Source organism: Quercus suber, unplaced genomic scaffold, assembly GCF_002906115.3.
Source record: "Quercus suber isolate HL8 unplaced genomic scaffold, Cork oak 2.0 scaffold_93, whole genome shotgun sequence".
Taxonomy (NCBI): Eukaryota; Viridiplantae; Streptophyta; class Magnoliopsida; order Fagales; family Fagaceae; genus Quercus; species Quercus suber.
In genome coordinates this window covers 672,755-744,368 of record NW_027069558.1, presented here as the reverse complement: position 1 = coordinate 744,368, position 71,614 = coordinate 672,755, and the positions used below count along the sequence as shown (strand labels likewise).

The 71,614-nt window shown below is 36.0% G+C and overlaps 5 protein-coding genes across 9 annotated transcripts; 3 read left to right on the top strand and 2 right to left on the bottom strand.

Annotated features, from left to right (window-relative positions):
- The first annotated feature begins 29,888 nt into the window (after positions 1–29,888).
- On the top strand, positions 29,889–32,093 carry LOC111986124 (methylesterase 17). Of its 2 annotated transcripts, XM_024017757.2 has the most exons (4): positions 29,889–30,233; positions 30,343–30,483; positions 31,337–31,471; positions 31,556–32,093. In XM_024017757.2, exons 1-4 carry the CDS (start codon positions 29,976–29,978, stop codon positions 31,856–31,858), a joined length of 837 nt encoding a protein of 278 aa, XP_023873525.2. In that variant the 5' UTR covers positions 29,889–29,975; the 3' UTR covers positions 31,859–32,093. The 2 variants fall into 2 exon arrangements, with proteins under 2 accessions (XP_023873525.2, XP_065630567.1); XM_065774495.1 differs by lacking the exon at positions 30,343–30,483.
- A 759-nt stretch (positions 32,094–32,852) lies between these two features.
- Positions 32,853–33,534, bottom strand: LOC111986063 (probable inactive receptor kinase At5g58300). The gene has a single exon (XM_065774476.1). The coding sequence runs from the start codon at positions 33,532–33,534 to the stop codon at positions 32,881–32,883; it is 654 nt and encodes a 217-aa protein (XP_065630548.1). The 3' UTR covers positions 32,853–32,880.
- An 18,504-nt stretch (positions 33,535–52,038) lies between these two features.
- LOC111986107 (methylesterase 17) lies at positions 52,039–56,599 on the top strand. Its single transcript, XM_065774494.1, has 4 exons — positions 52,039–52,364; positions 52,479–52,619; positions 56,017–56,151; positions 56,236–56,599. Exons 1-4 carry the CDS (start codon positions 52,107–52,109, stop codon positions 56,536–56,538), a joined length of 837 nt encoding a protein of 278 aa, XP_065630566.1. The 5' UTR covers positions 52,039–52,106; the 3' UTR covers positions 56,539–56,599.
- A 567-nt stretch (positions 56,600–57,166) lies between these two features.
- LOC111986081 (probable inactive receptor kinase At5g58300) lies at positions 57,167–64,037 on the bottom strand. 4 transcript variants are annotated; one of them, XM_065774491.1, is made up of 5 exons: positions 63,775–64,037; positions 63,022–63,122; positions 60,951–61,732; positions 59,165–59,758; positions 57,167–58,116 (listed from the first exon to the last, which is right to left on the bottom strand). In XM_065774491.1, the coding sequence occupies exons 3-5, from the start codon at positions 61,657–61,659 to the stop codon at positions 57,500–57,502; spliced, it is 1,920 nt and encodes a 639-aa protein (XP_065630563.1). In that variant the 5' UTR covers positions 61,660–61,732; positions 63,022–63,122; positions 63,775–64,037; the 3' UTR covers positions 57,167–57,499. The 4 variants fall into 4 exon arrangements, with proteins under 4 accessions (XP_065630563.1, XP_065630562.1, XP_065630565.1 ...); XM_065774490.1 differs by having other exon boundaries at positions 63,789–64,037; XM_065774493.1 differs by lacking the exon at positions 63,775–64,037 and adding an exon at positions 63,636–63,653.
- A 4,170-nt stretch (positions 64,038–68,207) lies between these two features.
- On the top strand, positions 68,208–68,711 carry LOC136067965 (uncharacterized). The gene has a single exon (XM_065774475.1). It carries the CDS (start codon positions 68,208–68,210, stop codon positions 68,709–68,711), a length of 504 nt encoding a protein of 167 aa, XP_065630547.1.
- The last annotated feature ends 2,903 nt before the right edge of the window (positions 68,712–71,614 follow it).

Here is a 71,614-nt window from a genome sequence, read left to right as displayed (position 1 = left end):
TTTTGCAATTTACAATTACCATCAGAATTAGGTAAGCCTTCCTGGGCCCCTATTACTCCACTCATCCACTGCTCAACTTTCCTTTCTTTTCTTCTTTTTCTTCAACATGAGCAATTTGTGATATCATAGCATAGGGGTTTGAGGTTATGTTCTTATCAAATCAAATCAAATCAAATAAAAAAAAAGGTTATGTTCTGTATTGTGATTTGTGTTATCAACAAATTTTACATTTTAGAGCTATTAATTTATCTAGAAATAACAATAAGCTCAACATGGTCTTATTCCTATACATTGGCTCAGACCAAGGAACATAATCATATAATAGAAGATGAGGGAAGTTGATCGCACATAAATATCGGCATTTGAGATAGGGTGGCAAAATTTAATACAACCCACAAATCTAACACGACTAACCCATTTGTAAATAAGTCATGGGTTTAGGTTAAACAGGTTTGAGTCATATTTGAGTCGACACGACTAACCCATTTAATAAACAGGTCGTGTTCGTGTTCAACATGTAAACTCGTTTGACCCATTTAGGTTATAAAGCTATTAAATGTTGTTATTATTGCTTAATTTTTTTATTGTAATTATATGTTTATTACTATATTTGTGGTTGTAATTGTAATTTAATTTTAGATATATGAAAATTGATGATAGTTATGACCTATTAATCAAATAAATTATTAAATGAGTCATTTGCATTGATCTTTACATAACTTATTAATTAAACAGGTTAAACATGTCGTGTTAGGTCGACCTGTTTAATAAACAGATCGGGTTAGGGTTGAGGATACTAGACACGTTTACTAACACAAGACTGGTTTAGGTCAACCCATATAACCGAGTAATTATGGTTTGACACAATACAAATCCGACCCGTGAACATGAATTACCACCCCTAATTTGAGAGAATGTGCGACTGCGGAATCGGATGGTGAAACATAGGTGATTACCAACTCCAACTCACACCACGCACATCATGATCTTATTCTTGCCACCAAGATTATTACTCCATGACCAAGACATTGGGGGCCCCACAAAAACTAATATGTTGGATAATTTTCATGGTTTGTTCATTTTTAAATGTTTGAGTACTTTTTATAATTTTTTATTTAGTGTTAGCAATTCCTATATTTTAGGTGTATTTATTATTTTTTCTAATCAAATTAGGATCCTATTATTGAAGGGTATCCGTTAGGATTTCTTTTATAATATTTTCACTTGGAAAATAATTTTAATGGAACCTTTTAAATAGGCATGCAATATGTAAAACAACAACTCATACTTCATAATATCATTAATATTTTCCAAATATGTTATCTCTTTTTTCTAGTAATTCTAGGTTTTTATTGTGGATTCAAGGCACCCCTTATGGATATTAGGGTTTCTTTAAGCTAGAACGAGATCTAGCCCTTTCAAGTTTCAATTTTGCAACATGCTCGTTGATTTGGATTTTAATACCATACAAGATTGTGTTAACAATAGAGATAATTGTTGCGAATATATAATTCATAAGCAAATTATTGGTAAGCAGGACTCATTTCATGATATTTATAAGAATTACAGATTTCATGAAATAATTTTTATTAAAAAAAAAAAAAATCTTGATTGTATACTTGATTTAAGAAAAGTTTTAGTGATTTTATATATTATCTCCTTAAATATGGTTAGGCCTTAAGGGCACTGTAGTTTGTGTGGACAAGGGAGGACCTATCCAATTGAACCAAAATGTTTTCATTTCTACCCAATTAATTCTACTTCCCCTATTGTTTCCATGTTCCTTTCCATAGCAATTAGCAATTCTATATGTGCCTTTCTTAGTGAATCACCCCATAGTTATTTCTATCTAGAGTATAATGGAAACTTAAAAGGGCTAGATTTTGTTCTAGCTTGACAAAACCCGTAAATCCATAAGGGATTTATTGAATTCACCAAAAAACCTAGAAAAATAGTAATAGCACCATAAATTTGACTAGAAAAATAATAAGGGCAAGACTTAGGTATAGTACTTAGGTGCAATTCCTTAGGTTTCCTCTTAAAATTTTGCCATGTAAATTTTTCTCATGGGATGGAAGTGTATTTTTTAGTTAAATAGTCATATGGTTGAATCCTAAGAGGAGAACCTAAGGAACAATACCTATGGTACTGTAGCTAAGTTTTGTACAAATAATAAATACACCTAAAATCATATTGCCAACTTGCAGTCCTATTTAAATGTTTCAAGAACTTGTTTTTCGAGTAAAAATATTTTCAAAAAGATCATATTTGATACCCTCAATGGACTCCATAATTTTTTTCTAGGGGTTTCAATAATGATAGAGCAATAATCTAAAATTATTTTTCTTTTTCTATACATAAAAAAATAAAATAAAAAATAAAATGATTTTTTTTACTGCCATGAGAGTAAAAAAAAAAATAAAATGATTTTTTTTTGTACATACAACTTCCATATTATTTACAATAATCTAAAATAGTATTCTAAATACAATTCAGTATATAATACAACTATATTGTACAATAATATAAAAAAGTTATTAGTAGTTTAAAGATCAGTAAGACAACAAATATAATTAAATAATTAATCATAATTTTTTGTCAAATTAATAATAACTTATTATATTTATATGTATTGTCAATTAAATAAAAATATATGATAAAGAAGAATACTAACACACCTAAGAGTAGAACTAGGAGTAGTGTGAAACAAAGAAAAAAATAGTAACTAGTATAAGTTTTTGCTTTTGAAGTGTATAGCTTTTTTTTTAGAATTATGTATGACTTTTTAATCATACATGTGATCGCTCTCTTGAAATTTGAAGAAGCACTAAAAAACTTTTTGGACTTGANTTACAATAATAATTAAATAAAAATATATGATAAAGAAGAATACTAACACACCTAAGAGTAGAACTAGGAGTAGTGTGAAAAAAGAAAAAAATAGTAACTAGTATAAGTTTTTGCTTTTGAAGTGTATAGCTTTTTTTTTAGAATTATGTATGACTTTTTAATCATACATGTGATCGCTCTCTTGAAATTTGAGCAAGCACTAAAAAACTTTTTGGACTTGAAAATCTAGAAAGTATTTAACAAACAATTTGATCAAATAAAGAGAAAAACTAAGAAAATAAAGAAGAGAGAAAGAGAGATAAAGAGAATGGGAAAGAATCACAAATATAAAGTAAAGTAAGTCAGAGTCCTGCAAAAAAATATACATATATATTTTTAACAAATGTGCAAAAATGAAACTTTTTTTTATAATAATATTCAATACACAATACTTTCAAAATTTATAACAAAATCTAGGTGGTAAGTTGTTAATGGTAGTTAATAAGTGATATTAATTATGGGTCCAAATAAAAATCAGTTATAACTTGCCATATAACATTTATTGTGAAAATTTTGTGAAAGTAGCATTAAGATGATCATATTCAAATTTATTTTAGTTGGGTTTAAATAAAATTTAGGGTTAGAGTATTCAAATTTTTATTTTAGAGGGGTCAAAACAAAAGTTAAAAAAAATTATATATATATATATATTTTTATACATATATATATAAAAAAAATTGATAAGCAGGGGGTTCATTTGAACCCCCTGGCTTGATCACAACGTCCCCCTGGATACCCTACCATAATAGGACCTTGATTTTACTTGAAAAGCATTTAATATACCTAAAATCAAGTAAAATAATAACCCTAAAACTAAAATTTTGAAAATTATATAAAAATTTAAAAATTAACAAGCGCTGAAAATTACCCCCATGTTATGTCATATATCGGACTACTCCGCTTGAAAGGAACTCAACCTCAAGTTTTCATCTAAAAGTTGAAATCTTTTGCTCCAAATAAAAAGATACTTTGAATACTTCATTAAGTTAATTCGATTTTGAAACTTGTACCATTGATACACCGTAGGATAATTTTCTTCCCATTGGCCTTCAATTGATTTACAATATCAATCAACAAATTATTGAAAACAAAATCAAAATTTTATATTCTAAGAAAATTAATGGATTCTTTAATCATATTTTGCATATCAATCGGGTCCTAGGAATTGTGGGCTACGGCCTCATCACCATATTTGACTTCAGTTAGATATTTCACGAAATTTCCAATAATTTCCATCTCATGATTTTCACCATTCTCCTTAATCAACTCAGTTTTATGCTCTTTGACCTCTTGATCAATTCCTCGAAAAATATTTCCTTAAATCTTCAATTCATCAACTTATTGCAAGTCTTGATTTTTTTTTAACCACTTCAAGAGTTTTTTTTTTTTTTTTTTTTTTTTTAATTTTTTATAAACTCAATTCTATATTGTTCATCCCCAATTTTATATCTTCTCTTGATGGATGAATGGTTAGTCGATCAATTATCATTCCTTGAGTATGAACTTTGTGGCCTGTAATTTTGTTTTGTATATCACAAAATTACATCATAATCCAATAAAACAAAAATAAATTGTAAGCTTCTTTTTAATTACTGAGCATGAACAAATATGGTCTTTCATGTCAGATTCTATGAAATTGTGTTTGCTCCCACCAATTTAAGGCATACCAACTAGGTTTAAACAAAACAAATTTAACATTTTTCTGCTTATGAAAATCCACGCAATCAAAGAAATCCTCAAATTTTCAATGTGAGGTTATTTTTTTCATTACCTTCAACTTGTGTTCAAGTAGGCACTTTCGAAATCAATTTCTTATTTGCTTCTTAATGGTTTTAAACAAGTAACCACATGAATGTTTTTCTCTTCACGAAAGAGATAATGACCCAACGTAGGCTGGTCTCAGGAGACATGTGGATTCTACATTAAATTTGGTTCGAAGTTTGCAAAAAACCAATTCTCAAAAATTATTTCTTTGCAGAGTAGGCAATAAAAATTCTCATGCGTTAGCGTGACAAGCAAAGACCTTGGACAACATGCTAGTGTGGGTGGAAGATACCTCAATGATTGTGAATTATATTCTTTTGGGTAAAATACAAAAATCACTACTGAGGTTTGAACTAATACTAGATGATAATTGATGGGACAGATGAACTCTCCTTCCTTGGACGACCGCATTAAGTATAATTGTCCAACTTGGCACAACACGGACGAACACAGGTGTGTCATTAATGATAGCATTCAACACCTCGGACAGTTACCAATCAGTTGGCAGACTGTTGAAGCTTCATCAAAACTCATATTCATGAGCATGGAGGCGTTACAAAAAAGGGCACTAAAGCCACAATTAAGGGCCCAACGGCTAGAAACCATGAAGCTATATATATATATATATACACACACACACTAATTAGAGACAAAGAAGGTACATAGATTCACCCAAAATATTCTCACATTGATATCCTGATATCTAGAACTTTCTTATTATTCTCAAAACCTTCTATAGACTGACTTTAGCATCGGAGACGTTGTGGCAGACACCACATCGATGACCACCTTAAGGAAGCCATTGCTCTACAATTGCAGAGTTAGTGACGCAGATTCAGCTCCGTCTGGACGAACCTATGAGGTTGATGATTTGTACATCATCAGTTTGGCGCCGTCTGTAGGAAACGATATTTTCACACTTAGGTTCGAAAGCGTAGTTTCCAATCAATTCCTAAATTCAAATGGAGTCTAACCAGGGTCCTGCAGCATTAGCCCTGCAAATCCAGGCACTCACAGCTAGCGTGGAAGAACTTACCAGACAGAACTAGGAGATGAGGCTGCGACTTCAACAGGAGGAAAACTGGTCCAAGGCCAATTAGGAAGACAAAGGAGATAGTCAAAGAAGGAGTGATTGTTGAAGGCCAGCCACTCTAAATGGACCTAGCTTAGATCTTCTTTGGGAGATGAAGAAGGAGATGGACGAGCTTAGGAACGCTATTAAAGGAAAAATAGATCAAAACCTTGACAGAATGGTCAGGACAACAGATTCACCCTTTACTGCAGCGGTTTTGGAATGCCCTGTATGCTTTCCTCTTGCAAGGATGGCGACAAAATTTAATCAAGGAATGTACACCTGAATGAGGGCCAACAAGAATGAGCCTCTTTCCAATCTTGGGGCCAAAAACGTGTGGGTGATGGATAAGGGGGCCTCTGTCACTCCGACTATGCTAGCTACTCTTGGCACCTGAGGCGATACCTCAAAGGGTTTGAGCTCCTGAGGCGATACCTCATCAAGCACCCTACTGGAGCAGATCTGGAGAACCTTGATCTTGAGGATGTAGATAAAGAAATGGCTGTTGACGAGGCTTCCCAGTTTGCGGCTCCTAAAGGTGATGCCCCAAGAGTGCTCCTGCACCCCTAGCTGATGACGATGTGGCAGTTGATGCCTGAACCTGCTACTTGTCTTCTTTTTTTTTTTTTTTTTTTTTTCTCTTGCCCGGTGTATTTTGGGCCTTTCTAATTCTAATTCTAGAACAATATTTTTAATCTATTTTAAGAACAATGTTTTTGGCCCAGCGTTTATGGGCTTTTAATTTTAATGTTGAAACAATGATGGCTGCCCGTGTTTTTGGGCTTTTAATCATATTCGTGATTACATACTTACTTGTTTGTCTTCTTGTCTTTGTATGATCCCTGCTAGCTTCATCCACTTAGTTGCTTCATCTGCATTGGTACCTTGTACTTAGTTAAATTTTCCATTGTGACTTGCACTTTTGAAGGGGTATTAATCCGTCAATAACTTATACCCATCTAGGCGGAGTCTTTGTTAGCCAAAATATTTTTTGTGACTTACACCCGTTTAAGGGATTTTGTCATTTTTATGGCTTCATTAGTAACTTACATCCATCTAAGCGGAATTTTGTTACTTAGCCAATTTTTGTAACTTACACCCATTTAAAGGATATTGTCATTTTTGGCTTCGTTAGTAACTTACATCCGTCTAGGCAGAATCTTGTTACTTACCCAATTTCTGTGACTTACACCCATTTAAGGGATCTTGTCATTTTTGGCTTTTAAGCTGCTAGGATTGCTTGCATTAAGTCATTGGCTAAATAGTTCTTTTATTGCTTTCAAAAATGAATACAATTTTCTGTTACATCTATTAGTGGTACTTTTTCAAGTGCTCAATGTTCCATGGTCGTGGCAGTCTATGCCCATCTAAGGTCTCCAGGTGAGAGCTATCTTGTCTGAAGTAATGGACGACCCGGTAGGGACTTTCCAAAGTTGGGTCGAGTTTCCCTTGGGCCGGATCTTTGGTTGCCGAGGTGACTTTGTGTAAGACAAGGTCCCCTATTTCAAGTCATCTAAGCTTCACTCTCTTATTGTAGTACTTGGTCATCTTCTGTAAATACTTTTTCATTCTATGAGAAACTCTGTCTCTGACCTTGTCCAAGCAATCTAGTTGACCTTTAGTTGATCGTCATTGCTCTCTTCGTAGAATATCTCTCATTTGATGCTGGTTATTCCCACCTCGATCGGGATTACTGCCTCGATGCCGTAGGTGAGTTTGAAAGGGGTTTCTCCTATCGAGGTTCTTGTTGTAGTCTTGTAAGCCCACAAGTCATTGGGCAACTCCTCCGGCCAGGCTCTCTTAGCGTCGTCCAACCTAGCTTTGATGGTCTTGAATAGTGTTCGATTAGTCACCTCCGCCTATCCATTCACTTGGGGGTGTCATGGGGATGAGAAATGGTTCTTGATCCCTAGACTTGAACAAAAATCCCTAAAGCCTTGACTGTCGAACTGTTGCTCATATTCTGATATGATCGTCCGTGGAATCCCAAATTTACAAACTATATTCTTCTATATGAAGCTCTGGATCTTTGCTTCGGTGATGGTTGATAATGCCTCTGCCTCCACCCATTTTGTGAAGTAGTCAATAACGACGAGTAGAAACTTTACCTGTCTCTTACATCGAGGCAATGGCCCGATGATGTCGATTCCCTATTATGCAAATGGCCATGGGGAGGCTATCATTGTTAGTTTCTCTGCTGAAAGGCGCAGGACATTCCCAAACCTTTGGCATTTGTTGCATTTCTTGATGAGCTCCCTTACATCCACCTGCAAAGTAGGCCAAAAGTAACTTGTTCAAATAACTTTACTTATCAAGGATCTAGGGCCTGCATGGTCTCCGCAAACCCCTTCGTGGATCTCTTCTAGAATATATTTGGCCTTTTCTTCATCGACGCATTTCAAGTAGGGCATGGAGAAGCCTCTCTTGTACAGGATGTCGTTTAGGATTATGAATCTAACTGCTCTCTTCCTGACCCTCATGGCCTCTTCGGCGTCTTGTGGGAGATGTCCGTCTCTGAGGAATGATAAGATCGGGGTCATCCAGTCGCTTGGGCTTTGGATTGTGAAGGTAGAGACTTCTTCAATGTTGGGGTGCTTCTGGACTTCCATCTCTAAGCCCATGCTCGTTGGTCTTTCTTCTGAAGATGCTTGCTTTGAGATCTCGTCTGCTATCATGTTTAGCTCCTAATGCCTTCCCGACCCTTAGCCTTGTCAGTATTCCTTCATACTCGGCTTCATTATTGGTGGCTGGGAACTTTAGTTGAACCCCGTACTTGAGCATTTCCCGTTCTGAGGTGATGATGACGACCCCTACTCCTCCTCTCTTTTAGGCTGACAAACCATCAGTTTGTATCGTCCATTGTTCTGCTTCGTTGGGGAGGTTGTCCTCATTTAGGATGGTGAACTCAGCGATGAAGTCTACCAATGCCTGTGCTTTAATAGCTGTCTTGGGGTGGTACTCAATGTCGAGCTGACTAAATTCGATCGCCCGCTAAACCATTCTCCCTGTTACCTCAAGCTTGTTTATGGACTTCTTAGTGGGTTGATTTGTCATTACCAAGATGGGATTCGCCTGAAAATAAGGTCGCAGTTTATGCAAAACTACTATTAATGTCAATGCAATCTTCTTAATCCTTGGGTACTTATCTTCTGCCTCTTGAAAAGCTTGGTTGACGTAGTAGACTATGAGCTATTTCGTGTCCTCTTCTCGAATCAGGGCTGCACTCACGGCTGTGGCTAATACTNAAAAAAAAAAAAAAAAAAGAAGACAAGTAGCAGGTTCAGGCATCAACTGCCACATCGTCATCAGCTAGGGGTGCAGGAGCACTCTTGGGGGCATCACCTTTAGGAGCCGCAAACTGGGAAGCCTCGTCAACAGCCATTTCTTTATCTACATCCTCAAGATCAAGGTTCTCCAGATCTGCTCCAGTAGGGTGCTTGATGAGGTATCGCCTCAGGAGCTCAAACCCTTTGAGGTATCGCCTCAGGTGCCAAGAGTAGCTAGCATAGTCGGAGTGACAGAGGCCCCCTTATCCATCACCCACACGTTTTTGGCCCCAAGATTGGAAAGAGGCTCATTCTTGTTGGCCCTCATTCAGGTGTACATTCCTTGATTAAATTTTGTCGCCATCCTTGCAAGAGGAAAGCACTTGTTAAAAAAAAAAAAAAATGAAGATGAAAGGAGCAGCATGGACGGACTTAACACTTACACTTTTTTTCCTCAATCTCAATGTTTTATAGGACAAAAGCAGAGGGCTTTAGACCCAGGCAATGGAAAGCTAGAGTCCACGAGTCAACCAGGTCGTCAAAATCTTCCATCATCCTCACGTACTCGATGGCCTTCTTAACCCGTTCTTATACCTGCTCTTAAGCTTGGGCCATCTCTTAACTACACAAAGACAATGGACAAAAGAGTCAGTGACGATAAAATGAACACAAAAAGAATGAAGGTTAAAGGACTAGAAGAAATAATGATGCACCTAAGTTCAGGGTTCTCCATCGATGGAGCAACCTAGGGAGATCACCCCAAACCTTGTCAAAGGGAGTCTCCCAGTCATCCCCAGACACAAAAAAGAACCGAGACTTCCAGTATCTGAATGACGAAGGTAGATCCGGGACGATCTTAGTCCTCTTCTCCCAAGGCACCAATTCATAATACCCATGCTCCTTAGACTCATTTAAACGGTATAGATAAACGAGCTCGTCCGCCTTAATCATATCTCCATCCGTAGCAGCCAGCCATAGTTCTATACAACTAACCACTATCCTCCACAAATTGGGCATACGTTGCCCAGGAGCAATATCAAAACGGCCTAAAAGCTCCATAATAAATAGGTGGAGGGGGAACCTAAGCCCAGTCAGGAAAGCAACTTCACAGAAGCATACCTCCCTAGGCGAGAAGTGGCAAGCTCATTCCTTCTCATCCTAACCCTATCAAGAAATTGGAATTTATCTCTAAATCTAGAGAGTGTCTTGCCGTCCAAACCACACACCTCCTCAAGGGCATGGAAAGCCCTAATCTCTCGTGGGACGGAGATAATGGTATCCCTCACCACAGGTTCGTCACTAGACGACAACCTAGTCTCGAGCTCACTGGACCTCACCTCAGACATCTTTCCTCGCTCCCTCACTAAACCCTCGAACCAATCAATTGATTGACACAGCAAAGGAAATTAGAAAAAAAAGAAAAAGAAAAAAAAGGGGAAATTAGAAAACCAGCACACCCTATCTACGACATAAAAAGCAAAGGGAAGAGAAGAAAAGAAACATACCTCAAAAGCTCAACCGCGGAATGCAAAGGTTCACAGAAAATCGCAAGGCGGATTGGAGAAGAAAAAGTGCAGAGCAATGATTAAAAGATAATTGGAAAAATTGAAGGGGAAAGTGGAAAGGAGAGGAAGTTTAAAAACCAAGGCACAAAAACTGAAATATAGTGGGAAACCCAAGAGTCACACAATTGGTGCATTAACTCCACTTGTCAGAGCACGTCACGTGGCCACCATTTGTGTGTGGCACCGCCACTACGCATTAAATGTGGAGCGAAACCCTAAAAGCCATGTCTAGACAGGAAATCTTTCATCTTCTGATGGTCGTCACTACACATCTTGACGACCACAGAATCTGTGAGGGCAGCTAACGGGACAAACAAACTCTCCTTCATTGGACGACCACATTAAGTATACTCGTCCAACTTTGCACAACACAGATGACCACAAGCATGCCATTAATGAGAGCATTCAACACCTCGGACAATTACCAATCAGTTGGCAGACTGTTGAAACCTCATCAAAACCCATATTCATGAGCATGGAGGCGTTACAAAAAAGGGCACTAAAGTCACAATTAAGGCCCTAACTGCTAGAAATCATGAAGCTATATATATACACACTGATCAGAGGTAGAGAAGTTACATAGATTCACCCAAAATATTCTCCCATTGATATTCTGATATCTAGAACTTTCTTATTATTCTTAAAAGCTTCTATATACTAACTTGGGCATCGGAGATGTTGTGGTAGGCACCACACTGGTGACCACCTTGAGGAAGCCATTGCTCTACAATTGCAGAGTTAGTGACACGAATTTAGCTCCGTCTGGATGAACCTACGAGGCTGATGATTTGCACATTATCAATAATAAAACTTTTTAAAAATATTGAATATTCTCGCTAAGCACAAACAACACTTAACGTCATTTGAAAGTTCCATGCTCTTCTAAATTCTTTATTTTCTTTCAAGAATTTATCTTGATTGTACAAGTCTTATAGCTACTGCATTATAGCAATTATATACACGATAAAGTGTTTAAGTAACTAATGGTAGATAAAATGCAGGGCAAATATGGAAAAGAAAACAAGAGAAGCACAAGAATTTTCAAATAATATTAAGCGATATTTGGATTTATGAAGCAGAATGAATATTTTTGAAAAATTTTGGTCTTTAACTAGATTTATCAAATTGGGTGTGAATAATGGATCACAATTTTTTTATTATTTATTTTTTGAGTAAAAGGTTAGAGATCACAAATTGTGAAAGGAATTATAAATAATTTTGTTTGGGGGGTAAAATTATAAATAAAAAATTGCGTTGCCCCTAAACTTGACTAAATCTTACTGTGTTGGTAAAAGTGGCTGATCAACAACCAACCTGTTGCACTTGGGGAATTGAAGTATGGTTGCCTTGTCCGTATGTATTGTATGGGGGATGAAAGAAAGCAAAAGCGGACTGTCACGCATTCATCCAGAGCGAGAAAAAAAGACGAGAGATGGAAATAAAGTGTTGGCTTGGGTCACGCACTGCTATTGATGGAGACCATACAAAGACAAAGACAAAGACAAAGACAATCAATCGTGGAGTGAGCTGTAGCTGTGAGCAAAATTGAGAAATTGACACTACTTTCCACTCTTCGTCTTAGCAAAAATTATCACTAGGACACGCAAGGAGGACCTCCACACTCCACCCACCACAATATTGCAATGGAAAATATTTGTGTTCAGCCTTTTTTTTGCAACTTATCTATATATATCTAAAATCTGAAGCGTAGTATTTATTGTTACTACGCTCTGGTTAAACCACATCAACTACCATATCAGCTGCTATATCACCCATTTATTTTCAACTATTTTTCTCTTATTTCTTGACTCTCCTTTTTTTATTATTAATTTTGTACCTTACTATTACATTTTCACCAACTTTTTCCCCTCCATTTTACCTTTTCGTTTCTCCACTGCTCTTACTCTTAATGTCACTTTTCTTTTATCCCTTCATCTTCCTTTTATTTTAACTCTTCTTATTCCCATCCTCCTACAATAAATTTCCTATTCTCCCTTATTCTATACATATTTTCTCATACAAAAAAAGGTTATTACACTCTCTCTCTCATTTTTTTTTTTTTTGTGGATTTTTTTTTTTTGTATATCTACTTTATGCTGATGAATTTTTGTTTCATACCTGTGAAGTGGAACAAGCCGCCTGAACAGTGGTTTAAATTAAACACGGATGGTGCCTCAAGTGGGAATCCTGGTAAGGCTGGGGGTGGTGGTTTAATTAGAGACTGTAATGGGAAATGGATCAAAGGTTTTTCGAGATCCATTGGGCTCGCCTCCAGTTTTGTTGCAGAATTTTGGGCGTTAAGAGATGGATTAAAGCTGGCCTTAGGCATGGGAGTTCAGAGGTTGGTTGTGGAGTTGGATGCTAAAGTAGTGGTTAGCCTCATTACTTCCACAGGTGGTGCTAATAAACCATATCTTCCTCTTCTTAATGATTACAGATACTTGCTAAGCAGGTTCCTCCAGACCAGAGTGGTGCATGTGTTCAGGGAAGGGAATAGGTGCGCTGATGCACTTGCAAGACTGGGTAGCAACATGGCTGAGGAATTTTTGGTTTTTGATACCCCTCCTAGTCTTGATGTTTTGTATTTTGTTAATACTGATGCTGCTGGTGTATTATATAACAGGATTTCTAACTCTGTACTCACTGATATAGTGTCTTAGTCTATTTGTATTTTCCCCTTCACCAAAAAAGAAAAAAAAAATTTGTGAAAGGAATTATAAATAATTTTGTTTGGGGGGTAAAATTACAAAATAAAAAATTGCGTTGCCCCTAAACTTGACTAAATCTAACTGTGTTGGTAAAAGTGGTTGATCAACAACCAACCTGTTGCACTTGGGGAATTGAAGTATGGTTGCCTTGTCCGTATGTATTGTATGGGGGATGAAAGAAAGCAAAAGCGGACTGTCACGCATTCACCCAGAGCGAGAAAAAAAGACGAGAGATGGAAATAAAGTGTTGGCTTGGGTCACGCACTGCTATTGATGGAGACCATACAAAGACAAAGACAAAGACAAAGACAATCAATCGTGGAGTGAGCTGTAGCTGTGAGCAAAATTGAGAAATTGACACTACTTTCCACTCTTCGTTTTAGCAAAAATTATCACTAGGACACGCAAGGAGGACCTCCACACTCCACCCACCACAATATTGCAATGGAAAATATTTGTGTTCAGCCTTTTTTTTGCAACTTATCTATGTATATCTAAAATCTGAAGCGTAGTATTTATTGTTACTACGCTCTGGTTAAACCACATCAACTACCATATCAGCTGCCATATCACCCATTTATTTTCAACTATTTTTCTCTTATTTCTTGACTCTCCTTTTTTTATTATTAATTTTGTACCTTACTGTTACATTTTCACCAACTTTTTCCCCTCCATTTTACCTTTTCGTTTCTCCACTGCTCTTACTCTTAATGTCACTTTTCTTTTATCCCTTCATCTTCCTTTTATTTTAACTCTTCTTATTCCCATCCTCCTACAATAAATTTCCTATTCTCCCTTATTCTATACACATTTTCTCATACAAAAAAAGGTTATTACACTCTCTCTCTCATTTTTTTTTTTTGTGGATTTTTTTTTTTTGTATATCTACTTTATGCTGATGAATTTTTGTGTTCTTTAGAATTCTACATGATGTTGATGCAATTTAGTTTTGTGTTTTTAAGTTGTTATCTTATATATATATATATATATATTGTTAAATGTTATCCACAATTGCATTTTAAAAGTAGTATATAAGAATATAATGTTATTTTATTACATAATATGACTTGGATAATTTGGTGTAACTATAATCGCATTTTGGGTTTTGCTCATCATCTTTTAGTTTTAATCTTTCTATTTTCTCATTTACATGAATGGGCCTTTAATTTCAATTATTTTGTATATTTTGCTCAAATTTGATAGTGTTAGTGGAACTTCATTAGTTTATTATGTTTAGATTAGAATTGCATGGGCATTGAAAGTGTAAATGGAGGCACATACACCATGTTTTTTTACTAGAAAACATTGTGGTAGTATAGTAAATGTACTAAATTCGAATACAAGGGTGCCTTTTTTGTGGTTTACTTTTCCTCAAGGTGGAATACAATGGACCAAAGTGCTTGCATATGTTGGAAGTTTTTCTCATTAAGTCCATGTTTAGCATCTTAATTTAAGATGGTTCTGATATGAAATATTTTTGCTATTATGATATGCCATGTGTCATTCTCTAACTTTCCAATAAGCAAAGCTTTAAATGAATGTGTATCCATTTAAATTTAAAATTTTAATGATTTATTCAATTTTTATTATTTATTTTTATTCAACACTAAATAATTTTATTCACTTAAACTTAATGTGAACCACTTATATTTAGGCGTGTAAATGCCAAGCTAACTGTGTAAATAACAAGAAAGATATCTACTAGCCAATGTGTAAAAGTCACAAGAGCAAAAGGTGTTGGCTGATGCTCTAATGTCAAGAAAGCAAACTAATATGTTAATTCAAAAGTGGTAAATGCAAAGAGAGAGAAAGATAACTTTTTTTTTTTTTTTTTTTTTTTTGTGTGGGAAAAATATGCATAGAATGGATTTTTTTTTTTTTTTTTTTTTTTTTGTGTGGGAAAAATATGCATAGAATGGAATAGAGAATGACAAGTTTATAGTAAGAGGATGAGAATAAGAAGAGCCAAAATGAAGGAAGATAAATGGATAGAGGAATAGTAATATTAAGGTAGAGATTAGTGGGGAGATGAAAATGTAAAATGTAGGGAAAAATTAAAGTTAGAGAAAGTGTAACAACAATCTTGCTATGTATTTGATTATGCCTATTAACTATTTGAGTAATATCAAGTGTGATTTTATGATAAGTTTTGATTATCATAATAATCTCCTTTAAAAGAATGAGAAATTTGACTAAGGTATTTGAAAATTAAAAAGTTTAGTTGTAAGAAAAATGAAATATATATATATATATATATATAAAATGTACCATAACTTAATTTAGAAAAATATGGACTGCCTCTAAAAGGAATAATATCAATCAATCACACCAAAAACATTAAAATGATATATTTGTAGAGATGGATAGATAGAAAATAATTTTAGAAATTGTGTAATTTATTGGAAGACCAAATTATCTTCCACAAAATTTAAAAAATAATTTATATATATTATACCTCAATTACCAAATAATTATTTATTCTTACGCTGAAACAACTTTTCTTTCTCATCTCCCTCTTGTTTTGGACTTAATTGGCTTATACATGCGAATCTACTTATTAACAAAAACATTATATTTCGGATCTCTTGCATTGTTTAGAGAATTTGTTCTTTTCTCCTCTTTATATCCGTTACAAATCAAAAACTTAATTAAAACCAACTACATTGGGTGAATTCCATATATGAGTATGTGGAGTCAATTATTCGAATTCAAGTCTCCACAAAGAAATTTCAAAAAATTTACTATTTATTTTTGAAGTACTATAAATACATACTTTCTCCTCTCACATAAATGGTGGGTTTTACCATGAATTTAATTAGTGGGACCTACCATTCATGTGAGAGAAGGGAGTACGCATTTATGATATTCTTGGTGTACATAATAATTTCCTGAAACTTCATACACCTATACATTTAAATTTGAATGTTCAAATAATGTGTAAAACACCTATGAACGTTTAGACACCAATTTACAAATTACCAACACAAGCTTATAAACAAACAATGTATGCGCGAAATATGAATATAAGCTAAAACAGAATTGGTAAAACAATCTAAACCGAAATTAATCACAACCACAACAGTGATTAAAAGGCAAAGATTAAGGGAAAAGAGATGCAAACACAAAGATAACACAACGATATGTTATCGAAGAGGAAACTGAAATCCTTGGCGAAAAATCTCTCCGCTGCCCTTCAAGCGGTCAGTAATCCACTAGAGAATGAAGTTGGGATACATGAATAGCAGAAAACCCTCCAAGCCTAATCTACCAAATGCAGTTAAACCCTCCAAGTTTCTTGCTCTAACGGGATTACGCCAAACCTTGTTTTCTCTAGCTTACCGGATCCCACAATAGCTCATTGCATCAACCAAAATGAATTGGTCCTTTCTAAATTATTTCCTAAGCACCAAAAAGCCTTCTCACAAACATGGGTATGGTGAGATAAGGATTTGACTAATGTAACTCTCAAGGATATATCAACAGAGAAGATGAGAGTAGAGGAATTTGGAGAATCAAAGAATGAAGATTGTGGAAGAGTCAATCTTATTTTTCTCTAGGGTTTTTCTCTCAAAATTCTCTCTGGAAACTCTCTACATTTCGTGGGTATAAGGGTATTTATAGTAAGGGCATTCTGGCAACTCGAGCTCGCGACTGGACCGAGTCGTGAGTTTGAGTCGCGAGCTAATTGCCTAGCTAGACTGAAAGTTTTGTCTTGTAGTGCAACAGCTGGCATGACCCTTCAGCTCCCCTTGCATGCTTCACACGTGTGCCACCTTTAGCGACTCGTCAGTTGCGAAATCCAGTCGTGAGGCTCTTCTTGAATGCACACTCTTAAGTTTTTCTTTACACTCTCTCACACACTACCTTACATGATTCCTACCTAAATACAAGGTTTCTAAATGTTGAATTACAAGCAAATTTAACACGAAATAAAGCCTATAAAATGATTGAATAAATTTAACCTTACAAAATTATATTTTAAAAAAATGATAACACCCCTCACTAATCACGCAGTGTTCAAAGTTCAAACTTCAAAGACATGAGGGACGAGGGTCGTGCTCCTCCATTTTGGGATTTTGCAGCTGGAGCCAGGAGCTAGCTGGAGACCATTCCTTTTATATAATTTAAATAATTAAGTACCTTTCCGTGCTCCTGTGTACCATATCATTATTAATTCAATTGCATACCTTTATTTTAACTTGTAGTGAATGGCGGCATCCCTTCAACGTTTGCCTCCTGACTTCCATTTTGCCGTCTTTGGTTCTAAGGAAATTGAATTCTAGGAAATATTTTTAGGAATACAACTACATTCTAGAAAATATTTTAAACGGTAGAGTCTATTTTGATACAGACTACTACAACCATCCAACCACGATTCTAGTCTCTTGCTTCAATTTGTTACCAAACAAATTACTACATCTCGACCCACTTCTGTTCTGAATTTACATTCGCTTTTACTTAAGGCCAGATGAGGAGTGTGCACCATCTATGGAGTACATAATTTTATCTCTCTTTTAAAATTAATTTTTCGAGCGTACTCCTCTTTAATTACACTTGCATTTCTGATAGAAGCAGCATAGAAAATGACAATGGTTGACAACTGTATTATTAAGGAGAAGACCATATCAAACCAAGTTTTGAGTAATTAATTAGCTGCTAGTCTCCCATATATGAAAGCTACGTCTCACCTGAAATCAATTATCTTACCTAAAACCAATTAGTTATGTATAGCCTCTGCTTTGGATAAGATATGGCAGCATGTAATTACCACCCTCATATGAGATTTTGTTTTTTTGAGAAAAATATGAGATCTAAAAGTCGATAAAATAAAGGGTAAATTATAAAGTTGGTCTCTATCCTTTATGTCATATTTCAATTTGGTTCTTAACCTTTTAATTGTGTTAATTTGATTGATAACCTTTTAGTCTTGTGTCAAAATGGTCCCGGCCGTTAAATGATAGATGAAAAATGTTGACATGGCTAACAGTCAAAATAAAATATTATCTTTTATGCTACATAACTTCCACATAAGCTGCCACATGACATTAATTATAAATATCAACATTTTCTAATTTACTATAACGCTCTCTGTGTCCCCTTCTCTTTTTCGATTTCTCTCTATCCTCAGACTCCATGACAGAAACTCTTTGAGCTCCTTCAATTAGGCCAATCAATTGAATAGAAATTGGACTAAAATAAGAGTTTTTTTTTTTTTTTTTGTAAGATTCTTTTAAGAAGAAAATAAGCTAAGGAAACAAATACAATCACCTTAGAATCGAATACCCACTTAAGATCTGTATGGCCACGTTTTGCAGCTCAAGCCCAAAATGTAAGGGATGTTGGCCTAGTGAGCCCAATATAATAAATTTGTAAAGAGTGGGTCAAAGAACTCGGCCTTAATGAATTTGACAATGGCTAGTATGGATTCAGGAGATGATCAAGCAAGAACATAGAACATAGAATTGACTGAATTTCCCTATCCGAGGAGGTAGATCTCTATATAAATCAATTGAACTGATTACAGGTATAACTTTGATTGCTACAGTATTCTTTCTCTATTTTTCTGATCCCCTCCTCATGGAGAGTCTCTTACATTATATAGCTCTCCTTGGACCATCATAATCCCACACTTGTTGATCATTTGAGCCCTTACTTGAGTGTCCGTCCCATCAGATACTCTCTTTGGCTTTTTGTGAGTTGTGGTTACCAAGGCAGCATTGTTCAGGGGTATTCTCCACATAAATGTGGCCAAAAAAGTAGCTGCAATGCATTTAATGCGGTGGCAGCAGTTTTTCCTTAGATATTTTTGGGTTCCCTTCCTTCTCGTATGTTTATGAGGCACGTCCCTATCACTGGAGCTTCTATGAAGGTTACTTTCATTGTTAGAATACACATCTGAGCGATATTTATCATATCTGAGGAGGAATTCCTCCTTGGGCCGCTTTCCACTCATTTCTCATCTATGAGACTTTAAACTAGAATCCCTCATAACTATTTATCCCTCCTCGAACCTGTCAACGTTTTCGGACAAAACCCAAGACCTAATATATGATTTTGGGCCCTTATCCCTATAAGATCAATATTGTAAAAGATTTTGAAAAAAAAAAATTCAATACTGTAAAAATTCACCAAGAGCTATAAGGTGATGCTCCAGATGCTTCCGTACATTTTCGTCAAAAATTTTGTATAATTGTATTGTCTCTCTCTGACTCTCCCATTCTCACCGTTTCCATTAAAACCAAACTGAACTGCCATTACACAAGGCATCAGGCAGTAGCCACGATCATAAAATGAAAATCAAAGAAAATTATGAAACCTGTTACATCACTAGAGGTACTGGTAGCATTGTTTTCATCGCACTGAACATTGTTCATTGTGCTGTGAATCATTGCGTGCGCTTTGATTTTCATTTGGCAGAGGAATATCTTTGATGGGTTTTTAATGTTCGGTCATAGTGTTAATCAAGGAAAGCCTATGGCAGGCTAAGAATTATGGTGTTTGATCTCATGGATTTTAGAGCTGTGGGCGATGGGGTCACTAAGAACACATAGACCATTAAGGATTTTTTTTTTCTTTTCTTTTTAATGTAGATGTGACAGCACACGTGGAATGAGAATGATATTTTATTTTGATTGTTAGTCATGTCAGTTTTTTTTTTGTCTTTTTTATAAGCATATTAACATTTTTTATCTATCACTTAATGGCTGGGACCATTTTGACACAATATCAAAATGTTAGGGACTAATTTGACACAATTAAAAGGTTAGAGACCAAATTAAGATATGACGTAAAGAATAGAGACTAAATTTGTAATTTACCCTAAAATAAAAAAAGGTTTTTATTTCTTTTACTCAATTAACTTTTACATCTCACATGATGGTGGTAATTGCAACGAGTCCAAATTCCTTTTCTTCAGCAATTATGTATCCAATAATTAATTTAGTAGATGATTAAGTGAGTGTTTGGTTTGCACATCTCTCCCCCTGCATCTGCGTTTTTGTTTTCGCCCCCCAAAAAAAAGGAGAAATTGTTAGACCAACCAAGAGCTATAAGGTGATGCTCCAGATGCTTCCGTACATTTTCGTCAAAATTTTTGTATAATTGTATTGTCTCTCTCTGACTCTCCCATTCTCACCGTTTCCATTAAAACCAAACTGAACTGCCATTACACAAGGCATCAGGCAGTAGCCACGATCATAAAATGAAAATCAAAGAAAATTATGAAACCTGTTACATCACTAGAGGTACTGGTAGCATTGTTTTCATCGCACTGAACATTGTTCATTGTGCTGTGAATCATTGCGTGCGCTTTGATTTTCATTTGGCAGAGGAATATCTTTGATGGGTTTTTAATGTTCGGTCATAGTGTTAATCAAGGAAAGCCTATGGCAGGCTAAGAATTATGGTGTTTGATCTCATGGATTTTAGAGCTGTGGGCGATGGGGTCACTAAGAACACATAGACCATTAAGGATTTTTTTTTCTTTTCTTTTTAATGTAGATGTGACAGCACACGTGGAATGAGAATGATATTTTATTTTGATTGTTAGTCATGTCAGTTTTTTTTTTGTCTTTTTTATAAGCATATTAACATTTTTTATCTATCACTTAATGGCTGGGACCATTTTGACACAATATCAAAATGTTAGGGACTAATTTGACACAATTAAAAGGTTAGAGACCAAATTAAGATATGACGTAAAGAATAGAGACTAAATTTGTAATTTACCCTAAAATAAAAAAAGGTTTTTATTTCTTTTACTCAATTAACTTTTACATCTCACATGATGGTGGTAATTGCAACGAGTCCAAATTCCTTTTCTTCAGCAATTATGTATCCAATAATTAATTTAGTAGATGATTAAGTGAGTGTTTGGTTTGCACATCTCTCCTCCTGCATCTGCGTTTTTGTTTTTATTTTATTTTATTTTTTTAAATTAGTGCCTATTGCACTGTTCATGGGACATGAACAGTACTAATGAACAATAACCGTAGTATGAACAGTAACTTTTTTTTTTATTTTTTATTTTTAATTTTTAGTTTTCAGTAAAATAAACGATATCCAAACGAACCCTTAGTGATTATTTTTAGTATTCCATAGTTTTTTTGATAGTTTGTTTATTATATATAAGACAAAAAATATAGTTTTTGATCATTTATTTGTTAATGTTAAATGTAAAAATAAAATTTAAATTATTTTAAAAAAATACTTTTTTGTTAAATTTTTTTTATTTTTTATTTTTTAAAAACAAGAAAGAAAAAATATTTTTCAGACTCTAATAAAGTCAATTTTGTAAAATGTACTGTATAACAATGCAATTACACTCGTCACTTGTCTTTTAAGATGTTGATGTCATCAAAAGGTTCGGTTGAGTCACTTCTTAATTGCGAGTTTGCTTGTCTGCCCTTTTTTTCTTGTCCGTACTTTCTCGGACTTTAAGTAACTGTTTAGTTTCAGTCCTTTTTATTTACACAACTGTTCAGTTTTTATTTTTTTGGTTTATTGTTAAGTCTCAATCACAAAAAATATAAGAGCACATAAAATGACACAATTTATATTACATAGTAGACTTTGAACGGTGGTGAAAAAAGTAATGAGTTCATTTGAAAGTGATAGGAAGCTAGTTTCGCAAATAATATAATTGTGACAAAAATTGTAATATTTATATGGGATAAAACTACTGACAATTATTGTTGATGATGCAAAGATCGTCAGTCGAGATGATCGTCCAGTAGGAGAGCTGACCAAGATCGCCTAAAAGCCCTGCAAGAACTAACGAAAAGAAAGAACATCGGTGTGGTGCCTGCCATAGAACCTCTGATGATCAAGTCAGACAATTGAGAGGGAAAGGAGAGCTTCAATACCAAAATATCAGAGTTTCTATATCAGAATTCCGTACCTCCTTAGGTCCTGAGATACTTGTATATATACTTGCTTCCTTTTCCTAGCTGTTGGAGGTGTTCTAATGGTGGTTTGAATGTGGCATCTGTAATGCCTCCTTGAGGTGTTAATGAGAGGATCTTCGTCTCTCTAACGATAAGGATACTTATTGCAGTTGTGTAACGTATTGCCATTATTTATGAACTGATGACCCTTCCTTCGTCCAATGGATATAGGTAAAGACAGAGATTGATGGGATGATTCCTTCGTCCACTGGCTCCTCTTCTAGACAAGGAGGTCACCTGAGGGAGTTGTACCGGGTCCATTAGCTCCCCCCTATTCCGAGGTCGTTCAATTTGGAGACGGCCATGGGAATATGATGAGCCCACCTTTTTTTTTTTTTTTTTTTGTTTCTTCTTCTAGAAAAGGCGAGAGCTCTTGTGCTTTTGCCCATGGGGGGTTTGTTTCTACGAGGTTGCATTCCTGTGTGGCCTTTGCTTCCTGTCTCGTATATAATGGAGCTCCTTAATTACCTGAATATAGCCCCAAGACAACTTATGCTAAATTTGTGGAGAATCGTCATAAGTTGTATGGTAATTTGGATGATCATAGCTGACAGTGATATGATCACATTAAATGAGTTCGTCCAACTTTACCGTTTGAAAGAGTCTAAAGAGTTTGGTTATTACGAGCTCGTGCCTTAGGATAGAAGGTCTCAACTTATAGTCGATCTGCCTTCGTCCTTCTGTTATTAGAAGTCTAGGTACTTCTTTGTGTCAGGTGATAGTTGGGAGACCATTTTTGATGACTTCTAGGAGGATGTCCCTAGGCTGTTGCGTCAGTGGTATTCCTCTCAACTTGGTGCGTTTGCCTAGCATTTTTTCTTTTGGTTTATTTTTTACTTTGATCGTCCCTTCTGACCTTGTGTGTTTTTCTATTTTATAGTCAGAGATCGTACAAAATTGGAGAGTAGGTTTGAAGAGTGTGTNGCCCCCCTTTTTTTTTTTTTTTTTTTGGGTGGTTATGGCGCATGGGGCTCCGCCCCTCTGCAGTTATTACTTAGTGGTGGCGTGGCGTGTGTTGTGGCCATGTGTCACGCCAAGATCAAATGAGGGTTCTCAGTTCTGGTGAAACCTTTCAATTTTTCCATGTTTTTTGAGGCCTCCCTTTTAAACCCCTTGTGCTTTCCTTTTGTGCTTACTTTTTCGACATCTCAGCTCCTTTTGTGTTTATTGCTCTGATTTCTCAGCTCCTTCTGTGCTTATTGGTCTAATTTCTCAACTCCTTCTGCGCTCATCCCTTTGATTTCTCAGTTTCTCCTTCTTTTTTAGGTACGCCCTTTGTTTTTTGTTCTTTCTTTCCTTTTAAAGTTTTATTTGCTCCCTTTCTCTGTGCTTTTTTCCCTTTTAGAGTTTTGCTTTTCCTTTCCTTAATAGTGGATTATTTGATATTAGGCTCACTTCCCCTTCAGTTGCCTTCTTTTCGCTCGTTTGGGTGCGTTTATAGGCTTTTCTAGTGGACATTGCCCATAAGTTGGGGATTTTGCCCTAGGTGACAGTAGCCTAAGTCTAGTGTTAGGTGATCTATACCCATTGTTGTGTCAATCCTTGGGTTGGTTTGAGTCAGTGCGAGGAGTTCTAAGGAGGGGAAATATGGGTTCTGAAGTTAGATCTAGTGATTTAGAGGCCAGTCTGTCTTCTAGTGTTGGTACGGGTGTGGTTGAGATGGATACAACTGTTTCCATACCTTCGTCTTCCCTTCCTTCCATCTCTACTTCACCCTGGTCATTCCATGCCCTTAAGGAAGAGTGCTCTCTAAGGGAGGATACCTTCATTAGATTCAGGGATAGGTTCCAGTTTCTCGAGGAGACCAAGGTCCATCTTCCTAGAAAAGGCGAGAGCTCTTGTGCTTTTGCCCATGGGGAGGTTTGTTTCTACGAGGTTGCATTCCTGTGTGGCCTTTGCTTTCCTGTCCATCCGTTTATAATGGAGCTCCTTAATTACCTGAATATAGCCCCAAGACAACTTATGCTAAATTTGTGGAGAATCGTCATAAGTTGTATGGTAATTTGGATGATCATAGCTGACAGTGATATGATCACATTAAATGAGTTCGTCCAACTTTACCGTTTGAAAGAGTCTAAAGAGTTTGGTTATTACGAGCTCGTGCCTTAGGATAGAAGGTCTCAACTTATAGTCGATCTGCCTTCGTCCTTCTGTTATTAGAAGTCTAGGTACTTCTTTGTGTCAGGTGATAGTTGGGAGACCATTTTTGATGACTTCTAGGAGGATGTCCCTAGGCTGTTGCGTCAGTGGTTTGAGTAGCTGTCAAGTACATGAGCACCATTGACGATTTTGATGATCTAGTTGACCCTCAGACCTTAGTTCGTCATTGTTTGGGACCAGAGCCTTCCCACTACGTCCTTCGTGCCATCCATTGGGAAGAAAAAAGTGAGTCACTTTAGGACGAAAGTAGATCGTCTATCCTTCCTTTTCTTTTCTCCTTTTCCTCTCTTCTTTCTTTTTTTACTTTCCTGTTGTTTCTCTTCTTTTTTGCAGAGATGACAACTAAGTTTAATTAGGAATCTTATGCTCGGATTAAGGCAATGAAACATGAGCCCCACTCTAGTATTGGTCAGCGAAGGTTGAGGGTCATTCAAAAGGAAAAAGAAAAAGAGGTGACGAAAAAGGGTTCGTCCACCCCTGCCTTGGACGAGGGATGTGTTGCTTCCCCGGCCCTTTCTGTTGAGGAGATAACTCCTCGTACTAAGAAGTGCAAAACAAGCGATGAAGGCAAAGAGAAGGTGGGGGCTAGTGTTTGAGCGGACGCTGAGACGACCTTGGCTCGAGCTAATGAAGTTGTGACGCCTGAGGAGCTGAAAGAAATCTCCAGCGTACCTTTTCATGAGATGATGAATTGCCATGTCCATAAGCTCGTTCAGGCAATTTTCCTTCGTTTCCCCTCTCTCTCTCTCTCTCTCTTTTTGGTTGTAAGCACGAATTATATCAATTGTTCATTGCGCGACTTTGGATGCCAGGTGTTGGGGGAAGCAATGCACATCACCTTCCAGTACTTGGCGAGTGAAGAGAAGGCCGTGATGGCCACTTCCAAGGTTAAGGCGTTGGAAGCTAAAGCCTTAAGTTTGAGAAAAGATTTAATAGTGGCGATGGACGTCAACAACTCATCCAAGGAAAAAATAAAAGCTTTAATTGAGGAGTTGAATACCAAGAAGTAGTTGGTGAAGCAGAGGGACGAGCAATTGGCGTCGGCTAACCAGAAAATGAAGAGCACCGTGGCCAAGGCCATCTATGCTCTTCAACTCACGGAGGAGTACAACGCTATCTTGTTTGGCTGGTATTTTAAGGGATTTGAGCTGTTGGTATTTTAAGGGACTTTTACTCCTCTGTTTGTAGTGATGGTCTTCATCGTACTAAAAAGACTCATTGGGAGGAGTCCTGGACCTGGGCCTGTAGCTACCATCTCCCTCGTCCTCAAAAGAAGGGTCAGAATCTGAGGGAGTCCTTCTTTGTCGCTCGGGGTGTAACCTCCTACGAAGGCGCTTAATCTCCAACTGCAAGCTACTAGTATTCTCATCGTGGGAGATGTGACTCCCTTCTTAAGACTGACTCCTGCTAGTATGCGTGGTGTGCACACTAACCTCACGATCCCTCATTTACTCAAGGTTGAGGAACTGATCCTGACTTTAGGAACCAATAGACTCCTCCCAGTCCTGCCCTGGTCCTGCCATGGTTGGACGTCAAACTCACTAAAGCTCAAACTTTTCCCACAGACGTTGCCAATTGTACGGGCGGGCTTTAGCGCTTAGGTCCAAAGGATAAATGGGTTAAGGCCCAATGAGCCCAATACAATAAATTTGTAGAGAGTGGGTGAAAAAGCTAAGCTTCAATAAAGTGGACAATGCCCTAAATGGGCTAAAGATGGTAAGAGAGCAAGGAAAAACAATGAATAGACAAATGTGGTGCACAGAAATTCTTCCTCTGCAATGTCCGAGGAGAGTAGTTCTTGAATATATTTCTCTTAGATTTGATTACAATTGCTATTCTTAATGCTACAGGGGTTTCTCTACAAAATTTTCTCCTCTCTTTCTTGGAGGGTCTCTCACATTATATAGCTCCCTTCAAGCGATCTTAGCCCTCCATCTGTTAATAGTTCAGTCCACCACTTGAGTACTTGTCCCATCAAATACCTTCCCAAACCTCCCGTGAGTTGCGGCGGCCAAGAAGCATTGTTTAGGGGTCTTCTCCACATAAATGCAGTTAGGAGGTTTGGTGGGATGCATTAAATATGGGGCAGCCACCATCCCATCAGTTGTGTCAGGGCTAACCCCCTCTCCGAAACTTTTTCTCTACTGTATGACCTCCTTTGGTAACGTGTCACTGACGTGGCTTTACTGTTCGAGTGTGTGGCCTCGTTGGCATGATAATGGACTCCTTGACCATGGATACGACACGTGGCACATGTACCTTATTTGAATCCTTGTGCCCTACATTAATGAAAAAATCATGAATATGGCCTTATTGTTTACAGTGTCCTCGAACTCAAAAGATGAAAGTCATGATATAATTAAACAATTATCTATAATCATTCCTATATTTATCCAACAAACAAAATTAAACTTCAACCAAAAAACAAAAGTTGATAAGAAGTTGATATAAGCAAAAAAAAAAAAAAAAAATTAAAATTAAAATTAAAATCCAATACCATAAAAATCAAGTTGGATAAATATCAAACAACATGATTTTTACGGTATAACAAAAAAAAAAAAAAAACTGTAATTAACGTTAACAACTTGATTTCTATGGTATTTGATTTTAAATAAATTCCTTCTTTTTTTGCTTATATCATCTTCATCACAACTTTCACTGGGAGGATATACATAAGGAGAGTTATTGATAATAAATTTCTATTAAGCCGTGCGACTTAAGCTAACAAATTTAATTGTAATATTAATTTTCCAGGAAGGCACATGTTTGCAAGATAAGGTTGTATATGGAATAGAACTTTAATGTGTTTCTTCCTAATGCTAATTCTTATCATTGACTATTGGATTGTAATCAAATTAAGATATAATTTGGATTGTAATCAAATTATGATTTTATCAACTTAGAAATTATAGGAGAAGTTAAAATCATATAAACGTTACTATCTTGTTGGTTTTTTTTTTTTTAATTAAGATTTTTCTCAATTTAGAAATTATAAGAGAAGAAAAATTATATATATATATATATATTTGAAATCTAAAAATGTAGAAAAATTTTGGTAATTTGGTGTGGCCACTTTTCACAACCACAGATTTTAAGCCCAACTTTTATTATATAGTATATGATTCAAGACTTTTATCCATTTAGAAATTATAGGATTCTCCTTAAATTTTTTTACACCTACTACATGATTTTTTTTAAAGAGATTCACTTACCTTATGATAACAATGTGGTAGGACATATGTGTTCTCACTTGTCAAGAACATATGCCACTTATTTATGTAAATTGGCTTATCTTTTTGACAAAACACACTCTACTTGTAATTGGGTAGTTCTAAGTGTTTTTAATATTTCAAGAAATAAGGTTTCAAGATCAAGTGTTGAAGTCATCAAGTTTGTCCAAGAAAAATCAAACTGAAGTGCAAATTCATTAAAGCTCGACAGCTGCTCGATAGCTACCTCGACACCTGCTATCTATCGAGATTTATAATTTCAGATTTTCTGATCTGATTTCCTTGGGATTCGTGAATATGCTTTTGGGCTATCTTTTCTCCAAATCCTAAACATATAAAAGGATTGTTTTAAGAGCTGTCAAGTTGTACACAAGTTGTAAAAGCATTGAGCAATCTCTGTTTAAGCAAATTGTGATCAAAGATGAAGTTCTTGACCTAGTTCATCTTCTCTAAAGAAGTTGCTGTGTATTTGCACCAAAGGGTTTTGTGACCAAGCATCTTCCTGATCTTCATCGTATAGGATGAACTGAAGAACTTTGCAGCCAACCTTTCCTCTTAGTTGGTGTTTGAAGTCGCGTACTGGGATCCGCGTATTGGTTAGTCACATACTTGGGAGCCGTGCATCAAAAGGGAAATTGTCACTACAGATAAAGTCCAATTGAGTATTGGGGTAAGGGTTCAACTGTAGGTTGGTAAGGTACTTGAGATTCCTTTACTTGTAACCTCTTGATTTGATAATAGTGGAGTTTCAGGAGTGGTGACCTGAAAATCACCCGGTGGGGTTTTTGCCGCGAGATTTTTCCTCATTCATAAACAAATCATTGTGTCATTTAATTTGCGCTGCATATTTAGTTATTTGGTGATTTGTTTGTGCTTCCACGTATTTGCATGTTAAATTGATTAATTAATAACTTGGCTAATTAATTAATTGGTTTAATCACAAAGGGTCATTCAGTTTGTGGCCTATCACAATGAATTAGAGATAAGAATAAATTAGAGTCCTGATTAATCAAATATCCATTTAGAAATTATGATTTTTTTTTAGAGATGCACTTACCTTATGATAACAATGAATTATAGATAATAATGAATTAGAAATTATAGGATTCTTCTAAAATTTTTTTATGCTTACTATATGATTTTTTTTTAGAGATACACTTACTTTATGATAACAATGAATCAGAGATAAGAATAAATTAGAGTCCTGATTAATCTAATATCCATTTAGAAATTATAGGGGAAGTAACATTATATATATATATATATATATATATATATATATATATATATATATATATATATATATATATATTCTTAAAATTTAAAAAATTAATAAAATTTATGCAATTTGGTGAAGTCATGTAGCGCAACCACGACGCCTAAGCCTAACTTTGATTTTTTTTTTTTTTAGAGATACACTTACTTTATGATGACAATGAATTATAGATAAGAATGAATTAGAGTCTTGATTAATCTAATATCCATTTAGAAATTATAGAAGTTAAATTATCTATATTTTTTCTTAAAATCTAAAAATTTAATAAAATTTCTACAATTTGGTAAAGTCACGTGGTGCAACCACGGCGTTTAAGCCCAACTTTTATTATATATAATATAATTTGATAATATGGTATTTTTATCAAATGCATGGGACATGGCACCAAATTGCATCACCCCTTGATTTCCAATTATGAGTATTATAAGGAAATCAAGGGGTGATGCAATTTGGTGCCATGTCCCATGCCCTTGATAAAAATACAAGTGCATCATCTAACCTTTTGCAAGACTAAAAAAACTTCTTATAATGGAGCTGGTCCGTGTAGGAAAAAAAAACTCCTAGACTATTCAAATTATCGAATAATAATTGAATGGGTAAATTGCAAAACATACTCTTGAAGTTTGAGGTTGTTTGGATTTTACACCTTAAAGTTTTAGAAATTTAATTTTACACCTTAAAGTTTGGTTTCGTTAGCAATTCCCAACTCTAGTTAGTTTTTGCTGTTAAATGACACATAGAATTGTTGACATGTCTTCTTCTTCTTTTTCTTTTTTGGCCAAATCAGCCCTTAAACAACTTTTAAAAAATCCATGAGCTGGCTTCTTCAAATGACACCGTTACGAATGGAACTAAACTTCAAGGTGTAAAATCAAATTTCTGAAACGTTAGGATGTAAAATCCAAATAACTTTAAACTTTAGGGGTGTACTTTGCAATTCAGGCTAATTGAATAATAGAAGAACAGATATCTAAAAGCAACTATGATGACACCCCAAGACTATTCCCAACTCCTCCATAGTCCATATATATAAACATCAACAACCGAGAAGAACATAGGCATAGGCATAGCGAAGCTGATATCGGCAAATAAATAAAACCATGGGAGAGACGGTTGTATGTTTGAGAGAGACAGAAAGAGGGTTGAAGCCACACTTTGTGCTGGTGCATGGTATAGGTGGAGGAGGTTGGTGTTGGTACAAAATCCGGTGCCTCATGGAGAATTCAGGCTATAGGGTGTCATGTGTTGACCTCAGAAGCGCTGGAATAGATCAAACACATGCCGATTCCCTGCGTTCTTTTGATGATTACAATAAGCCACTCATGGACTTCATGTCTGCTTTACCCGACAATGAACAGGTTAATTCAATTCGTTTTATTTATTATATAGGATTTTTGTATTTTAACTGGGGGCTCATCGTTAGATTTAGATATAGAAAAGACAACGATCATGATTTGCTTTTGACAGATAATCTTGGTGGGGCACAGTGCTGGTGGGCTGAGTGTAACTGAGGCTACTCATAAGTTTGCAAAGAAAATCCGACTAGTGGTGTATGTGGCAGCAACCATGCTGAAATTGGGCTACATGACTGATGAAGATGTCAAGGATGTAAAGTTTTCTAAACCCTGAGTATTAGCCTCATCGCCACAAGTAATCCACTAGAATAAATAATTATAGTACACTTTACATACAAAGCCCTCCAAACTAAAACACAAACAATGTACTTTAGCCCTTCAAACTAATTGCAATCGACTCAACAAATCCTTTCTCTACTCTAGCTTTGGATCCACAATTGAGCTCCAATTGCAATCTCCAAGTCACTTAGATAATTCTAGATTGCTTCAATGATTTTCAAGCTCCAATCAACATTCAAAACTCAAAGGTAGTGATGAGTGTAATGGTCTTAATCTTCTGTCATGGTATATGGCTATTTTAAGAGGGAGAAGGTAAAGAGAATGAATGTGTTAGACTCTCAAATTTGTTGAGTTTCACCCATACTTCATATGGGAATTAGGGTTACAAATTCATGGGAAATGAGAGTATATATTGAGAGACGCCCAGAATTGTCGAGAGTTTATAACATAATTTTCAATTTCAAGTTCCGCCTCTTCCAGTCAAGTTCGTAGGAGTGAAAACCATAAGCAGCCAACTTCAATTTCTTCTTTTTTTTTTTTTAATGGGAGCCAACTTGAATTTCTGCACTTGGACAACTTCACCTCACAAATACACATGAAAACCCACAAAATTACATTAATAGAATGAAAGTTTAAGACCCAAAATACAATGAAATTTTATCAAGGAAATAGCCAGCATCTAATGGATAGACCTAACAACATCCCTTGTGTTGTGTGCAAGTTTTCTTTTATAATATGAAATTAATTAGAGTTGGCTAATTAAATATGCAGGGAATTTAAGAAGAAGAAGAGTTGAGTAATCGTCATTTATTTTTAATGTCAAACAGGGAGTACCTGATTTATCTGAATATGGCGACGTATATGAGTTAGGATTCGGATTGGGTCCTGATCAACCTCCCACAAGTGCCCTTGTGAAGAAAGAATATCAGCGCAAAATTATCTATCATTTGAGCCCTCACGAGGTAATTTTAAATTGATCACGGTTGAATTGTTTTTGAAAATATATAATCACAAAAATGAGAAGCAATGAAAAATAAAAATTGTAGGACTCCACACTAGCTGCCATGCTTTTGAGGCCAGGACCGATCAAAGCAATACAGAATGCTCGTTTTGTGGCAGTGGCAGACGAGGATCATAACGTAGATAAGGTTCCACGCATCTACATTAGGACAATGTATGACAGAGTGGTGAAACCAGAGCAACAAGCTGCGATGATAAAGAGGTGGCCACCATCTGACGTGTATGTCTTGGATAGTGATCACAGTCCCTTCTTCTCCACTCCATTTCTGCTCTTCGGCTTGCTTGTAAAGGCTGTGGCTTCTTTTGGTTTTGGATTGAACCACCTATGACTATCACTATCACTATCCATTTCAATTCTCTAATAACAACGCACCATTCTAATTTTTTTTTTCTTTCTGGGTAAATTTACCCCAAAAAAAACCCTTTTACTATCTCGCTGAAACAGATTGCAAAGTCACCATCTTTGTGTACTTTAGTTTTAGTCAATTTGTCCTGTTTAAACTTAATAAGCGAACAATTATACAAATCAATAGTGAACTACTAATCTTTATTTTATTCTTTGAATTGGTCAATTATGCATGCCTTCATCCAATAATCCAGTAGTGTGTAATACTGTTTAGTACGTTTCCAACAGATATTGAATGCACAACTACACGGTCCACATCTGCCATTGTCAGTTTTGAGTTTAACCTTGTGGACTCACTCATACAATGTGTTGTATTGTGGACCTTTGCAATTCCACCGGTAGTGTTATATAGTAGAAGACCCAAAAAAAAGTGGATTTTGTATTTGCAGGTGTTGTATTGTTAACCTTGCTTTGCAAATGTAATGATAAATTGCAACAATTATTATGTTTGCAAATTTATATATCATTTCTAAAGAACTGAATTGGAAGGCAAGTAGTTATGACTTATGTATTAAATCTGAAACAAACTAAACTAGTTGCTCAGATTATTGGCAATGGCTTATTACTGCAGCAGCCGCACCTCAACCTCAAGTTTCACTCACACACATGATCTCCCACAAAATAGAACATTTTTACTTCTGAAAAATCAGGAAAAGAGAACTCTTTGAGTCTTGACTCTTGTTCTAATAAATTAGTACAAATAATATTCAAGATCTAGAATAGAAAGTTATTTCAAGGTCCCATCATAATTCATATGTGCTAACATAAATGCACAAGAGCAGGAAAGCCTTGTCCTTACTAGTAGTAGTAGAGGCCTTTTGGCAATTTGGCATAATTGCCTTCCACATTAGATGAAAATAGATTCTAGTAAAGTCTAATTCATAGGTAGCAGAAAAGTGGATTCTTATTAGTTCCTCGTAACATAGTACCAAACAACTTGTGTGTTCATGGGGTTTGCACATTAGACTCGGATTCAGAAGACATGCGGTTCTTGTCCTTGATTTCCTCCATCATTTTCACAACTTGAACCATTTGGGGTCGCATGTCAGGCTGTTTTGTGACACATGCTAATGCAATCTGAAGCATCTGCACCATTTCCTCTTCAACATTTTGGTACCTCAGCAGCTCCACGTCAAAAACCTCAGCTGTCCATTCCTCACGGACAACAGACTTCACCCATCTTGGGAGATCAACCACCACATCATGCTGGTTCCCTCCTGGATATTGGTGTGGGACTTTGCCTGTCAGCATTTCAAGAAGGACAACTCCAAAGCTGTATATATATACATCAGACTTCTGTGTTATTTTACGTGTTTTGGCCACCTCTGGTGCACGATATCCGGTGGTTCTAGACAACGTTGCGGGGAAGTTCATAAGTGGAGTCAACCCAACATCGGAGATGTACCCATCCAGGTCATTGGTGAGTAGGACACTGGAGGACTTGATGTTGCCATGGCTACACTTGGCACCACCCTCTGAATGAATGTGTGCGATTCCCCTGGCGGTTCCAAGGGAATTCTTCACTCTTGAATCCCAATCCAGTGGAGTCCTTCCTGAACCCCTGTTTCCTATTTTATTTATGTTTATGTGCGGAAACATATAGTAGAGTTTCAGAGTGGGGCAGTGATAGTATTAATATCATCATTACCATTACGAATGATGGTACACAAAAATAAATGTGACTGACTGTTTCGTGTGTTCAGCCTCGGCCAAATGAAAGTTTGATTTTATACCAATGCACAGTTCCATTGCATATGAGCAGATTACAACAAAACAAAGCATGCCGTCTACAACAACATCAATATTTGATCTGGGGTGATCCTATCCCTGATAAGGTATGAATGTCTGTCAATATTTTAGCCAAGTTTCTATACTAACTTTTAAGTCAATTTCACTAAGAAAATGATAGGGAATTTCTTCTAGAAGGACTAAATAGTTTTCAGCTCTGTTGCTAACTACGAGCAACTTAAATTTTGGCACTTTCTGATACTAGAGACTTTGAAATGGATGCTGGCATTGTTGTGCAGTGATATAAATTTCTCATCAAAGCCTATGATTCATGTGAGCATAAGTTTTTTTCATTTATTAATCTTCACTCATCAAAATTCATGTACTAATTTGCTAATTGACGGGCTTATCTTTTTGGTTCTTACTATAAACATAGAAAAGGTTTTTGTTAGAAATTTCATGTGTGAGTGATGAAATTGGTTAAATGGTTGAGTCCCACTTCAAGCAGGAATCGCAATAGTGACTGGTCATTATAACATTGGTAGACTCAAGGGAAAACATATTAGTTAAGGTGGTGTTCCGACATGTTATTAAGCCCTCCCAAAGAGCCTCCTCCAAGTGTTAACTCTCAACTCTCAGAAACCCAAGATCCCAATTGTTTATTTCTATAGGATAGGCCCTTGAAAAGATGTCTTTCTGAAAGTCTGATATTTCTTTTGACGTTGAGAAGTTAAAATTTAGAGGTTTTTCATTTTTATTTTGTAAAAATGTGGTTAATATTCATTTTTTTGGAGGCCATCAATAAATTCTGGACTAGTTCCCTCTGTGCAAAAAGTTTTTGCTATTAAATGCATTTAATAACTCCATTTTAGTCCTATTCAATCCTTGGGCGACCAAGCCCCTCCAACAAAAATAGTAAAAAGCCTCCACGTGGTTTGGCTTGCTTCTCTCCTCGTAATTAATAAATAAATTGAAGCTGCAATCACCATGGTGTTCAGGTTTGTCTCTCTAAGTTCTATCTCCGTGACCAACAGTCACCGGAACTAGTTTCATTCAAATTTTGCGGTTGTTGACGAAGAAGAGCTGAGCGGAGCTTCGCTTTGAATTGGAGTTGGAGTTTTTTTTTTTTTTTTTTTGAATCGGTAATGGAGCAGTGATCGGAGAGGCGGTTGGATCAGAGGATTGGTTTGAGATTCCGGTGAACGGACAGGTGAAACGGCGGTGAGGTGATTTGGGTTTTGGGGGTAGAGAAGAGGAAGCGTGTGCATGCAGAGCAAAAACAGAGAGAGAGAGAGAGAGAGAGAGATGCGCACAAAAATGCATGCATGATGATGCTTAAAAACAGGGCCAACTATATAATTGATTCAATTTTGATATAAGCTTAATAAAAAATAAAAAAATAAAAAGAATTATTCTACTTTGGTACAATTCTTATTTATTTTAAAACCAAATAAGGGCGACCAGCCACAACTTATAATAATACTTTGGTCACAACATACTCATTTTTTATTGATGTTTTTGGTCGCCCAAGGTATATTAAATGCATTTCGAGTAAAATCAAGGCCCTATTATGGTAGGGTATCAAATATGATCTTTTTAAAAATATTTTTACTCCAAAAACAAGTTCTTGAAACATTTAAATAGGACTGCAAGTCTGCAATATGATTTTAGGTGTATTTATAATTTTTCTAGTTAAATTTATGGTTCTAATACTGTTTTTCTAGGTTTTTTTGTGGATTCAATAAATCCCTTATGGATTTACGGGTTTTGTCAAGCTAGAACAAAATCTAACCCTTTTAAGTTTCCATTATACACTAGATAGAAATAACTATGGGGTGATTCACTAAGAAAGGCACATATAGAATTGCTAATCGCTATGGAAAGGAACATGGAAACTACAGGGGAAGCAGAAGTAATTGGGTAGAAATGAAAACATTTTAGTTCAATTGGATAGGTCCTCCCTTGTCCACAAAACTACAGTGCCCCTTAAGGCCCAACCCAATATCTAGGGAGATAATATATAAGAGTATCTTCAGCAGTTTCTTCAAATTTTTATATTGTTTGATAAGTAAACAGTAATTTTTAGCTTTTATCTACCCACTTTATAAAATATACTTTTCAGCAGATTTTCTATATTTTATCTATCCCATTAAAATATTATTTCTTCATTATTTCTTTAATATTTTTTTAAATTTTTTTATTTAAAATTTTTTATTCTTCCTTTTGGCACACCCACACATCACACGTTTCTCCCATATAATCTAAAATAAAAAACAATAAAGGCCACACATTTCATTTGAACAAAACCAGACCATTCATCTTTTAACAAAAAATTTATCTTCTCATCAAACGGAAAGGGAGAGGAAGAGAGCCGAGAGAAGGAAATGCTCAAGTGAGAGAGAAGTTGTCTTCATCCTTCATTGCCTGCTCTGCCTCCACCATTGCTTGTCCTCGTCTCCATCACCAGCAGCATGCAGCCTGGATGCTAAATTCTTTCCTTTTGTTAAATATAAATTATTATTAGTAGCGTAATGTGTGATACCATGTTATGTATGCTAAAGTGGATGCGGAAGGTAAAGCATAGAGTAGGAACACTAAGAACACGTGGGTTACGTGTTTTAGCCTTATCGGCCTACATCCATGAAGGAATCCCTTAAGGGCTACATTTTTATTGTATAAGAGTGTAGTAAAAAATTTGTGTTACAATGAATCCTAACATGAGTATATATAGGTGACTAAACCCTAGACTACTGGTACAAGCAGAAGTGGGCTTGGGCCTATTACATTGGGCTAATATGTCTAATATTAATTAGCCCAAGATGTTTGATTTTGTTGGTTGAGCTGTGTTTTGTGTTTTGTCTCCTTTTCTTTGGTCTGTGAGAAGAAACTAAGAGAGGGTGTGGGAAAAAGAAATAAAGAAGAAAGAGAAAAAGAAATGAAGAAGAAATAGAAAAAATTAATATAATAGTTAGCTCTAGAATTTTTTAACGTGATAAATTCTTTTTTTATGAGCAAAATTTTTTTTGAGATATAGAGAGACTGTTGGAGCAATGATTTATGGTTTCATTCTCTATTATAGAGAGAATTTTGGATTTAGTTACACCGTTGGAGACGCTCTAAACTCACTAAAACTTTTCTAAATTTTCAATGTGAGGTTATTTTTTTCACTACCTTCAACTTGTGTTCAAGTAGGTACTTGCGAAATCAATTTCTTATTTGCTTCTTAATGGTTTTAAACAAGTAACCACATGAATGTTATTCTCTTCACGAAAGAGATCATGACCCAACGTAGGCTGGTCTTAGGAGAGATGTGGATTCTACATTAAATTTGGTTCGAAGTTTGCAATAAACCAATTCTCAAAACTTATTTCTTTGCAGAGTAGGCAACAAAAATGCTCACATGTTAGCGTGAAAAGCAAAGACCTTGGACAACATGCTAGTGTGGGTGGAAGATACCTCAATGATTTTGAATTATTTTCTTTTGGGTAAAATACAAAAATCACTAGTGAGGTTTGAACTAATACTAGATGATAATAAACCTTTTAAAAAATATTCAATATTCTCGCTAAGCACAAACAACACTTAACATCATTTGAAAGTTCCATGTTCTTCTAAATTCTTTACTTTCAACAATTTATCTTGACTGTACAAGTCTAATAGCTACTGCATTATAGCAATTATATACACGATAAAGTGTTTAGGTAACTAATGGTAGATAAAATGTAGGGCAAATATGGAAAAGAAAACAAGAGAAGCTGGCTGAAAGGCTGACGGTTCCATAAAGAACATAACTTGGTCATCACGCATGGGTCTTAGGGAAATTACTTGTATTCCACGCCCAGTATCAGAGTCCTATAAGGAAAGGATTCCGCAATCTACGCACATAAGGATTCCTATAAGGAAAAGACTTCTACTCCAAGGAAGAAAGGTCCACCCTCTACTACTATAAAAGCCCCAATACCCTCATAAGCCGAGGTACGCATAATTAACCCCTCTCTAGCACTCTAGAGTTGAAAGAAGTTCTAACTTGACCTTCGGAGGGTATTTGGCCGGCACCACACCGGTGCTCTCTGTGAGGTCCTTTTCTTTTTTGTTGTGCAGGTGTTGTTTTTTGAGCATACACGCGTCGTGCAACTCACTGGTGAGATTTTCGGCATCATCAAAACCAATTCTCAAAACTTATTTCTTTGCAGAGTAGGCAACAGAAATGCTCACATGTTAGCGTGAAAAGCAAAGACCTTGGACAACATGCTAGTGTGGGTGGAAGATACCTCAATGATTTTGAATTATTTTCTTTTGGGTAAAATACAAAAATCACTAGTGAGGTTTGAACTAATACTAGATGATAATAAACCTTTTAAAAAATATTCAATATTCTCGCTAAGCACAAACAACACTTAACATCATTTGAAAGTTCCATGTTCTTCTAAATTCTTTACTTTCAACAATTTATCTTGACTGTACAAGTCTAATAGCTACTGCATTATAGCAATTATATACACGATAAAGTGTTTAGGTAACTAATGGTAGATAAAATGTAGGGCAAATATGGAAAAGAAAACAAGAGAAGCACTAGAATTCTTAAATAATATTAAGCAATATTTGGATTTATGGAGCAGAATGAATATTTTTGAAAAATTTTGGTCTTTAATGGATCACAAATTTTTATTATTTATTTTTTGAGTAAAAGGTTAGAGATCACAAATTGTGAAAGGAATTATAAATAATTTTATTTGGGGGGTTAAAATTATAAATAAAAAATTGCGTTGCCCCTAAACTTGACTAAATCTTACTGTACGTGTTGGTAAAAGTGGTTGATCAAGATCAAGAACCAACCTGCTTCTAAGTTCTAATAGTTGACTTCTCATTGAAAAATGATCGGTTGTTGTTGAAATTTGGTCCCCCGGCGCAGGTGAAATTTTTCATACATTTTCACGTGTGAGTGTGAGTGCGAGTGCGAGTAGTGGAACTCAGGGATTTTTATTTTATTTTGGTGGGTGTGGCACTTGCACTTGGGGAATTTTTGAAGTATGGTTGCATTGTCCGTATGTATTGTATGGGGGATGAAAGAAAGCAAAAGCGGACTGTCACGCATTCATCCAACCCAAAGCGAGAAAAGAGAGAGAGAGAGATGGAAATAAAGTGTTGGCTTGGGTCACGCACTGATAGTGATGGAGACCATACAAATACAATGGTACAAAGACAAAGACAATCAATCGTGGAGTGAGCTGTAGCTGTAGCTGTGAGCAAAATTGAGAAATTGACACTGCTTTCCACTCTTCGTTTTAGCAAAAATTGTCATAGGACACGCAAGGACATTGCAATCGAAATATTTGAGTTCAGCCTCTTTTGCAACTTATAATAATGCAGAAACAACTTTTCTTATAATAATGCAGAAACAACTTTTCTTTCTCGTCTCCCTCTTGTTTTGGACTTGGCTTATACATGCCAATCTACTTTTATTAACAAAAAACATTATATTTCGGATCTCTTGTATTGTTTAGAGAATTTGTTCTTTTCTCCTCTTTATATCCGTTACAAATCAAAAACTTAATTAAAACGAGTACATTCAGTGAATTCCATATATGAGTATGTGGGTCAATGATCCAAATTCAAGTTTCTATAAAGAAGTTTCATATGCCTATACATTTAAATTATTTTAAAGATTTGTTTGGATAGCACTTATTTTGCTGAAAACTGAAAATACTGTAATAAAATAATTTTTAAATATATAAATAGTGTCATTAAAATCATTTTTAATGAAAAAATTACTAAGTTTGTAGGCCTCGTAAATAGTGCACGGAACTCACTAGTGTGATATAAAGCCACAAAAATTGAGAAACACACTTCGAAAAAAAAAAAAAAAGTAAAACGTTGGATGTGAAGACTAGACACCAATCCAAACGCATACTAAATCTCCATAAAGAAGTTACATATGGCTATACATTTAAATTATATTTAAAAAAATGATAACACCCTCACTAATCACACACTGTTCAAAGTTCAAAGACATGAGGGGAGGCGGTCGTGCAGGAGCATTTTAGGGTTTTGCAGCTGGAGCCAGGAGCTAGCTGGGGACAACTCCTTTTACATAATTTAAATAATTAAGTACCTTTCCGTGCTCCTGTAGACCATATCATTATTAATTCAATTGCATAGCTTTATTTTTGTGAAGACTAGACACCAATCCAAACGCATACTAAATCTCCATAAAGAAGTTACATATGGCTATACATTTAAATTATATTTAAAAAAATGATAACACCCTCACTAATCACACACTGTTCAAAGTTCAAAGACATGAGGGGAGGCGGTCGTGCAGGAGCATTTTAGGGTTTTGCAGCTGGAGCCAGGAGCTAGCTGGGGACAACTCCTTTTACATAATTTAAATAATTAAGTACCTTTCCGTGCTCCTGTAGACCATATCATTATTAATTCAATTGCATACCTTTATTTTAACTTGTAGTGAATGGAGGCATCCCTTCAACGTTTGCCTCCTGGCTTCCATTTTGCCGTCTTAGGTGGTTCTAAGGAAATTGAATTCTAGGAAATATTTATAGGAATACGACTAAATATTTGAAAATATTTTAAACGGTAGAGTCTATTTGATACATACTACTACAACTATCCAACCACTATTCTAGTCTCTTGCTTGAACTTGTTACCAAACAAATTACTACAGCTCAACCCACTGTTATTATGAAATTGCATCCGCTTTTACTTAGGTACGTTTGATGGATTGTAATAAGAACTGTAATGTAATAGTTATTTTTATAGTTTAGTTATTCAATAGTTTTTTTATGTTTATATTATAGGAAATAATCATTCCTTATGAATAGTCATTTTAAAAAAAAAAAAAACAAACACACACATACGAGGGAGAGGGAAATAAGTTTTAACACAAAAGCACACCATAAATTCTACTTAAAAGTCATGGTAATGAATAGTCATTCTTTCAAATGAGAAATAACTATTCATCTTTTATTCCTTATAATGTAATACCTATTTTTATGTAATTACCGTTGCAAACTACCAATATACCCTTAATCCCAGATGAGAAAGGTGCACCAAGATAGAGTATATAATTTAATCTCTTTTAAAATTAATTTTTTAAGCGTGTTGCAAGTGTCATACTCCTCTTTAATTACACCTGCATTTCTGATATAAGCATAGAAAAGGACAATGGTTGACAACTTTATTATTAAGGAGAAGACTACATCAAACCAAGTTTTGAGTAATTAATTAGCTGCAAGTCTTCGTTTCTCAAAAAAAAAAATTAGCTGCAAGTCTTCTATATATGAAAGCTACATCTCACCTAAAATCAATTATCTTACCTAAAACCAATTAGTTATTTATAGCCTCTACTTTGGATTGAGATATGGCAACATGCAATTACCACCCTCATATGGGATTTTTTTTTTTTTGGGAGAAAAATATGAGATCTAAAAGTTGATAAAATAAAAAAGGTTTTTATGTTTTTTTACCTTATCAACTTTTACATCTCACATGAGATGAGTCCAGATTCCTTTTCTTCTGCAATTATGTACACAGTAATTCATTTAGTAGATAATTAAATATCTGTTTGGAAACAGTTTATTTAGTTAAAATTGAAAACTTTTTACTGAAAATACTATAAATTAAAAATAAAAGTTAGCTGAATAGTACAGTGAGACCCATGAATAGTACCAAAAAGTGCAGTGAAACTCATAAATAATAGAAAAAATAAGCTAAAATTGCAAATAAGCTAAAAATTTTAGCTTGTCCTAGACGGCCACTAAGTGTTTATTTGGTATCCCATAGCTTTTTGATAGTTTTTTTTATTATATATAAGAAAAAAAAATATAGTTGTTGATAATTTATTTGTTATATGTTACATGTAAAACTAAAATTTAAATTATTTTAAAAAATATTTTTTTTGTTAAATATTTTATTTTTAATTTTTTAAACAGAAAAAAAAGGAAAAAAATATTTCTTGGACTCTAAGTGCATTCTCATCTAAAAAACTAACTTTATAACATTTTGTTCGGGGGCCTTTTTCGGTTGCCTAGCCATGTGTGGTCCATTGAAGGGATGACCTTACTAGGTCCGGGCTCTTTTTTGGGGAGTTGTGTCTGGAACTCAACATCAGGCCACGTGGTCCAATGGCTGCCAGTATACTTTTAAGCCTACAAAGCCATTAAAGCCAAAGTCTAAGAATCACGTTAATGGTTGAATAAATATGTAATATGCATTTAATATGATAGCCTTGATTAGTAGTTGTAATAACAGTTGAAATAAAAGTAGTCTTTATTTAGAGGTAAAGTAATCATGCACTTAATGATGTAAATTTAAAGATAAGGAAACAAAGTTACTTTTCTTTGTATGGTTTGTAGCTCCAGCTGTGTAGCATCAATGAGCTGATGGGATTTTAGTAGAATGCCAGTGGTAGAGACTAGTCAAGCTTGCCCTATTATTATGCATTTAAATGAGTTTAAGCCTTAGTTAATAGTTGTAATAGTAGTTGAAATAAAGTAATATGTATTTAAATGTGAAATTATCATGTATTCAATGATGTAGATTTAAAGATATAGAAACAAAGTCACTTATCTCTGATGGTTTGTAACTCTAGCTGTATAGCATCACTGAACTGATAGGATTCTAGCAGAATGCTGGCGGTAGAGGCTAGTTAAGCTTGCCCTTCTTATCATACATTTAAATTAGTTTAAGTTTTGGTTAATAGTTGTAATAGTAATTGGAATAAAGCAATATATATTTAAATGTGAAGCAATCATATACTCAATGATGTAAATTTAAAGATAAGGAAGCAAAGTCACTTATCTCTTATGGTTTGCAGCCCCAGCTGTATAGCGTCAGTGAGCTGATAATATCCCAGCAGAGTGATGCAAGCAGTAGAGAGACAGTTTGCCATGATAACTTCAAGATTGAGAGGAAAAAATGGGTGCAACTGGAAGGAGAGAGAGATGTCCAGCTATGTATAGGGATTGGTTAAGCATGCCCCTCTTATCATGCACTTAAATGAGTTTCCCTCTTAACAATACTCTTTTAGTTGTTGTAAAGTTATGAGTAGTGTTGTCTTCCATGGGAAGGGCTTTTGTAAGATGTAATTTGTGCCTTCTAAGAGAAGAGCTTTTGTAAGAAGTGGTTATGCCTTCTAAGAGCAGGGTTTTTGTAAGAAGTAGTTATGCCTTCTAAGAGAAGAGCTTTAGTAATAGAAGCTCATGCCTTCCACAAGAAGTTCATGCCTTCCAGGAGAGCTATAGTAATAGAAGTTCATACCTTCCACAAGAAGGGCTTTTAGTATGAGTGTTTGATGTTTCTTGAGAAGTGTGGAGATGGTAAAAAAACATAGACGTGTTTAGGTATTTGGAGATAGGAGCAGTAAGATAGGTGTAGAAGAGTATTGAGATGTGTTTATAGACAGCAAAATAGTAGAATTTTAGAGTGAGAGAGTATGAGAGTGGAGCTTAGAAGAGTTGTGATGTGTTATATGTGATGGTGTAATAAGTGTGTATGAGATTGTGTAAGAGAAGTGAAGAAGGAGATGTTAGAGATATAGGCAGCAAGATATATGTATTTTCAGAATATGGAAAGTGAGATGATGAGAATAAGAGAGTAATAGTATTGTAGTATATTTAGCCAAGCTGCTGGGATTTTTTACTGGGATTGTATGAATGCTTATGAAGGGCATTTATGAGCTAAGGGCTAAAGAGTTTAGTTCCTAATTTGGAAACTAAAAATTCAGAAGTTCAGCATTTCATTAAGAACTTCAAAAGATGATTAGAGGGAGAGAGAAGTTTATGAGAAAGTTCTTCCTCTCAATTGGTGTCCCCTCTTTTAGGTGTTGATGAAGGGGGTCCCCTTTAGAGCTGAGTTTAAGGGGGTATTTTAGTAAAGAATATCAACCAAAATCTATCCCAAATAGCAATGAATTTTCAGAAAATCCATCTTAAGATTTGTCCAAAAATAGTATGTTTAGCTTTAAGGTATTCTTGCTGTTTCGGGTAAAAGCTACTAGGGAAAGAGTAGCAGAAAAGGAAAGTATTTTGGCAAGAAAAAGATAGTTACTTTAGTTGGTTTTGGTTTAACCCAAAAGTGGAAAAATCAGTAATGCTCAGGTTGCTGGGTTAGCTGTCGCAGTTGTTTTGAAAAGGCTGTCCCAGCTATTAGGAAAAGCTGTAACAGCTATCATGAGATAGTTGTCACAACTGTCATAAGACAGCTATTTGCTTTGGGTAGAAGCCAATGAGGTTAGATGGGCCATTTTAGACTACTGGAGAGGTCATTTCATGGATTTGGCTGAAAAATGGTAAGATCTCTTTCAAGAGTATCTTGCAATTTTGGGTATAGTAGCTGGCTATTGGGATTTCAGCATTAAATGACTGATAATATCAATTTCAGCCAAGTGTCAAGTGCTGAATACACTGCTGGGGTTCAGCTTGAAATGCTTCTCTTTTCAGGTGTCTGTGTTTTTGGTCTAAGGTTCCATTACAACACGTTTCTAGCAAGTAATAGAAGGATTGGTTGAAAGTCAATGAAGTTTTAGAGATTTAGTCAAGGTCTCATTGTGTTGTGACATAATCTTGGTGAGCAAGAAGAGTGTTTAATGCTCTGTTTTGGCAGCTAGCAGAGAAATATATGGTCTGATTGTGGCAGACAGCAGCTGGGTATTAGAGATATCATTAATATTTTGTATAAAGAGAGATAAAAGATAGCCAATCAAATTAGGCCACGTGTTTGAGTTGAATTTTAGCTGAAAGAAGTAGCGTAGTTTATGTAGAATGATATAATGAAATTTCTAAATTTGTATAACAACAGCTGGGGATTGAATGAACAGTTATTTTCCCAGCAGTTAGATGGCTGGGGATATTAAATATTGGTCATATGATGAATATTAAGTTTTAGGAAAAGAGTAATGGGAAATTTTATCATCTAAAGTGTTATGTGATAAGAGATGCTTACCATATGTTACCCACTACACATGGACTCGTCAGAGTTTAGGGAGTTGGAGAAGACATGTCAAGCAACATGTCTCTTTTATCAACTTTAAACCGCTGGAGCTTTATTGAACATACCTCTTGGCCCTCCAAACCACGACTTCCAAAGTTTCCCCCAAAGAGACTTATGAGCTTGGATCATAAGCCGAAGATAAGATGACGTACCTTAGGTTTTGTTGTCATTTTGTGTAAATATAGGCTCTTGTTGAAGAAGTCGCTTGTCATGAGTGTAAGAGAGGTAATATGGGCCGTAAGCTTTGATTCATTGCTTAAGCTCGATCCATATGTTGATGTTGATGATGTCGTGGGGTTATGATCCCAATTGATGAAGAGGAAATGTGGATCATGAATCTGCCTCTTAAAGTAAGGATCTCGTGGGCCATGTGAGCCCAATCCATCTAGTTGAATGAGATATGAGCTTATTTTGGGTTTTAAAGATATTTACCCAAAAAATCAATAATATGTTGATGTGGCATGGGTTGCCAATGAATTATTGTCACGTGGGCTGAAAAAATGGTCCTCAACATTAGCCCCCTGAGTGCATAGGCTTGTACTGCAAAGGCATGCACGAGTAATGGGTTTACTTGAAGACCTTTTTAGATGAGGCAGTCTGAGATTGTTGATTGCTGGAGATGATACTGTTGGATAGGTAGGAAGGTAATGTTGCAGTTGGTCAGGATTGCAGCTGGATGTGGTGCTGCTAGATTGAAGGCAGCAACGTAATGTTGAAGTTAGTTAGGATTGCAGTTGGGTGTTGTGCTACTTTAATCATAATTGAGTTTGTTGAAGTCGATGCATTTGAAGCTGACTTTATTCTTGTAGATGTGACTGTGGTTAGTCCATTTCGAAATATTTTGAGCAAAACTTTTGATGTTACGATTGGGGAGGATACTACTTTTGATTAAATGGAGCTGAAGCATTGAAGTTGTTGCTACTGAAAAATTTGAATAGTGAATTGATGGCTGGGGCAGTCTAGAATATATTTTGACATCATAGCATATGAATATTTTATTGATACTGCTGATTGTAGTCAGTTCTTGAAGAAATTTGATAGAGTCATAAGTGATAATCATATTGTTGAATCTAATAGCACTGCTAGGGTAACAAAATAGGTGCTGCTGGGCATGTGTAGATTCAATGCGGTAGAAAGTTCCATAGCTAGAGCAGTAGCTTTGATTTAATTGGTAGAGTGATTGGTCTTCATGTAGATCTATGTGTAGTCCTCTCAAATAGATAGTGGGAGACCAAGCCCCCAAGTGTAAGATGACGTTTGCAAAGATCCTAGTGGTGTGATGCATAAGACCGCTATGATTCCAATAGTGTAGTGTGTGGGACTACCTTGGCTTTGAAGAGGGTGTGTGGGACTTCCACGGCTTAATATAATAGTACTCCAATGGATAGAGCTTCATTTGTTGCTTGTAATTTTGTGAGAGTGCCAAATTGATAAGTAATGTGTTCTTGAAAGAAGTTGGCCACTGCTGGGCCAGTAGACATGTATAGTGGAAATGCCTCCATTGATGATAAATATCCAATTGCAACTGCCGGAAATGGAACCTTTGGATTGATAAGACCAAGCCCCCAAGTGTAGAGAGGCCTTGGATATGCATATGTTAGCAAGTGAGGAGTACCTTGAAAAATTCAGCCGTGAATTTGGCACTTTGTTGCTTGAAATAGTGTAGGTACTTGTGGTAATGATCTTGTGTGATGGTTGCTTGATTGAGTATGCTAGATCAGTAAGTCTGTCTGCTGGAGGCAGCTATATAGACTGATGGATCTGCTGGAGTTCTGAATATGAGTAGCTAGAGTCTGTTCTGTTTGCCCAGGCAAGCTGTTGGGTGTGTATCAGTTTACTGTTGGAGTAATCTTTTCTTGATTGATGGACCAACCACGACACCACCAAGACCCAACAAGCAACCCAGCAACCCATTGTTGTTGAGAAATACCACTGTTGAAAAACCCCATCGAAACCCATCAAGCAAACCACAACAGAAAAATGACCTACGACCCCATCGACCATTGGACCCATGACCCATTAGCAGTCATCGGACAAACCTCCATTTGCAGTCATCAATGACCCCATCGGACCCACGAGAGGGAGAGTCTGAGAAAGAGAGATGAGAGAGAAGGGAGTGAGAGTCTGAGGAGAGAGAAATAAAAACATTAAAAAATGATAATATCTTGCTACAATGTGCTCTCAAAAATAAGAACTTATTGTAGCAAGATGTCAAATTTTTTAATATATAGCATCTTTGATGGAGTAGAGTTTTATAGTTTCAGTTGCTAAAAATAACATTTTAGCATTTATACAACCCTGAGAATGCTTTGATAAAGTAAGTACAGTAAAATGCACTGTATAACAATGCAATTACACTCATCACTGGCCTTTTAAGATGTTGATGTCATCAAAAGGTTCGGTTGAGTCACTTCCCAATTGCAAGTTTGCTTGTCTGCCCTTTTTTTACTGTCCATACTTTCTCGGACTTTATTGAAGACATAACGCTTTAAGTAACTATTCAGTCCTTTTAATTTTACACAATTGTTCAGTTCTTATTATTATTATTATTATTGTTTATTGTCAAGGCAGCATCACAAAAAAATTTAAGAACATATAAAATGCCATAATTTGTATCACATCTGTTCGTATTGATATAGTAGACTTTGAGTGGTGAAGAAAAAAATAATAAATTCATTTAAATGTGAAATAAAACTATTGACAATTATTGCCGAGACCTAAAATTCCAACTAAATCATTTGTTCGTTCAGGAAAATTCTTATATGAAACGGTTTCATGTAACTTATGTCTTAATGACAAATGAATCTCATATACATAAGACCTACATATTATTGACATATAAGTTTTACAAGGCTGTCTCATAGAATACTTACTCATCGGCCTAAAACTTGTTTGCAACCATTTTTGTTACAACTTTGACCAGTCAGGGTCCGGGTGTGATTGCGCTGCGTATCTGTCTTCACATCTATTAATTTTTATCTGCCATTCACAGTTAATTACATATTTGGTCAAAGTTGTGAGCTCTGAGTTGTGACGTACCAATATTTGTTCATGAATTTAAAACGATTTTTTCTTTAGCCTCGTGCAAGAGGAAGTTTGCTATTTATTGCGGGACAGTATGTGCAACAAAGTGAATCTAGATTTTGAACATAGGATTTCCTCGTTCCCAAAATTTGCTTTATCAATGCAACTACAAATTACTTTAAGGACAATTACTGATTTATTTGCATGAACAGATTTTATACGGTATATTTTTATGTAAACGTGTATAATATGTTATATATTTATTTAGTTTATAATATAAATCTTACATAAATAATACAATATAAACTAATAAATTTTCCTACTTTAATTTATTTGTCTATACTATCTCAAAAAAAAAAAAAAAAATTCTATATATTGTCACCCTGATACAAGTATGTGCAACAAAGTGTTTGGAATTGGCAGGAAATTCAGCGTAATAAAAGAAGATATTAAATTCTATAAGAATGGGGTGTAAAATCTATGTTTTACACCATCTAATAAGTGATTGTCACTTCGGCATTTTACTTAAAATTCAATACATCATTCCACACCTAATAATATCTTAATAAATTCCCAATTTGGTTAGATTTATATATGGGTATTAGAATTGATTAAGTGTGATTGTGTTTATTCTTAAATATGTGATAAGATGATATGGTATGTTGGGATTGGAGGGGTAAAATATGAGTTTTACACCACGTCCTTATAAAATTTAATCTCATAAAAGAAAGCCATGATATCTAGGGGTGTCCACGTAACACGTTTACCTGACCAAACCGAGAAACTCGCCTAGACCGACCCACTCACCGGTCGATCCGACAACTCTAGCGGTTAGCAGCGGGTCTCAACCCTTCAAACCTGATTCCGGCGGGTCGAGTGGCGGGTTTTCTCCTCTAAAACCGCAGCCACCCGACCACCACTTCAGATGAACCATCCTCCGTTCAGATCCGACGATGATTAGCCATCTTTTGCTTAGATCTGGCGATGATTTTTCTCAGATCTACTTAGATTTGATAATTTTGGCTCAAATCTGGCAATATTTTTCAAAAAATCGCTCATATCGGTGACATTTAAGCTTGGAGCGGTGATGTGTAAGCTCAGATCGATAACTTTGGCTTAGATCCGGCAATGTTTAAGCTTAAATCGGTGACGTTTCGTTCTCCTCCAACCAGATCCGACGATGTTTTGTTCTCCTCTGCTCGTCGCCGCCATTCATTAGTTTCAACCGAACCAACTAATCATTTTTTAGAATCCGATCCGACTTGACCCGTGGTGATCGACGGTCAGTTGCGGGTCTGATTCTCTCCCACCCGACTTGAGCGGGTTGAGTCCGGGTTGGGCACAAACTCGACCCGGCTCGACCAGTGGACAGCCCTAATGTTATCCATTTATAGGGTAAGGACTTGCTACAAACTAAGTTGTAGCAACTCTTGTAAAAATGCACACGTGTCAACGCCTCAGATAGATACCTGTCCAAGCTTATTTTTTCTGTGTTAAGACTGAATTTTTTACCATATGGGGTCTATTTGAGGCATTAACATGTGTGCATTTTGCAGGAGTTGATGCAATTTAGTTTACAATCCTTGCCCTTTTAAATCATGACCTGCAACGCAATCCTCAATATTTTTTGTTTGCTCCCCATTTTCTACTAATGCGACAAAATTTTAGGAGCATATAGCCCACAATTGAAGCACAGTATAATGAATAATCTTTTAAAAGTGTGAGGAAAGATAGAGGGAAATCTCTATGATTTTTCATATTTATTTGAAATTATACCATTAATTCTTGCTGATCATTAGCACCCGTAAATTCATATTTTACAAACAAAAGCACAAACTAAGTTTTATCTGGAGAGATGTAGTTTAAAAAATTTAGTAAGCAAGAACAGTGAATGCTTATATATACGAATTGTTGTAGCTTAAGGGTAAAAGGCAAATATATTTTTTAAAATGAAAAAAAAAAAGTCCCCTGTCTCTCTCTCTTTAGTGATAGTTTGGGTGATGGTTTGAGTTGTGGTTTGGATGGCTATGGATCAGCGGTCAAGTTGTGGATTAGCGAGTTAGGATTTGGTGGATGGTGGATGGGTTTGTGGTGGATTTTGTCCTGTTTGTGGTGGGTGGTGGATGGGTTTTTAGTTATGTGTTGTGGCTATTTCAGATTGGTTTATGGTGGGTGGTGGATGAGTTTGTTGTTTTTGGGTTTGGTAGGTGTGAGTTTGGTGGTTACTAGTGGTGTGGTGGTGCTGTATTAGTGATTTTGAGGTTGTTGTTGCTTCAAATAGAGAGAGAGAGATTTAGTTGGGTTCAGATTTGGCTGGGTTTGGATTTGAGATTTCAGTGGGTGTGATTTGAGATTTTTCCGATTTGGTTTGGTTTGGTTTTTTAGTTTGGTGTTCCAATGGTTTTCAGGGGTGGTGGTTGTGTTTTAGTGATTGGTGGTGGTTGGTGATTCAATGTGAGTTTGGTTAGGGGCAGAGCCAAAAAATTTAGTTTGGAGGGGCCAAGTCGTGATACTAATATATTAATTAAGACAAACCTCCACACACACACACACACAAAAATTAATTTACTAAGAGAATTTATCATCTTCTAAATTTTAATGAGTATATAAAAGTTGTGTATTTCTTATATTAGACATGTAAAAAAATTTATCATTTTCTACATAGTTTAATTTGTTAAACCTCTTAAATTATATGATTTTAAATATAATTTCTCTTTCTTTTAAGAGAACCATTGAAATGACTCAAAATTTGGGGTGGCCAACTTAAATTTTTACAAGTTACATTTCTTTTTAAAATATAAATAACATACATACTATAAAATGATTTTTTTTTTTTTAAATTTTGGGAGGCTCTTGGCCCCCACCATTGTGTGTGGTGCCGTCATTGAGTTTAGAGAGACAAAGAGGAAAGAGAGATCAGTAGTTTTTAAATTTTTTTTTTTAAGTTTCTATTATTTTATTGAGTTGTATATAAAAATAAAATTGAGATGTTAAGTGTATTGTTAAATGAGTTGGTAAAATTGATAAAATAAATAGGGTATAAAATATATATTTTTTTAGAAACCTAGATATGAATGCTCTTAGAAGTTGTTAATATGATGTAAAAATTATATAGTGGTGAAATGTGCATAATATAATTAAAGGTCATGCTAACAAGTGCCCTTAGGGCATTGGTTAACAATCTATTTTAAGAAAGTTTTGACACAAATTTTATGGAAAATGAAAAAAGCTGTTAAAACATTAATTGTTTTTTTTTTCTCATAAAAACTTTCTTTAAATGAATTTTTAACTAATACTCTAAGGATATTCGTTAACATTTCCCTATAATTAAAATTGTTTTTTTTGGTCAGTGTTACTTTCTTTCTTCCCATTGGTTGGGCGGAAATTACGATATTTTGTGGCCAACATGCCATATCAAAGAGATAAGGAAACCATGGTCAAATAGATATATTCAAATAAGATAACCCAATCAGTCAAAAGTAAAAGGATATTGTTGATCTCCAATACGTGAATAATAAAGAACCTACTTCAAAAATGGATATATATATATATTATTTTTTTTTTTGAGAGGATATATATTTATATTTAAATAACCCAATCAGCAGCAAGACAGGAGGAATGCATTTTTTATAGTCAATTATTTTATGGGATAATAATTAATAAAAGAGGAGTAATTCTTGACTAATTTTTAAGTACTTTCAGAGCACAATGAATGGTGCTCCCTCTTCTGGTGAGGTTCACTCATTAAATTTATAATAGAGACCATCATGAATGTGAGAAGAGTGAGTATCATTTAATATAAGAAATTAAGAATGTCCATAAGTTATTATATATATATATATATATATATATATGAGAGTAAATTTAATTATATGTATTATAAGGAAGATATTAAATTATATAAGGACGTGGTGTATAACTCATGTTTTACCCTTCCAATCCTAATATGTTACATCATCTTATCACATATTTAAAAATAAACACAATCACACTCAATCAATTCTGATACGCATATATAAATTCAGCCAAATTAAGAATTTATTAAGATGTTATTAGGTGTGATAGAATCAAGAATCTATTAAATTTCTATTAAATTTTAAGTAAATCTCTATAAGAAAATCAAGGGGTGATGCACATGTCCCATGCACTTGATAAAAGGACTAAAAAAAATTCTTATAATGGAGCTGGCCCGCGTAGAAAAAAAACTCCTTGACTATTCGAATTATCGAATAATAATTGAATAATAGAAGAAGAGATATCGTAAAAGCAACAATGATGACAACCCAAGACTATTCCCAACTCTCCTCCATAGTCCACATATATATATATATATATATATATATAAACATCAACAACCGGGAAGAACATAGGCATAGGCATAGCGAAGCTGATTTCGGCAAATAAATAAAACCATGGGAGAGAAGGTTGTTAGTTTGAGAGAGGCAGAGAGAGGGTTGAAGCCTCACTTTGTGCTGGTGCATGGTATAGGTGGAGGAGGTTGGTGCTGGTACAAAATCCGGTGCCTTATGGAGAATTCAGGCTATAGGGTGTCATGTGTTGACCTCAGAAGCGCTGGAATAGATCAAACACATGCCGATTCCCTGCTTTCTTTTGATGACTACAATAAGCCACTCATGGACTTCATGTCTGCTTTGCCCGACAATGAACAGGTTAATTCAATTCGTTTTATTTATTTATAAAGGATTTTTATATTTTAACTGGGGCTCATCATTAATTTAGATTTAACTATAGAAAAGACAATGATCATGATTTGTTTTTGACAGATAATCTTGGTGGGGCATAGTGCTGGTGGGCTGAGTGTAACTGAGGCTACTCATAAGTTTGCAAAGAAAATCCGACTAGTGGTGTATGTGGCAGCAACCATGCTAAAATTGGGCTACATGACTGACGAAGATGTCAAGGATGTAAAGTTTTCTAAACCATTTTTAGCTCTTCCACTGCTATTTCGGTCTGAAATGAAATCTGAATTTTTACTTGAACTAGTTGGCTTGGCTGACTCATGCTCTCTATATATACAGTATTTTATTTAGTTTAGAAAGCTTTTATTAGGGTAGAAACTAGCTAGCTAGAAACAGCCGATCGATGATGGCTGGGCAGCGTTGAATTGAATGTGAATGAAGGAGGAAAGGAAAGGGTTTGGTTTGCAGTCAGCAGTCAGCACTCAGCAGAGAGTGACAAGGTTAAGGACCAGGTGTTTTGTCACATTCATTGTGTTTTAGTAGTAGTATTTGTTTTAGCTTAGCTAGAGTTATAGAGTTTCACGAAGGGAGTTGTGGAGTAGAGATAGAGTTGGGGTTGCCAACTGTCTTCACGAACAATTGTTGGGTGTGTTGGGCAAAATCCAATTCCAATTCACGATTACTGTGCTCTCTGTGCGGCCATATGATATTCCCTCCCACCTGCTCTGTTTCATATATTATATAATTATAAGCGCGTCACGTAACGCAACTGGTGGATATATGTCTTACCCTACCAATTTTGGTGTAAAAGTAAAAAGAGAAAAGAAAAAAATGGGATAGTTGGATGCCTGACTGACTCAGACTGAGAAGGGGGTGTCAGCAGTACTGTCCCACTTAGGCACGTGACTCCCATGCAGATTGCAGATCATGGGAATCCAACACTTGTTCAATTATTATAAGAGTCTGGTTAATGTGTGTTCTTAGGGCACACATTAAACTTTATATTTTTTAAAATATTTTTTCGAGAATTAAAAAAACTGTCATTATTTTTTTAATTTTTGAATTTTTTTTTCAAAAATAGAAATTAAGGACACACATTAGTAAAATCCTTATTATAATAACTCTAGGGCACACATTAGTAAAATTCTTATTATAATAACTCTATAAACACAATTTTTCAACCTTCTGTTCTTTAATTTTTTTAGCTTTACCTATATATATATATATATATATATGTTATTATCTAAACATATACTAGTTTTAGCTCTTCCACTGCTATTTCGGTCTGAAATGAAATCTGAATTTTTACTTGAACTAGTTGGCTTGGCTGACTCATGCTCTCTATATATACAGTATTTTATTTAGTTTAGAAAGCTTTTATTAGGGTAGAAACTAGCTAGCTAGAAACAGCCGATCGATGATGGCTGGGCAGCGTTGAATTGAATGTGAATGAAGGAGGAAAGGAAAGGGTTTGGTTTGCAGTCAGCAGTCAGCACTCAGCAGAGAGTGACAAGGTTAAGGACCAGGTGTTTTGTCACATTCATTGTGTTATAGTATTTGCTTTAGCTTAGCTAGAGTTTTAGAGATTCACAAAGGGAGTGGTGGAGTAGAGATAGAGTTGGGGTTGCCAACTGTCTTCACGAACAATTGTTGGGTGTGTTGGGCAAAATCCAATTCCAATTCCAATTCACGATTACTGTGCTCTCTGTGCGGCCATATGATATTCCCTCCCACCTGCTCTGTTTCATATCTTATATAATTATAAGCGCGTCACGTAACGCAACTGGTGGATATATGTCTTACCCTACCAATTTTGGTGTAAAAGTAAAAAGAGAAAAGAAAAAATGGGATAGTTGGATGCCTGACTGACTCAGACTGAGAAGGGGGTGTCAGCAGTACTGTCCCACTTAGGCACGTGACTCCCATGCAGATTGCAGATCATGGGAATCCAACACTTGTTCAATTATTATAAGGGTCTAGTTAATGTGTACTCTTAGGGCACACATTAAACTTTCTATTTTTAAAAATATTTTTTCGAGAATTAAAAAAGCTGTCATTATTTTTTCAATTTTCGAAATTTTTTTTTCCAAAAATAGAAATTAAGAACACACATTAGTAAAATTCTTATTATAATAACTCTAGGGTACACATTAGTAAAATCCTTATTATAATAACTCCATAAACACAATTTTTCAACCTTCTGTTCTTTAATTTTTTTAGCTTTACCAAAATATATGTTATTATCTAAACATATACTAGTAAATAAAATTATATGTCCAAGGGGATTGAAAAGCAATAACGGGCCGGCCTCCCTAACTAAGCCCTTGCTAAGAATTTCGTTCCTACTTCCTAGTTCCTACCGACTGACATTCCTCTCTTCAATTATTGTAGCTCTATCACTAGCTGGCAAGGCTTGTCTTTTTGTCAACTCCTCATTCTACGTGTTGAAATATCACCAATCTCAATTTGAAGATTTTTTTTTTTTATTAAATTTTTTTTTTAGGTCTAGTGAGTAAAATTATTCAGCACAATCATTGTATTATACCTTTGTGTCACCTAAATAAAGTCACATGGGTGACATCTAAAAGAGTTGATTTCACAAACTCTATATATTTAGACCCCGAATTATCTACAACTTAATTGATTTTAGGCTAACTTAACAATTAGGTCCAATTATCAAAATGATTAACCAATTAACACAAGCATAAGCACGAATGCATTATGTAAAAACAACCCACACAAAATCAATACATAGTCATAACACACAAATGTGTTATCAAAAAGAAAAACCCTGCATATTAGCCTTCTCGCCACAAGTAATCCACTAGAATAGATAATTGTAGTACACTTTACATACAAAGACCACCAAACTAAAACACAAACAATGTACTTTGGCCCTTCAAACTAATTGCAATCGACTCCACAAATCCTTTCTCTACTCTAGCTTTGGATCCACAATTGAGCTCCAATTGCAATCTCCAAGTCACTTGGATAATTCTAGATTGCTTCAATGATTCTCAAGCTCCAATTAACATTCAAAACTCAAAGGTAGTGATGGGTGTAATGGTTTTAATCTTCTCTCATGGTATATGGCTATTTTAAGAGGGAGAAGGTAGAGAGAATGAATGTGTTTGACTCTCAAATTTGTTGGGTTTCACCCATACTTCAAATGGGAATTAGGGTTACAAATTTATGGGAAATGAGAGTATATATATTGAGAGAGGTCCGGAATTGTAGAGTTTATAACATAATTTTCAATTTCAAGTTTCGCCTCTTCCAGTCAAGTTTGTAGGAGTGAAAACCATAAGCAGCCAACTTCAATTTCTTTTTCTTTTCTTTTTTTGATGGGAGCCAAATTCAATTTCTGCACTTGGACAACTTCACCTCACAAATACCACATGAAAACCCACAAAATTACATTAATAGAATGAAAGTTTAAGACCCAAAATACAATGAAATTTTATCATGGAAATAGCCAGCATCTAATGTATAGACCCAACAACATCCCTTGTGTTGTGTGCAAGTTTTCTTTTATAATATGAAATTAATTAGAGTTGGCAATGCGGGGAATTTAAGAAGAAGAAGAGTAAAGTAATCGTCATTTACTTTTAATGTCAAACAGGGAGTACCTGATTTATCTGAATATGGCGATGTATATAAGTTAGGATTCGGATTGGGTCCTGATCAACCTCCCACAAGTGCCCTTGTGAAGAAAGAATATCAGCGCAAAATTATCTATCATTTGAGCCCTCTCGAGGTAATTTTAAATTGATCACAGTTGAACTGTTTTTGAAAATATATAATCACAAAAATGAGATGCAATGAAAAATAAAAATTGTAGGATTCCACACTAGCTGCCATGCTTTTGAGGCCAGGACCGATCAAAGCAATACAGAATGCTCGTTTTGTAGCAGTGGCAGATGAGGATCATAACGTAGATAAGGTTCCACGCATCTACATTAAGACCATGTATGACAGAGTGGTGAAACCAGAGCAACAAGCTGCGATGATAAAGAGGTGGCCACCATCTGACGTGTATGTCTTGGATAGTGATCACAGTCCCTTCTTCTCCACTCCATTTCTGCTCTTCGGCTTGCTTGTAAAGGCTGTGGCTTCTTTTGGTTTTGGATTGAACCACCTATGACTATCTCTATCACTATTCATTTCTATTCTCTAATAACAACGCACCATTCTATTTTTTTTTTTTTCTTTCAGGGTAAATTTACTAAAAAAAACCCTTTTACTATCTCGCTGAAACAGATTGCAAAGTCACCATCTTTGTGTGCTTTAGTTTTAGTCAATTTGTCCTGTTTAAACTCTTTTTTTTTTTTTGAGGAACTTGTCCTATTTAAACTTAATAAGCTAACAATTATACAAATCAATAGTGAACTACTACTCTTTATTTTATTCTTTGAATTGGTCAATAATCCAGTAGTGTGTGTATACCGTTTAGTACGTTTCCAACAGATATTAAATGCACAACAACACGGTCAACATCTGCCATTGTCAGTTTTAAGTTTAACCTTGTGGACTCACTCGTACAATGTGTTGTATTGTGGACCTTGCAATTCCACCGGTAGTGTTATATAGTAGAAGACAAAAAAAAAGTGGATTTTGTAAATTTATATATCATTTCTAAAGAACTGAACTGGAAGGCAAGTAGGTAATGCATTAAATCTGAAACAAACTAAACTAGTTGCTCAGATTATTGGCAATGACTTACTACTGCAGCAGCCGCACCTCAACCCCAAGTTTCACTCACACACACGATCTCCCACAAAATAGAACATTTTTATTTCTGAAAAATCAGGAAAAGAGACCTCTTTGAGTCTTGACTCTTGTTCTAATAAATTAGTACAAATAGTAGTCAAGATCTAGAATAGAAAGTTAATTCAAGGCCCCATCATAATTCATATGTGCTAACATAAATGCATGAGAGCAGGAAAGCCTTTTCCTTACTAGTAGTAGTAGAGGCCTTTTGGCAATTTGGCATAATTGCCTTCCACATTAGATGGAAATAGATTCTAGTAAAGTCTAATTCATCGGTAGCAGAAAAGTGGATTTTTATCAGTTCCTCGTAACATAGTACCAAACCTCTTGTGTGTTCATGGGGTTTGCACATTAGACTCGGATTCAGAAGACATGCGGTTCTTGTCCTTGATTTCCTCCATCATTTTCACAACTTGAACCATTTGGGGTCGCATGTCAGGCTGTTTTGTGACACATGCTAATGCAATCTGAAGCATCTGCACCATTTCCTCTTCAACATTTTGGTACCTCAGCAGCTCCACGTCAAAAACCTCAGCTGTCCATTCCTCACGGACAACAGACTTCACCCATCTCGGGAGATCAACCACCACATCATGCTGGTTCCCTCCTGGATATTGGTGTGGGACTTTGCCTGTCAGCATTTCAAGAAGGACAACTCCAAAGCTGTATACATCAGACTTCTGTGTTATTTTACGTGTTTCGGCCACCTCTGGAGCTCGATATCCGGTGGTTCGAGACAAGGTTGCTGGGAAGTTCATCAGTGGAGTCAACCCAACATCGGAGATGCACCCATCCAGGTCATTGGTGAGTAGGACATTGGAGGACTTGATGTTGCCATGGCTACACTTGGCACCACCCTCTGAATGAATGTGTGCAATTCCCCTGGCGGTTCCAAGGGAAATCTTCACTCTTGAATCCCAATCCAGTGGAGTCCTTCCTGAACCCCTGTTTCCTATTTTATTTATGTTTATGTGCGGAAACATATAGTAAGAGTTTCAGAGTGGGGCAGTGATAGTATTAATATCATCATTACCATTACGAATGATGGTACACAAAAATACATGTGACTGACTGTTTCATGTGGTCGGCCTTGGCCAAATGCAAGTTTGATTTTATACCAATGCACATTTCCATTGCATATGAGCAGATTACAACAAAACAAAGCATGCCGTCTACAACAACATCAATATTTGATCTGGGGTGATCCTATCCCTGATAAGGTATGAATGTCTGTCAATATTTTAGCTAAGTTTCTATACTAACTTTAAGTCAGTTTCACTAAGAAAATGATAGGGAATTTCTTCTAGAAGGACTAAATAGTTTTCAGCTCTGTTGCGAACTATGAGCAACTTAAATTTTGGCACTTTCTGATACTAGAGCCTATGATTCATATAAGCATAAGTTTTTTTTTTTTTTTTTAATCTTCACGCATCAAAAATTCATGTACTAATTTGCTAATTGAAGGGCTTATCTTTTTGGTTCTTACTATAAACATGGAAAAGGTTTTTGTTAGAAATTTCATGTGTGAGTGATGCAATTGGTTAAATGGTTGAGTCCCAATTCAAGCAGGAATCGCAATAGTGACTGGTCAATATAACATTGTTAGACTCAAGGGAAAACATTTTAGTTAAGGTGGTGTTCCGACATGTTATTGAGCCCTCCCAAAGAGGCTCCTCCAAGTGTTAACTCTCAACTCTCAGAAACCCAAGATCCCAATTGTTTATTTCTATAGGATAGGCCCTTGAAAAGATGCCTTTCTGAAAGTCTGATATTTCTTTCGATGTTGAGAAGTTAAAATTTACAGGTTTTTCATTTTTATTTTGTAAAAATGTGGTTATGTTCATTTTGTTGGAGGCCATCAATAAATTCTAGACTAGTTCCCTCTGTGCAAAAAGTTTTTGCTACATTTTCGGTTGCAGAAATTGTGAAAAAGAATTGCATAAGGGCAGCAGTCAGATCAAATGAAACTAAATAAGAATCAGGGTTAAGATTAAGCATACCATGCAAGAGCATAAACAAGCTGCCAGCAGGCATGTAGTTGTAAACCAAAAGCTTCTCATCCTTGGAAAAGTAATATGCACGTAGTGGAACAACATTTGGGTGCTGTCCGACCCTCCCTAAAAATTCCATCTGTTGTTCAAACTCTTTCTTTCCAACCACAACTTCCTTCAACCTTTTCACTACCACTGCAGTTCCCTCATCCAAAACAGCTTTATAAGCTGTTCCATAACTCCCCTTCCCAAGTACTTCAGCTGAAGCCCTCAATAAATCCTCAAGATCAAAGTTATAAGAGCATCCCTCAAAGAAGAACAGTTTGTTCTTCTCAGCTTCCTGCACTCCACTCCCAAAATCCTTAGGCTTCTCATTCCTCCCACCACGAGAGGCCTTCCCTTTTAACACACCTTTGCCGTCATCATCTGTCCTTTTCAGACAACATATGAAGATCATTAGAACTAGTAGAAAAAGCATTGCAGAGCCCCCAACAGCCATGACAATGATCGAACCAAGGCCAAATTTCTTGTTGGGAATAGACTTTTGGTTTTGGGAGATTGTTGATGAGGGTGGCAAGTAAGAAGGTGAAGGTGAAGGTGAAGGTGACTTTTTTTTTTTTTTTTTTAATCTTCACGCATCAAAAATTCATGTACTAATTTGCTAATTGAAGGGCTTATCTTTTTGGTTCTTACTATAAACATAGAAAAGGTTTTTGTTAGAAATTTCATGTGTGAGTGATGCAATTGGTTAAATGGTTGAGTCCCAATTCAAGCAGGAATCGCAATAGTGACTGGTCAATATAACATTGTTAGACTCAAGGGAAAACATTTTAGTTAAGGTGGTGTTCCGACATGTTATTGAGCCCTCCCAAAGAGGCTCCTCCAAGTGTTAACTCTCAACTCTCAGAAACCCAAGATCCCAATTGTTTATTTCTATAGGATAGGCCCTTGAAAAGATGCCTTTCTGAAAGTCTGATATTTCTTTCGATGTTGAGAAGTTAAAATTTACAGGTTTTTCATTTTTATTTTGTAAAAATGTGGTTATGTTCATTTTGTTGGAGGCCATCAATAAATTCTAGACTAGTTCCCTCTGTGCAAAAAGTTTTTGCTACATTTTCGGTTGCAGAAATTGTGGAAAAGAATTGCATAAGGGCAGCAGTCAGATCAAATGAAACTAAATAAGAATCAGGGTTAAGATTAAGCATACCATGCAAGAGCATAAACAAGCTGCCAGCAGGCATGTAGTTGTAAACCAAAAGCTTCTCATCCTTGGAAAAGTAATATGCACGTAGTGGAACAACATTTGGGTGCTGTCCGACCCTCCCTAAAAATTCCATCTGTTGTTCAAACTCTTTCTTTCCAACCACAACTTCCTTCAACCTTTTCACTACCACTGCAGTTCCCTCATCCAAAACAGCTTTATAAGCTGTTCCATAACTCCCCTTCCCAAGTACTTCAGCTGAAGCCCTCAATAAATCCTCAAGATCAAAGTTATAAGAGCATCCCTCAAAGAAGAACAGTTTGTTCTTCTCAGCTTCCTGCACTCCACTCCCAAAATCCTTAGGCTTCTCATTCCTCCCACCACGAGAGGCCTTCCCTTTTAACACACCTTTGCCGTCATCATCTGTCCTTTTCAGACAACATATGAAGATCATTAGAACTAGTAGAAAAAGCATTGCAGAGCCCCCAACAGCCATGACAATGATCGAACCAAGGCCAAATTTCTTGTTGGGAATAGACTTTTGGTTTTGGGAGATTGTTGATGAGGGTGGCAAGTAAGAAGGTGAAGGTGAAGGTGAAGGTGACAGGGAGATTGTGGAGCAATGCTTGAGAGGGGGGCCACATAGTAGGGAATTTCCCTCAAATGAAGAAGATGGAAAGTTTTGGAGGGAAAACGGAATGGAGCCATTTAAGTTGTTATAGCTCACATTCAGAAGCTTGAGCTTTGGGAGGTTCAGTCTAGGGATGGCTCCAGAAATAGAGTTGTTTTGAAGGTTTAGCACTGTGAGTCGTGTCAGATTCTGAAATGTGAGTGGAATACTACCTGAGAAGGAGTTGAAGGAGATATCCAGTGCATTGAGTTTAGTTGAGAGAGAGGCAGGAAACTGACCAGAGAAATTGTTGTGTTGGAGGTATAAGCTTTGGAGGGAAGAAATGGAGGTGATATCAGGAGGAAGATTTCCATTTAGGTAGTTAGATCGCAGGCTCAAGACCTTAAGAGCATCTAGCCTCCCTATGCTATGGGCTGGGATGGAGCCACGAAGTCCAACTGCTGGAATATGGATGGCAATCACTCTGGAGCCATCTAAATTGCAAGTTACACCAACCCAAGAGCTGCAAACTGGAGTTGAAGAATTCCAATTGAGTTTTCGAGCATGTGGAATTGCAGCAGCAAAATCAAGGAGGGCTTGTGTATCAGATTTCAGGTCAGCAACAATCAGGGGAAAGATAGGAAGTATGAACAGAAAGATCATAAGCATGAGAATCAAGGAATGAGGCTTCATGGGTACTACTTCAGATTGAAAATGAAGAAATCATGCGATTCTGAGTCTGAACTCAGCTTTCCTTGATGTTCTCCTGATTTTGCAAGGAAAAACATTAACAAAATTAGATGGGGGGATCATTAACCACCTTAATAGAAAAGTACTCTCAAACAGTTTCCTCACAAGCATCAAAAGAAACCACTCTTGGTTTGTTTGTTGGAGAAACACTCGAGCACCAATGACACCTTAATTTAGAAGCGTAGCAAATAGCAGGTATAAAGCACACCACCATTCACTCTTTCATATGGAAATCATAATTTTCTTTTCTATCGAGTAGATAAGAGGAGAAGGTACATCAATTTTTCCCTTAAAACTATATGGAACAAAATAAAAGAAAGCAGTGAAGAACCCATCATGATGGTAGAAGACATATTCTGTCATGGATAGGGAAATAAGTGTACTTTTTTTAACCTCCTATAGAGAATGAGCACATCAAATTGGAGTCTTAAAGAATAGAATTCAGAAATTAATGAAAAATGGATTCAGATGTTTACAGATGAATTCAGATAACATTACTTTAACTGCGAAGACCAACAATTTTAATCTTGAACAAAATAATATTCATATTCAAACATACAACATAATAAAGCATAGAAATGACCAAGTATACTCATGCTCACCATATAAATAACTAGTTGAGAAGCTGCTCCCTACTGTCAGATGGAATGGCAGGATGTACAACTTTTCAACCTTAAAGATCTTATAGTGACGCTCAGCAAAATCATTGAGAGAGAACATTACTACAGCTTCTTTTTATGGGAAAAAAAATTCTCTTTCAAAGGCTTTCCAGCTCAAAATTTTTAATTTTTGGGAAAGCGAAGTGCACTTTTTGTAAAGAAAGAAAGAAAAAATAGTCCAACATGTATTCGGCACTAAGATTTGAATAAAATCTAAAAAAGTAATCCATATACAAATTTACAAAAGCAAAGTGATTTATAAAGAATCCAAGAAAAGGGAAAAAAAAAGAGTCATTATAAAGGAAAAGCAAAAGCATAGTGATTCTTCTTTGTTCTGTAAAAGGGAAGGCTCTGTCTCCTAGCATTCAAATGAAATTTATGTCACTAACTCATCACGCAGAATCCATTGTTAGTTCCAAGACTAGAAGATGTGGGCATTGAGTTAAGCTGAGGAATTACAAGCAGTGGTCAATTCATTAGAAGTTGGATCATTAATAGAATGAGAAGAAAACCAGTAAGATAATTAAATCTTGAAGACACAAACAGAAGGTGATGTGTGCACCAAAGACGCAAGTTCAATTGTCAAACCATTCAATTATGAATTTTAAAAAAATAAAGTTCTCTAATTAAGGAGAGAGGGAGTCACCTCTCACAGACAGCGCAGAAGTGAGAGCAATGACTTTTTTACAAACTCACGAGAAGGAAGATTTTAGTCCTGTGATCTGGCACTGTAATTGCCATAGATATCTGCAAATCCGGCAAGTGAAGGAAAAAAAAAAGATCAATAAAAATGAGAATTTGGTGACTAATAATTGAAAATTATGACTCACGAAATTTAGACTAGGAACTTTCGATATGCATGCATGGACTCTCAAATTTTTTTTTTCCAAGAACATTATAAGCAACTAGTGACTCACCCACCCATAAGAATTTGAATACACTACACGCTACAGAACCCAAGAAATGCAAAAAATGAAAAAGAAAACAAAGGTGTCTTCATCCAATTTTAGTTCCAACATGCTGAGCGATAATTTCCTAATTCCAAGACAACATTATTGGGGGGAAAAAAAAAGAAGATAACATGCTGTGACAATTCAACAAGCTTATCGCACACTGCTAAAAGGGAAAATGTGTATCACGTTTTATCTAGTCAATTTCCTTTGTGGTTATGCTCTGTGTAGAGTGACACTATAAAGTATTGACAATCTACCAGACCAAAGTGGCCAAGACAAGAGACGAAGATTTTCATTCACTTTCTACCTTTAAAATGAGTAATCTCTATTGTGCTTCAATCTTTCCTCCCAAAAAACAAAACAGCTCTTCCCCCAGGAGTAACTCAAAAACATTCCAATACACTAGAATGTAAAAATATACATTTATCCTCAAACTAGTCACTTACTGATCATTACTTACGCAGTTGAAGGTCTGAGATTGAACATTACTCTTCCTCACTGAACAAGTATGTTGCTTCTGCCACTGTCAATGTGAAAGAGAGAGAGAGAGAGGGCACTCAAAAATCTCTTCAAGGAAAACTGAAAAGACAATTTCCTCTCTCAACAACAATGTCGGCAAAAAGCAACATGGAAATGTGCCTTTAAAGCTTCTTTTTACCCAACTAACGAGCTGTATCATATAAATGCCATAGTTTTTGAAAATGAAAATACTGAGGTAGATTAGATAACTTATATAGAAGAACAAAAGGAAAGAAAAAGAAGAAACGAAAGCGTGCATGGACTGCATTATATTGGAGTTAGGAGAAGCAGAGTACAATTAACAAAAAAGAACACTTACTGCTAGCCAAATCTCTGTTGCCTTTGAGATGACAATTTTTTTTTTTTTTGGGTACAAGTTCTTAGTTTTACCGTAGAACTATCCCATTTTCACCGTTATTGATATTCATTCAGTACTTCCTAAAGTGTAATTATTTCATTTGATTTGGGAAGTTAATTAAAATAGCTTGTGCTCCTTCTTGCCTATAGACACAATATTATCTTATGTGTTCTGTATATGTTTATATTTCTCACAGCATATAATATTTATATTGTTATAGAGCTTACATATTATGAGAGGGAAAATGCATATACTAGATGCACAAGATATTTTCTCTTAGACAAAAGGCGGAATGTGGTTCATGTACAACAATCTGTGCATATGAGCTATTGAATCCATACCCCTTGTCCTGCCAATTTCTTGTTAAATATTCCGGAAACTTTTGAAAAAAAAGAAGGTTGATTAAAAAGTAAAAACAGAGAAAAATTATTACGCATAATTCATTGTTTTGACTTGCTGCTCAACCGAAAAAGAAAATACTGAACAAGTATGTTGCTTCTGCCACTGTCAATGTGAAAGAGAGAGAGAGAGAGGGCACTCAAAAATCTCTTCAAGGAAAACTGAAAAGACAATTTCCTCTCTCAACAACAATGTCGGCAAAAAGCAACATGGAAATGTGCCTTTAAAGCTTCTTTTTACCCAACTAACGAGCTGTATCATATAAATGCCATAGTTTTTGAAAATGAAAATACTGAGGTAGATTAGATAACTTATATAGAAGAACAAAAGGAAAGAAAAAGAAGAAACGAAAGCGTGCATGGACTGCATTATATTGAAGTTAGGAGAAGCAGAGTACAATTAACAAAAAAGAACACTTACTGCTAGCCAAATCTCTGTTGCCTTTGAGATGACAATTTTTTTTTTTTTTGGGTACAAGTTCTTAGTTTTACCGTAGAACTATCCCATTTTCACCGTTATTGATATTCATTCAGTACTTCCTAAAGTGTAATTATTTCATTTGATTTGGGAAGTTAATTAAAATAGCTTGTGCTCCTTCTTGCCTATAGACACAATATTATCTTATGTGTTCTGTATATGTTTATATTTCTCACAACATATAATATTTATATTGTTATAGAGCTTACATATTATGAGAGGGAAAATGCATATACTAGATGCACAAGATATTTTCTCTTAGACAAAAGGCGGAATGTGGTTCATGTACAACAATCTGTGCATATGAGCTATTGAATCCATACCCCTTGTCCTGCCAATTTCTTGTTAAATATTCCGGAAACTTTTGAAAAAAAAGAAGGTTGATTAAAAAGTAAAAACAGAGAAAAATTATTACGCATAATTCATTGTTTTGACTTGCTGCTCAACCGAAAAAGAAAAAAAAAACTATAATTATGTTTTTAATAAAGACAAATTTTGGGCTCACATGGCAGGGTAATTACCCTTACCAACCATTTCAGGCCCTAATAGATTGGTAATTGACTCATTGGAGAACACTTTGTGTTTAAAATGGGAGGGCCAGGTCTCGCATATGTCGATTTGTGATAAACTACTTACATAAACCATGGCAATTAGTATAAGCAGTAGCACACAGTAATTTTTTTTTTGGAACGCGTATAATAAAAATAGTATTAGTAGGTAGTGGTGGCGAACATGAGCGAAAGTGAAATTGCTCCAATAATGTGAAACCAAAAAATAGTGAAAAAATGTTGTATATGTTAAGATTACCCAAACTATGTATTGTATGGTTTATGTTGTTGTCTGGTGTAGGTAGGTGTCATTTTCCAAAGTACGAAATTAAATTAGGGGAAACAGGGTTTTGAAACCGAGATGTGGAAGGGTCAAAGGAGATATTAAAGGCAAAGGAAAAGGTGAGTCTACTTCTATCAATTAATTTAAGCAGGCAGTTGGTTGTTGGATATATTTCTACCCTTCCTTTTCTCACTAGACTGCTAGTAATAATAGCATAGGATGTACGTATTAATTTTAATGTTAAGGATATTGATAGTTTTCAACTCTCATGTAAAGTATTGCCTACAAAATATGACTATATTTTATTATCATTATCCTCTTTATATTATTATCTTATCTTATCTTTTTTTTTTCTTTTTTTTGGTCAGTTTGATGGGTGTTTAATATTTTCTCTAATTAATGCGTATTTTTTAAAGAATGACAATGATATATATTGATTTGTCTTTTTTTTTTGGTTATAGGGTTTGACTCATTATTTTAGTGTATGTGTTCTAAGTGATGCTCTCTCTTCCTCCTCCTATTATTATTATTATTATTATTATTATTATTTCTGTAAATGGAAAGGCATTAGGCCTAAGGCCCAAGCCGAGGACTAGAAGTCGTCCGAGGATGAGTAAACATTATCAAGAGAGTCTGTGTTAGTAGATAAAGAAGTTAGTTTTGGTCATAATGGCCCATGAGGGTGGGCTGGGGATGAATGCCTCATTGGCTAACCAAAGCCGAGGTCCGAATAGGTGGTTTGCCATCCAGGGGAACATTTCAGGAAGTTTTGTTAGTACGGATAAGCATTGCAAAGACATATGGCAGGGGAGAGTCCTAAAATATCTAAGGAGAAAGCTGCTACCATCGCATTAAATGCTTTGCAGCTGACTCTCTGACCGCATTAATATGGAAGTGACACATGAACAGTGGTTTTTAGCCTTATAGCTATTACACCTAGACTTCAAGAAGGTCCTGAGGGGACAAGTACCAACACCAACCATCTAGTCTGCCTGTGGAGGGTAGAGATGAAAGGGAATTTAATATAAAGGAAGAAAAGAGCAGTGAGAGAAAGGGATTGAAAAATTAAGAGAAAAAGACTGTAACAATCACAAATTGCATTTGTAACCTAACTTAAGAGAAATATATAAGAACTGGTCTCCTTAAACTGTGCCGAGGACGATTTTCTTTAGTACAAGCTTATCTATTTTTATTCTCTGGTGATCTGAATCCACTTTAGTAACTGTCTAATTCATTAAAGTCTAGTTTTTCTAACCCACTCTCTACAAATTCATTATTTTGGGGCTTTTTGGACCTAAGTTCATCCACCTTTTGGGTAAGGACTCAAATCTAGTTCTTACAATTGGCGTCGTCTGTGGTAAATTACTGGTGTTATAGTGAGTCCAACATTTAACAATAGTAGGTTTAGGTTCAAACAAGGGAAAATCCATGGGATTTCAATGTCAAGATCATTTCCGTGATCTTGAACAAAGGAGGGACCGGGAGGAGAGTGGACATACTACCTATACTAATAAGAGCCACTCTCAGGGTGGTAGCCACCTTTCTCATGAGAAAAATACCAAAGTCATACAGCTAGAGATTGATCACTTGAAGAGAAGCTTACGCCACGAACAGAGAAAGCGAGCTCCTTCCAATTCTAATTTCTTTTCCGACGATGAAAAGGATGGTAACTATAGGCGCAGATCAAGAGCCCCTCCTAATGAATCTTTCTCGTATGATGAAGACTACCATTATGAGTGCAAAAACAGAAACTCATCTTCGAGAGGCCTGGGAAATGATGCTATGAGTAAAGCACTCAACCAAATTTCTAGATCATCTTTCACGCGTAGAATTGAGGGAGGAAAACTTCCTTGGTGGTTCACTCAACCCACGTTCACCATGTATAATGGTCGAACAGACCCTGTGGAGCATGTTAGCCACTTCAATCAAAGAATGGCTGTGCACTCCAAGAACGAGACCCTGATCTGCAAGGTATTCCCATCCAGCTTGGGGAGTGTGGCGATGAGATGGTTTGATGGTCTAAGTACAAGTTCCATTGATTCCTTTAAGGAACTCACTCAGGCATTTGGATCCTATTTTATTACGTGTAGCAAAGTTCCTCGACCTTTAGATTCCTTATTGTCTCTGTCCATGAGAGAATGAGAGACCTTGAAAACATATTCAAACAGATATTGGGAGATGTTCAATGAGATAGATGACGACTTTAATGACGTAGCCATTAGCACTTTCAAGGTCGGCCTACCTACTGAGCATGGCTCTTTGATTAGGAAACTTGTTACTAGTGTACGCTAGCTTATGGATCGGATTGATAAGTATAAGAGAGTTGAGGAGGACCAACAGCAAGGCAAGGGGAAAGGTAATATTATCCGTCAGGAGAGGAGGGATTTCAAGTCGGACCGTTACAATAATAATAGACCCCAGAGGGATTTTGCTGGGCAATCTAGGCCTATAGCTCCTCAAGTGGTAAACACTGTGTTCCAAGAACCGGTACATCAAGTTTTGGAGAAGATCAAGAATGATCCACACTTCAAATGGCCAAACAAGATAAGTGGAGACCCCTTGAAGCACAATCAGAGCCTTCATTGCCAATACCACCAGGAGCGAGAGCATACTACTGAGGACTGCAAAACTCTGTGGAACCATTTGGAGCAACTGGTTAGAGAAGGAAGGTTACAACAGTTTTTGTATCGGCCCAATGGGCAAGGAGGTCAAGTGAGGTTAAGGGCTCAAGGGAGTGCTTCTTCAAGGTCCCTGTTGGGCACAATCAATGTCATTTTTTGCTACACCTGGGAGAACTAGTTTTTGGCCTTCTAGGGTAATGTTTGTAGCTTGGATAGCAGCTGAGCACTTTAATTCGAAGTCGAAGAGGGCTAGAGTAGAGATCTGACTAGTGCTGAGTTTTTCAGACAAGGATAAAATGGGAACCATCCAACCACACAATGATGCTTTGGTAGTCACCCTCAGAATAGGGGGGGTATGATGTGAAGAGGGTGATAGTAGACCACAGTAGTGGTGCAGAGATTATGTACCCTGATTTGTACAAAGGGCTGAACTTAAAGCCTGAAAGTCTGACAGCCTATCATTCAACTTTGGTGAGTTTCGATGGGAAGGTTGTCATCCCAAGGGGGCCAGATTAGGTTGCCCATGCAAGCAGGTTTAGAGGTGGTTGAAGTGGATTTCATTATAGCGGATGCATACTCTCCCTACACGGCCATTATGGCTAGACCCTACAGCTGTTTGCATTTGAAAGTGAAGTATCTATCGGGGGACCAGATTGAGGAGTTGGTAGGGAGTCAATCTATGGCTAGGCAGTGCCTCGTAGCTACAATTATGCATCAGCCTACAGCTAAGTCCTTGGCCTCTGTTGAGGGAGGCTTATAACAGTCAAAGTCTCCAATATTACCTGTAGATGGGCTAGTCGAAGATGCAAAATGTGAGGATTTAGAAAGAATTTCTGTAGGTGATGACCTAGAGAAGTTTTTTCAAGTTGGGGCTCAATTACCGCCTCAGAAGAAGGAAGAGTTGGTAGAGTTTCTCAAGAGGAACATTGATATGATCTAAAAACAGCACAAATCAAAGGGAACAAGGTAATTATAATAATCTCCTAAACCTAAAACCTAACCTGGTTGCCCTCTCTCATCGGGCAGGAGAGGCTATCGTACCACTCCCCTGACACGATCAAAAATTTATTTAGCCCCTTGTTGGATTCAGGGAGGCACCGGATAAGCCTAACCTTGAGGTACCTTGATTTTAGGCAGTATCCCTGCCCTTTAGATGGTGAAGGTTATAGACCCAGTTGACATTGTGGTGGGTCAGCCCTAAACCCATCTTTTCATTAAGGGCATCTACATTCCCTAATATTTTGAACATGTTTGGGGCACATTAGGTGGGAGCTAATCTATGAGCCCTAAGGTAATCCTAGTAATGGTGCCTAGGGGAATCCTCATCACACCTTCTATAAAGGTAATCATTGGATCACCACTTCTCCCTCTTGCCTTCTTTCGTGCCACTCACCCTCCTTACAGTATCTAATGAACACCTCTGGTGGGATCCTATACAGAGTTCTAAAGCTCTCTATTCCTTCCTTAGAGTCTACCAGGCGTTTGAATCTACCTATTTCTAGAAAAGTTTGGGGGAACTAAGAAGATTAAGAGAAGAAAATGGAGCCGAGGAGAGAAGAAGTATAGAGAAAAGAAAAATATAAGGAAAACAGAGTGTAAAAGTTTATAAAGACTTACAGGAAGGAGAAAAGTATCCTTGGACAGGCTTTTAGGATTTATAAGGGCACGAGTGAGTGAGGAGAAATTGGTAGGTTCAGCATGTGTATGCTAGAGCGAAGTGAATGCTAAAGTAAGATGAGTGATTGATTTGAGTGGTATTTATATCAAAGAGAAAGTAAGGAGTGGGAAAATTCCCGCTCAGTTCCCAGTAAAATCCTCAGCCGTTGGATTCACATCATGCCGTAGAATGTGGGGACAGCAAGCCATAAAAATTTAATGAAGACACGTCTCAAATGCTGAAGCACTAGGAGCGTGCTTTGGGTAGTTAAAAAGGCGTCTTCACAGGCAGATGTGGAATGCAATGGGCTTAGAGCAACTACTGTGATATCGAAATTCTCCTTTCTTCCTAAGGAGCCAGAAAGAGGAATCTCGAGGGGATATTGTAGGGGCATTGGGCGTAGGAGCTCATTATCTATATATATATTGGGCCTAAGGCCCACCGAGGACTAGAATCTTCCGAGGATGAGTAAACATTTCAAGGGAGTCTGTGTTAGAAGATAAGAAGTTAGTTTTGGTCATAATGGCCCAGAGGGTGGCGGATGAATGCCTCCTGGCTAACCAAAGCGAGGTCCATAGGTGGTTTGCCATCCAGGGGAACATTCCAGGAAGTTTTGTTGGTAGGATAGCATTGCAAGACATATGGCAGGGAGAGTCCTAAAATATTAAGGAGAAAGCTGCTACCACACATATTAAATGCTTGCAGCTAACTTTCTGCCGCATTATGTGAAAGTGAAACTTGAACAGTGTTTTTAGCCTTATAGCTATTAACCAAGATTTCAAGAAGGTCTGAGGGACAAGTACAACACCAACCATCTGGTCTGCTGTGGAGGGTAGAGATGAAAGGGAATATATAAAGGAAGAAAAGAGCAGTGAGAGAAGGGGATGAGAAATTAAGAGAAAAGACTGTAACAATCACAAATTGCATTTGTAACCTAACTTAGAGAAATATATAAGAACTGATTCTCAAACTTGTCGAGAGATTTTCTTTAGTACAAGCTTTCTATTTTATTCTCTGGTAATCTGAATCCACTTTAGTACTGTCTATTCATTAAAGCCTAGTTTTTCAACCCACTCTCTAAAAATTCATTGTTTTGGTTTTTGGACCTAATTCATCCACCTTTTGGGAAGGACTCAAATCTAGTCCTTACAGTTGTTTTTCTTACATTTAAGCCTTGCTCTCTAATTTATTTTGTATTTTGTTTTTAGGGTGACATATCAACAATTTTGTTAGATTGCATAGCCGGTACATTGGATGAATTCGAATGAGCAAAGTGGTAGTCAACCTATCAAGTAGTTGTTAAAGACAATTTTTTGTAAATATTCTACCTATTTATGCCTATATTTATTAATTTGTGTAACACTACGTTTTTAATTAATTGAAATTGTTACACTTTAGCTTCATTTTACTCAATCACATCTCTT

Coding starts and splice junctions, on each gene's coding strand:
- LOC111986107 (XM_065774494.1), top strand. CDS start 52,107: ATGGGAGAGAAGGTTGTTAGTTTGAGAGAGGCAGAGAGAGGGTTGAAG. Junction 52,620..56,016: donor CTGACGAAGATGTCAAGGAT/GTAAAGTTTTCT, acceptor AATGTCAAACAG/GGAGTACCTGATTTATCTGA. Junction 56,152..56,235: donor ATCATTTGAGCCCTCTCGAG/GTAATTTTAAAT, acceptor TAAAAATTGTAG/GATTCCACACTAGCTGCCAT.
- LOC111986081 (XM_065774491.1), bottom strand. CDS start 61,659: ATGAAGCCTCATTCCTTGATTCTCATGCTTATGATCTTTCTGTTCATA. Junction 59,759..60,950: donor AATCTCCCTGTCACCTTCAC/CTTCACCTTCAC, acceptor AAAAAAAGTCAC/CTTCACCTTCACCTTCACCT. Junction 58,117..59,164: donor CTTGTTTATGCTCTTGCATG/GTATGCTTAATC, acceptor TAAATAAAATAG/GAAACAGGGGTTCAGGAAGG.
- LOC111986124 (XM_024017757.2), top strand. CDS start 29,976: ATGGGAGAGACGGTTGTATGTTTGAGAGAGACAGAAAGAGGGTTGAAG. Junction 30,484..31,336: donor CTGATGAAGATGTCAAGGAT/GTAAAGTTTTCT, acceptor AATGTCAAACAG/GGAGTACCTGATTTATCTGA. Junction 31,472..31,555: donor ATCATTTGAGCCCTCACGAG/GTAATTTTAAAT, acceptor TAAAAATTGTAG/GACTCCACACTAGCTGCCAT.
- LOC111986063 (XM_065774476.1), bottom strand. CDS start 33,534: ATGTTTCCGCACATAAACATAAATAAAATAGGAAACAGGGGTTCAGGA.
- LOC136067965 (XM_065774475.1), top strand. CDS start 68,208: ATGGATCGGATTGATAAGTATAAGAGAGTTGAGGAGGACCAACAGCAA.